The 71,477-nt window shown below is 44.5% G+C and overlaps 4 protein-coding genes across 7 annotated transcripts; all 4 read left to right on the top strand.

Annotated features, from left to right (window-relative positions):
- The first annotated feature begins 23,400 nt into the window (after positions 1-23,400).
- On the top strand, positions 23,401-29,420 carry LOC109732020 (cystinosin homolog). Of its 2 annotated transcripts, XM_020291211.4 has the most exons (9): positions 23,409-23,791; positions 25,106-25,238; positions 26,714-26,803; positions 26,889-27,013; positions 27,151-27,193; positions 27,585-27,702; positions 27,800-27,849; positions 27,963-28,035; positions 29,068-29,420. In XM_020291211.4, the coding sequence occupies exons 1-9, from the start codon at positions 23,670-23,672 to the stop codon at positions 29,127-29,129; spliced, it is 816 nt and encodes a 271-aa protein (XP_020146800.1). In that variant the 5' UTR covers positions 23,409-23,669; the 3' UTR covers positions 29,130-29,420. The 2 variants fall into 2 exon arrangements, with proteins under 2 accessions (XP_020146799.1, XP_020146800.1); XM_020291210.4 differs by lacking the exon at positions 29,068-29,420 and having other exon boundaries at positions 23,401-23,791; positions 27,963-28,329.
- A 1,852-nt stretch (positions 29,421-31,272) lies between these two features.
- Positions 31,273-37,273, top strand: LOC109732019 (protein TIC 22, chloroplastic). Of its 3 annotated transcripts, none has more exons than XM_073504942.1 (9): positions 31,273-31,736; positions 31,832-31,894; positions 32,491-32,565; positions 33,413-33,457; positions 34,493-34,552; positions 34,628-34,699; positions 34,771-34,806; positions 34,893-34,970; positions 36,930-37,273. In XM_073504942.1, the coding sequence occupies exons 1-9, from the start codon at positions 31,362-31,364 to the stop codon at positions 37,041-37,043; spliced, it is 918 nt and encodes a 305-aa protein (XP_073361043.1). In that variant the 5' UTR covers positions 31,273-31,361; the 3' UTR covers positions 37,044-37,273. The 3 variants fall into 3 exon arrangements, with proteins under 3 accessions (XP_073361043.1, XP_073361044.1, XP_020146798.1); XM_073504943.1 differs by having other exon boundaries at positions 36,910-37,273; XM_020291209.4 differs by lacking the exon at positions 36,930-37,273 and having other exon boundaries at positions 31,278-31,736; positions 34,893-35,176.
- Positions 37,274-39,314: 2,041 nt separating this feature from the next.
- Positions 39,315-46,321, top strand: LOC109732018 (uncharacterized). The gene is made up of 5 exons (XM_020291208.4): positions 39,315-40,025; positions 40,106-40,155; positions 41,261-41,387; positions 45,265-45,369; positions 45,459-46,321. Exons 1-5 carry the CDS (start codon positions 39,623-39,625, stop codon positions 46,082-46,084), a joined length of 1,311 nt encoding a protein of 436 aa, XP_020146797.1. The 5' UTR covers positions 39,315-39,622; the 3' UTR covers positions 46,085-46,321.
- A 118-nt stretch (positions 46,322-46,439) lies between these two features.
- LOC109732017 (probable fucosyltransferase 8) lies at positions 46,440-50,225 on the top strand. The gene is made up of 2 exons (XM_040395365.3): positions 46,440-48,422; positions 48,540-50,225. The coding sequence occupies exons 1-2, from the start codon at positions 48,242-48,244 to the stop codon at positions 50,024-50,026; spliced, it is 1,668 nt and encodes a 555-aa protein (XP_040251299.1). The 5' UTR covers positions 46,440-48,241; the 3' UTR covers positions 50,027-50,225.
- Positions 50,226-71,477: the final 21,252 nt, after the last annotated feature.

The raw sequence follows: 71,477 nt of genomic DNA, 5'->3' as shown, positions 1-71,477 counted from the left end.
ATACATCAGTATGTATGATTTCCAACAAATCTGTTGCTTGCTACATTGTTCCGGAGAACGGCGTTTTAGTCATCTTGCCTAAGAGGCATGGTTCGCAAGCATCAAGTGATTCATAATCAAGTGATTCCAAAATCCCATCAGCATGGAGTTTCTTCATGCGCTTTACACCAATATGACCTAAATGGCAGTGCCACAAATAAGTTGCACTATCATTATTAACTTTGCATCTTTTGGCTTCAATATTATGAATATGTGTATCACTACGATCGAGATCCAACAAACCATTTTCATTGGGTGTATGACCATAGAAGGTTTTATTCATGTAAATAGAACAACAATTATTCTCTAACTTAAATGAATAACCGTATTGCAATAAACATGATTAAATCATATTCATGCTCAACGCAAACACCAAATAACACTTATTTAGGTTCAACACTAATCCCGAAAGTGTAGGGAGTGTGCGATGATGATCATATCAATCTTGGAACCACTTCCAACACACATCGTCACTTCACCCTTAACTAGTTTCTGTTCATTATGCAACTCCCGTTTCGAGTTACTACTCTTTAGCAACTGAACCAGTATCAAATACCGAGGGGTTGCTACGAACACTAGTAAAATACACATCAATAATCTCTATATCAAATATACCTTTGTTCACTTTGCCATCCTTCTTACCCACCAAATACTTGGGGCAGTTCCGCTTCCAATGACTAGTCCCTTTGCAGTAGAAGCACTTAGTCTCAGGCTTAGGTCCAGACTTGGGCTTCTTCACTTGAGCAGCAACTTTGCTTGCCGTTCTTCTTGAAGTTCCCCTTCTTCCCTTTGCCCTTTTCCTTGAAACTAGTGGTCTTGTCAACCATCAACACTTGATGCTCTTTCTTGATTTCTACCTTCGTCGATTTCAGCATCGCGAAGAGCTTGGGAATAACTTTCATCATCCCTTGCATACTATAGTTCATCATGAAGTTCTACTAACTTGGTGATGGTGACTAGAGAATTCTGTCAATCACTATTTTATCTGGAAGATTAACTCCCACTTGATTCAAGCCATTGTAGTACCCAGACAATCTGAGCACATGCTCACTGCTTGAGCTATTCTCCTCCATCTTTTAGCTATAGAACTTGTTGGAGACTTCATATCTCTCAACTCGGGTATTTGCTTGAAATATTAACTTCAACTCCTGGAACATCTCATATGGTCCATGACGTTCAAAACGTCTTTGAAGTCCCGATTCTAAGCCGGTAAGCATGGTGCACTAAACTATCAAGTAGTCATCATATTGAGCTTAGCCAAACGTTCATAGCGTCTGCATCTGCTCGTGCAATAGGTCCGTCACCTAGCGGTGCATCGAGGACATAATACTTCTGTGCAGCAATGAGGATAATCCTCATATCACGGACCAAGTCCGCATCATTGCTACTAACATCTTTCAACATAGTTTTCTCTAGGAACATATCAAAAATAAAACAGGGGAGCTAAACACGAGCTATTGATCTACAACATAGATATGCTAATACTACCAGGACTAAGTTCATGATAAATTAAAGTTCAATTAATCATATTACTTAAAAACTCCCACATAGATAGACATCCCTCTAATCCTCTAAGTGATCACGTGATCCAAATCAACTAAACCACGTCCGATCATCACGTGAGATGGAGTAGTTTCAATGGTGAACATCACAATGTTGATCATATCATGATTCACGCTCGACCTTTCGGTCTCAGTGTTCCGAGGCCATATCGGTTATATGCTAGGCTCGTCAAGTTTAACCTGAGTATTCCGCGTGTGCAACTGTTTTGCACCCGTTGTATTTGAAAGTAGAGCCTATCACACCCGATCATCACGTGGTGTCTCAGCACGAAGAACTTTCACAATGGTGCATACTCAGGGAGAACACTTATACTTTGATAATTTAGTGAGGGATCATCTTATAATGCTACTGTCAATCAAAGCAAGATAAGATGCATAAAAGATAAACATCACATGCAATCAATATAAGTGATATGATATGGCCATCATCATCTTGTGCTTGTGATCTCCATCTCCGAAGCACCGTCATGATCACCATTGTCACGGGCGCGACACCTTGATCTCCATCGCAGCATCGTTGTCGTCTCGCCAATCTTATGCTTCTATGACTATCGCTACCGCTTAGTGATAAAGTAAAGAATTACAGGGCGATTGCATTGCATACAATAAAGCGACAACCATATGGCTCCTGCCAGTTGCCGATAACTCGGCTACAAAACATGATCATCTCATACAATAAAATTTAGCATCATGTCTTGACCATATCACATCACAACATGCCCTGCAAAAACAAGTTATACGTCCTCTACTTTGTTGTTGCAAGTTTTACGTGGCTGCTACTGGGCTTAGCAAGAACCGTTCTTACCTACGCATCAAAACCACAACGATAGTTTGTCAAGTTGGGGCTGTTTTAACCTTCGCAAGGACCGGGCGTAGCCACACTCGGTTCAACTAAAGTTGGAGAAACTGACACCCGCCAGCCACCTCTGTGCAAAGCACGTCGGAAGAACCAGTCTCGCGTAAGCGTACGCGTAATGTCGGTCCGGGCCGCTTCATCCAACAATACCGCCGAACCAAAGTATGACATGCTGGTAAGCAGTATGACTTATATCGCCCACAACTCACTTGTGTTCTACTCGTGCATATAACATCAACGCATAAAACCAGGCTCGGATGCCACTGTTGGGGAACGTAGTAATTTCAAAAAAAAATCCTACGCACACGCAAGATCATGGTGATGCATAGCAACGAGAGGGAAGAGTGTGTCCACGTACCCTCGTAGACCGAAAGCGGAAGCGTTAGCACAATGCGGTTGATGTAGTCGTACGTCTTCATCACGATCCGACAGATCAAGTACCGAACGCACGGCACCTCCGAGTTCTGCACACGTTCAACTCGATGACGTCCCTCGAACTCCGATCCAGCCGAGCTTTGAGGGAGAGTTCCGTCAGCACGACGGCATGGTGACGATGATGATGTTCTACCGACGCAGGGCTTTGCCTAAGCACCGCTACGATATTATCGAGGTGGATTATAGTGGAGGGGGGCACCGCACACGGCTAAGAGATCAAGAGATCAATTGTTGTGTCTCTAGGGTGCCCCTTGCCCCCGTATATAAAGGAGCAAGGGGGAGAGGTGCGGCCGGCCAGGAGGGGCGCGCCAGGAGGATTCCTACTCCCACCGGGAGTAGGACTCCCTCCCTTTTCCTTGTTGGACTAGGAGTGGAGGAGGGAGAGAGGAAGGAAAGGGGGGGCGCCGCCCCCCTCTCCTTGTCCTATTCGGACTAGGGGGGAGGGGCGCGCGGCCCTGCCCTGGCCGCCTCTTCTCTCTTCCACTAAGGCCCACTATGGCCCATTAAGCCCCCGGGGGGTTCCGGTAACCTCCCGGTACTCCGGTAAAATCCCGATTTCACCCGGAACACTTCCGATATCCAAGCATAGGCTTCCAATATATCAATCTTCATGTATCGACCATTTCGAGACTCCTCGTCATGTCCGTGATCACATCCGGGACTCCGAACAACCTTTGGTACATCAAAACATATAAACTCATAATATAACTGTCATCGAAACTTTAAGCGTGCGGACCCTACGGGTTCGAGAACTATGTAGACATGACCGAGACACGTCTCCGGTCAATAACCAATAGCGAAACCTGGATGCTCATATTGGCCCCCACATATTCTACGAAGATCTTTATCGGTCAGACCGCATAACAACATACATTGTTCCCTTTGTCATCGGTATGTTACTTGCCCGAGATTCGATCGTCGGTATCTCAATACCTAGTTCAATCTCGTTACCGGCAAGTCTCTTTACTCTTTCTGTAATACATCATCCGCAACTAACTCATTAGTTGCAATGCTTGCAAGGCTTAAGTGATGTGCATTACCGAGTGGGCCCAGAGATACCTCTCCGATAATCGGAGTGACAAATCCTAATCTCGAAATACACCAACCCAACAAGTACCTTCGGAGACACCTGTAGAGCACCTTTATAATCACCCAGTTACGTTGTGACGTTTGGTAGCACACAAAGTGTTCCTCCGGTAAACGGGAGTTGCATAATCTCATAGTCATAGGAACATGTATAAGTCATGAAGAAAGCAATAGCAACATACTAAACGATCAAGTGCTAAGCTAACAGAATGGGTCAAATCAATCATATCATTCTCCTAATGATGTGATCCCGTTAACCAAATGACAACTCATGTCTATGGCTAGGAAACTCAACCATCTTTGATTAACGAGCTAGTCAAGTAGAGGCATACTAGTGACACTATGTTTGTCTATGTATTCACACATGTATCAAGTTTCCGGTTAATACAATTCTAGCATGAATAATAAACATTTATCATGAAATAAGGAAATAAATAATAACTTTATTATTGCATCTAGGGCATATTTCCTTCAATAGCCGCTGCATCTCAGTACGACCCCGGATACAACTATGGATATCCGCCAGGCCACCCTTGGCAATAAACCAACTTAGGCCAAAAGCCTAAGCTTGGGGGAGTACGTATTTCCCACCGACATTACATTCATGTTCACACACACTCATTGCTAGATGTTGGTGCTCATACTTTTTCACTGTAATTTCCATGCTAGTTTATTTTCCTTTTTCTTGCTTTCATCTTGTGTGTTTAATAAACTTTAAGAAAAACAAAAAAATTAGTGTAGCTTTTAGTTAGTTTACTTTTCTTGCTGTAGTAGTAATAATTAAAAAGAAAACCCAAAAATATTTCCTGTTCTTCTTTTGCTTGTTGGGAGCTTTCCCCGTGTAAATAGTTTTATTTCTTTTCTTTTCTTTGGGGTCGATAGGAGAAGACCATAATGAAAATGTTGAAGTGGCTCTTATATGCATTATTGTTGATTTAACCAAGAGTCCATATTGCCTTGTCTTCTTCTGCTTATTGAATGCTTGCATATTCCAGCTTAGTCCGATGCACGTGCACTCTTATTATTATTCACATCGTTCGGTCGTGCAAGTGAAAGGCAATTATGACGATATATGATGGACTGACTGAGATGAGAAAAGCTGATATGAACTCGACCTCTCTTGTTTTTGTAAATATGATTAGTTCATCGTTCCTGATTCAGCCTATTATGAATAAACATGTTTGCAATGACAATTAGAGATCATAGTTGCTCGTGTCATGCTTGATTAGCTATGAGTTATAATGGTTTACCTTGCGTGCCAACATGCTATTAAAATGGTTGTGATGTGGTATAGTGGGGTGGTATCCTCCTTTGAATGATTTAAGTGACTCGACTTGGCACATGTTCACACATGTAGTTGAAACAAATCAACATAGCCTTCATGGTATTTATGTTCATGGTGGACTATATCCTACTCATGCTTGTACTCAATGTTCATTAATTTTAATGCATGTTCATGACTGTTGTCGCTCTCTAGTTGGTCGCTTCCCAGTCTTTTGCTAGCCTTCACTTGTACTAAGCGGGAATACCGCTTGTGCATCCAATCCCTTAAACCCCAAAAGTTATTCCATATGAGTCCACTATACCTTCCTATATGCGGTATCTACCTGCCGTTCCAAGTAAATTTGTATGTGCCAAACTCTAAACCTTCAAATGAAATTCTGTTTTGTATGCTTGAATAGCTCATGTATCAACTAGGGTTGTCCGTATCTTCCATGCTAGGTGGGTTATTCTCAAGAGGAGTGGACTCCGCTCCTCACTCACGAGAAAATGGCTGGTCACCGGGATGCCCAGTCCCATGCTTTATGCAAACTAAATCAAAATAATTGCAAACAAAACTCCCCCTGGGACTGTTGCTAGTTGGAGGCACTCATTGTTTTGAGCAAGCCATGGATTGATGCTTGTTGGTGGAGGGGGAGTATAAACTTTACCATTCTGTTTGGGAACCGCCTATAATGTGTGTAGCATGGAAGATATCGCCATCTCTTGGTTGTTATGTTGACAATGAAAGTATGCCGCTCAAAATATTATTTATCTCTATTTCAAAATCGAGCTCTGGCACCTCTACAAATCCCTGCTTCCCTCTGTGAAGGGCCTATCTATTTACTTTTATGTTGAGTCATCACCCTCTTATTAAAAGCACCAGCTGGAGAGCACTGCTGTCATTTGCATACATTACTATTAATTTATGTTGGGTATGACTATGACTGGATCTCTTATACCATGAATTACAATGTCTAGTCAGTCCTTGATCATTAAAGGTGCTCTGCATTTATGTTTTGCAGTCTCAAAAAGGGCTAGCGAGATACCATCCTATTATATCATATTATGATTGTTTTGAGAAAGTGTTGTCATCTGAGATTTATTATTATTGCTCGCTAGTTGATTATGCCATTGATATGAGTAAACATGAGACCTAAGAGTTATTGTGAATGTGGTTAGTCATAATCTTTGCTGAAAACTTGAATGCTGGCTTTACATATTTGCAACAACAAGAGCAAACGGAGTTTGTAAAATTTTTTCTTTATCACTTTCAGTTTGTCAACTGAATTGCTTGAGGACAAGCAAAGGTTTAAGCTTGGGGGAGTTGATACGTCTCCGTCGTATCTACTTTTCCAAACACTTTTGCCCTTGTTTTGGACTCTAACTTGCATGATTTGAATGGAACTAACCCGGACTGACGCTGTTTTCAGCAGACTTTCCATGGTGTTATTTATGTGCAGAAACAAAAGTTCTCGGAATGACCTGAAACTCCACGGAACATATTTTTGGAAAATATTAAAAATACTGGAAGAAGAATCCACGTCAGGGGGCCCACACCCTGTCCACGAGGGTGGGGGGGCGCCCCCTGCCTCGTGGGCCCCCTGACGCTCCACCGACCTCAACTCCAACTCCATATATTCACTTTCGGGGAGAGAAAAATCAGAGAGAAGGACTCATCGTGTTTTACGATACGGAGCCGCCGCCAAGCCCTAAAACCTCTCGGGAGGGCTGATCTGGAGTCCGTTCGGGGCTTCGGAGAGGGGGATTCGTCGCCGTCGTCATCATCAACCATCCTCCATCACCAATTTCATGATGCTCACCGCCGTGCGTGAGTAATTCCATCGTAGGCTTGCTGGACGGTGATGGGTTGGATGACATTTATCATGTAATCGAGTTAGTTTTGTTAGGGTTTGATCCCTAGTATCCACTATGTTCTGAGATTGATGTTGCTATGACTTTGCTATGCTTAATGCTTGTCACTAGGGCCCGAGTGCCATGATTTCAGATCTGAACCTATTATGTTTTCATGAATATATGTGAGTTCTTGATCCTATCTTGCAAGTCTATAGTCACCTACTATGTGTTATGATCCGGCAACCCCGAAGTGACAATAATCGGGACCACTCCCGGTGATGACCATAGTTTGAGGAGTTCATGTATTCACTATGTGTTAATGCTTTGGTCTGGTACTCTATTAAAAGGAGGCCTTAATATCCCTTAGTTTCCGCTAGGACCCCGCTGCCACGGGAGGGTAGGACAAAAGATGTCATGCAAGTTCTTTTCCATAAGCACGTATGACTATATTCGGAATACATGCCTACATTACATTGATGAATTGGAGCTAGTTCTGTGTCACCCTATGTTATGATTGTTACATGATGAACTGCATCAGGCATAATTCTCCATCACCGATCCAATGCCTACGAGCTTTTCACATATTGTTCTTCGCTTATTTACTTTTCCGTTGCTACTGTTACAATCACTACAAAACCCAAAAATATTACTTTTGCTACCATTACCGTTACTTCCATATTACTTTGGTACTAAATACTTTGCTGTAGATATTAAGTTATCCAGGTGTGGTTGAATTGACAACTCAACTACGAATACTTGAGAATATTCTTTGGCTCCCTTGTGTCGAATCAATAAATTTGGGTTGAATACTGTACCCTCGAAAACTGTTGCGATCCCCTATACTTGTGGGTTATCATTATGCTGTGGTGTTCCAGGTGGCGTGAGTTGTGAAACTATTCCACATTGTTTTAAATGAAAGCCAAACTCGTAACTCAAATATTCGCCTCTGCGATCATATCGTAGAAACTTTATTTTCTTGTTACAATGATTCTCCACTTCACTCTGAAATTCTTTGAACTTTTCAAATGTTTCGGACTTGTGTTTCATTAAGTAGATATACCCATATCTGTTTAAATCATCTATGAAGGTCAGAAAATAACGATACCCGCCGCGAGCCCCAACACTCATCAGACCGCATACATCGGTATGTATTATTTCCAATAAGTCATTAGCTCGCTCCATTATTCCGGAGAACGGAGTTTTAGTCATCTTGCCCATGTGGCATGGTTCGCAAGTATCAAATGATTCATAATCAAGTGATTACAAAAGCCCATCTGCATGGAGTTTTTTCATGCGCTTTACACCAATATGACCTAAATGACAGTGCCACAAATGTGTTGCACTATCATTATCAACTCTGCATCTTTTGGCATCAATATTATGAATATGTGTATCACCACAGTCGAGATTCAATAAAAATAGACCACTCTTCAAGGGTGCATGACCATAAAAGATATTACTCATATAAATAGAACAACCATTATTCTCTGATTTAAATGAATAATCGTCTCGCACTAAATAATATCCCGATATAATGTTCATGCTCAACGCTGGCACCAAATAACAATTATTTAGGTCTAAAACTAATCCCGAAGGTAGATGTAGAGGTAGCGTGCCGACGGTGATCACATCGACCTTGGAACCATTCTCGACGCGCATCATCACCTCGTCCTTAGCCAATCTTCGCTTAATCCGTAGCCCCTGTTTCGATTTACAAATATGAGCAACCGAACCAGTATCAAATACCCAGGCGCTACTACGAGCATTAGTAAGGTACACATCAATAACATGTATATCAAATATACCTTTGTTCACTTTGCCATCCTTCTTATCCGCCAAATACTTGGGGCAGTTCCGCTTCCAGTGACCAGTCCCTTTGCAGTAGAAGCACTATGTTTCAGGCTTGGGTCTAGCTTTGGGTTTCTTCCCGGGTGTGGCAACTTGCTTGCCATTCTTTTTGAAGTTCCCCTTCTTTCCCTTGCCCTTTTTCTTGAAACTAGTGGTCTTGTTAACCATCAACACTTGATGCTCCTTCTTGATTTCTACCTCCGCAGCTTTGAGCATTGCGAAGAGCTCGGGAATTGTCTTATCCATCCCTTGCATATTATAGTTCATCACGAAGCCTTTGTAGCTTGGTGGCAGTGATTGAAGAACTCTGTCAATAACACTATCATCTGGAAGATTAACTCCCAGCTGAGTCAAGTGATTATGATACCCAGACATTTTGAGTGTGTGTTCACTGACAGAACTATTCTCCTCCATCTTGCAGCTATAGAACTTGTTGGAGACTTCATATCTCTCAACTCGGGCATTTGCTTGAAATATTAACTTCAACTCCTCGAACATCTCATATGGTCCATGACGTTCAAAACGTCTTTGAAGTCCCGATTCTAAGCCGTAAAGCATGGCACACTAAACTATCGAGTAGTCATCAGATCGAGCTTGCCAGACGTTCATAACATCAGCATCTGCTCCTGCAACAGGCCTTTCACCTAGCGGTGCATCGAGGACATAATTCTTCTGTAAAGCAATGAGGATAATCCTCAAGTTATGGACCCAGTCCGTGTAGTTGCTACCATCATCTTTCAACTTAGCTTTCTCTAGGAACGCATTAAAATTCAAGGGAATGGTAGCACGGGCCATTGATCTACAACATAGATATGCAAATACTATCAGGACTAAGTTCATGATAAATTAAGTTCAATTAATCAAATTACTTAAGAACTCCCACTTAGATAGACATCCCTCAAGTCATCTAAATGATACGTGATCCAAATCAACTAAACCATGTCCGATCATCACGTGAGATGGAGTAGTCATCAATGGTGAAAATCTCTATGTTGATCATATCTACTATATGATTCACGTTCGACCTTTCGGTCTCCAGTGTTCCGAGGCCATGTCTGTACATGTCAGGCTCGTCAAGTTTAACCTGAGTATTCCGCATGTGCAAAACTATCTTGCACCCGTTGTATGTGAACGTAGAGTCTATCACACCCGATCATCATGTGGGTCTCAACACGACGAAATGTCGCAACGGTGCATACTCAGGGAGAACACTTATACCTTGAAATTTTAGTGAAGGGATCATCTTATAGTGCTACAGCTATACTAAGAAAAATAAGATGTAAATAAGATAAACATCACATGCAATCAAAATATGTGACATGATATGGCCATCATCATCTTGTGCTTTTGATCTCCATCTCCAAAGCATCGTCATGATCTCCATCATCACCGGCTCGACACCTTGATCTCCATCGTAGCGTCGTGGTCGTCTCGTCAACTATTGCTTCTACAACTATCGCTAACGCATAGTGATAAAGTAAAGCAATTACATGGCGTTTGCATTTCATACAATAAAGAGACAACCATAAGGCTCCTCCCGGTTGCCAGTAACTTTTACAAAACATGATCATCTCATACAATAACGTATATCACATCATGTCTTGACCATATCACATCACAACATGCCCTGCAAAAACAAGTTAGGCGTCCTCTACTCTGTTGTTGCAAGTTTTACGTGGCTGCTACGGGCTTCTAGCAAGAACCGTTCTTACCTATGCATCAAAACCACAACGGTGATTTATCAAGTTTGCTGTTTTAACCTTCAACAAGGACCGGCCGCAGTCAAATTCGATTAAACTAAAGTAGGAGAAACAGACACCCGCCAGCTACCTTTATGCAAAACTAGTTGCATGTATGTCGGTGGAACCGGTCTCATGAACGTGGTCATGTAAGGTTGGTCCGGGCCGCTTCATCCAACAATACCGTCGAATCAAAATAAGACATTGGTGGTAAGCAGTATGACGATCACCGCCCACAACTCTTTATGATCTACTCGTGCATATCATCTACGCATAGACCTGGCTCTGATGCCACTGTTGGGAAACGTAGCATGCAATTCTAAAAAAATCCTACGCTCACGCAAGATCTATCTAGGAGATGCATAGCAACGAGGGGAAGAGTGTGTCTACTGTTGGGGAACGTAGTAATTTCAAAAAAAATCCTACGCACACGCAAGATCATGGTGATGCATAGCAACAAGAGGGGAGAGTGTTGTCCACGTACCCTCGTAGACCGACAGCGGAAGCGTTATCACAACGCGGTTGATGTAGTCGTACGTCTTCACGATCCGACCGATCAAGTACCGAACGTACGGCACCTCCAAGTTCTACACACGTTCAGCTCGATGACGTCCCTCGAACTCCGATCCAGCCGAGTGTTGAGGGAGAGTTTCGTCAGCACGACGGCGTGGTGACGATGATGATGTTCCACCGACGCAGGGCTTCGCCTAAGCTCCGCGACGGTATTATCGAGGTGTAATCTGGTGGAGGGGGGCACCGCACACGGCTAAAATATCGTATATCAAGTGTGTTCTTAGGTGCCCCCCTGCCCCCGTATATAAAGGAGCAAGGGGGAGGCCGGCTGCCCTAGGCGCGCCAAGGAGAGAGGGGGAGTCCTCCTCCTAGTAGGAGTAGGACTCCCCTTTCCTAGTCCTACTAGGAAAGAAGGGGGGAAGGAAAGAGAGGGAGAGGGAGAGGGAAAGGGGGCTGCGCCCCCCTCTCCTAGTCCAACTAGGATTCCCCTTGGGAGGGGGCGCGCCACCTCCTGGCTGCTGCCCTCTCTCCCCTCAAGGCCCACCGAGGCCCAATACTTCCCCGGGGGGTTCCGGTAACCCTCCGGCACTCCGGTTTAATCTGAAACTTCTCCGGAACACTTCCGGTGTCCGAATATAGTCGTCCAATATATCAGTCTTTACGTCTCGACCATTTCGAGACTCCTCGTCATGTCCGTGATCACATCCGGGACTCCGAACAACCTTCGGTACATCAAATCACATAAACTCATAATATAACTGTCATCGTAACTTTAAGCGTGCGGACCCTTTGGGTTCGAGAACTATGTAGACATGACCGAGACACCTCTCTGGTCAATAACCAATAGCGGGACCTGGATGCCCATATTGGCTCCCACATATTCTACGAAGATCTTTATCGGTCAGACCGCATAACAACATACGTTGTTCCCTTTGTCATCGGTATGTTACTTGCCCGAGATTCGATCGTCGGTATCTCGATACCTAGTTCAATCTTGTTACCAGCAAGTCTCTTTACTCGTTCTGTAATACATCATCCCGCAACTAACTCATTAGTCACAATGCTTGCAAGGCTTATAGTGATGTGCATTACCGAGTGGGCCCAGAGATACCTCTCCGACAATCGGAGTGACAAATCCTAATCTCGAAATACGCCAACCCAACAAGTACCTCTGGAGACACCTGTAGAGCACCTTTATAATCACCCAGTTACGTTGTGACGTTTGGTAGCACACAAAGTGTTCCTCCGGTAAACGGGAGTTGCATAATCTCATAGTCATAGGAACATGTATAAGTCATGAAGAAAGCAATAGCAACATACTAAACGATCGGGTGCTAAGCTAACGTAATGGGTCATGTCAATCACGTCATTCTCCTAATGAGGTGATCCCGTTAATCAAATGACAACTCATGTCTATGGCTAGGAAACATAACCATCTTTGATTAACGAGCTAGTCAAGTAGAGGCATACTAGTGACACTCTGTTTGTCTATGTATTCACACATGTATTATGTTTCCGGTTAATACAATTCTAGCATGAATAATAAACATTTATCATGATATAAGGAAATATATAATACTTTATTATTGCCTCTAGGGCATATTTCCTTCATCTACTTACCCTCGTAGACCGAAAGCGGAAGCCTTTGACAACACGGTTGATGTAGTCGAACTTCTTCTACCTCCGATCGATCAAGTACCGAACGTACGACACCTCTGAGTTCTGCACACGTTCAGCTTGATGACGCCCCTCGTCCTCTTGATCCAGCAAGGTGTCAAGGAAGTAGATGAGTTTCGTCAGCACGACGGCATGGTGACGGTGATGGTGAAGTGATCCGCGTAGGGCTTCGCCTAAGCACTACGAAGATATGACCGGAGGCGTAAACTATGGAGGGGGCGCCGCACACGGCTAACAATTGTGTGTTCTAGGCGCCTCCTCCCCATGTATATATAGGTGGGAGGGGGAGGGGAGCAGCAAGGGTGCGCCCCAAGTAGGAGGAATCCTACTGGGGGGGTCCCCAATTCGGCCTCCCCCCCCTTCCATATTTGCCAGAGGGGGAGAAGGGAAGAGGAAGGAGAGAAGGAAAGGGGGCCGAATCCTCTCTTTCCCTTCTCCCACTCGGCCTCCTTCCTTGGGGGGCGCCACCCCTTGTGGGCTGGTGTGCTCCCCTCTTATGGCCCATATGGCCCATATCTTTCCCCAGAGGGTTCCGGTAACCCTCCCCCCCCCCTGTACTCCGATAAATACCCGATACTATTCGGAACACTTCCGGTGTCCGAATACTATCATCATATATATCAATCTTTACCTCTCGACCATTTCGAGACTCCTCGTCATGTTCGTGATCTCATCCGGTACTCCGAACAACATTCAGTCAGCAAATCACATAATACTAAATCGTCATTGAATGTTAAGCGTGCGGACCCTACCGGTTCGAGAACTATGTAGACATGACCGAGACACCTCTCCGGTCAATAACCAATAGCTGAACCTGGATGCTCATATTGGCTCCTACATATTCTATGAAGATATTTATCGGTCGAACCGTTATGACAACATACGTTATTCCCTTTGTCCATCGGTATGTAACTTGTCCGTGATCATAATGCTAAGCTAACGAATGGGTCTTGTCCATCACATCATTCTCCTAATGATATGATCCCGTTATCAAATGAAAACTCATGCCCATGGTCAGGAAACCTTAACCATTTTTTATCAACGAGCTAGTCAAGTATAGGCTCACTAAGGACACAATGTTTTTTTTGCAGGGGCAGGGACACAATGTTTGTTTATGTATTCACACATGTATTTAGGTTTCCGATTAATATAATTCTAGCATGAATAATAAACATTTGTCATGAATAAGGAAATATAAAATAACAACTTTATTATTGCCTCTAGGGCATATTTTCTTTAATCTCCCACTTGCACTAGAGTCAATAATCTAGATTACATTGTAATGATTCTAACACCCATGGTGTCTTGGTGCTGATCATGTTTTGCTCATGGAAGAGGCTTAGTCAACGGGTCTGCTACATTCGGATCCATATGTATTTTGCAAATGTCTACGTCTCCCTCCTTCACTTGATCATGGATGGAGTTGAAGCGTCTCTTGATGTGTTTGGTTCTTTTGTGAAATCTGGATTCCTTCGCTAAGGCAATTGCTCCAGTATTGTCACAAAAAAATTTCATTTGACCCGATGCACTAGGTATTACACCTAGATCGGATATGAACTCCTTCATCCAGACTCTTTCATTTGCTGCTTCCGAAGCAGCTATGTACTCCGCTTCACACGTAGATCCCGCCACGATGCTCTGCTTGAAACTGCACCAACTGACAGCTCCACCATTCAATATAAATACGTATTCGGTTGGTGACTTAGAGTCATCCGGATCAGTGTCAAAACTAGCATCGACGTAACAATTTACGACGAGTTCTTTGTCACCTCCATAAACGAGAAACATATCCTTAGTCCTTTTCACGTACTTCAAGATGTTCTTGACCGCTGTCCAGTGATCCACTCCTGAATTATTTTGGTACCTCCCTGTCAAACTTTAGCAAGGCACACATCAGGTCTGGTACCTCCCTCCGTTCTCTTATCTAAGGTGTATTATTTTTGGCACGGCGACCGAGGCACATAATTATAGACGTGTTAGGACGAAATTACCCTTGGCAAATTTATTGGTCAGTGGCAAGTAAATCAGTTATCCGGAAAAGTAAGAGATATATGCAATCGACATAGAGAAAGTTTCCTTATTTTGCTACAAGAAGAGATACAGACAATCAGGAGAGAGATATTTTCCCTTTTTCTAGAGGGCTAACAAGGGAATTATGAGAAATTAGAAGAAATGCATCTTACATTTTGGAATTTTATCAAAAAAACAAATACACCTTATATAAAGGAACGGATGGAGTATTCTTCCGAGCCCACATCATCCTTCCTTTGAATTAGCCGCATATATTTAGCCACAATAATTACCCATCCGCTTAATTAGCTGCCCTTTTTTCACGATTGTTTGTTAATTACTGCGGCTGCTGGTATATTAATTGGTTTGACTGTGGTTAGAATTATGAGGTGGGACTATTCTTCACGTAATATGTTTATCTCAGTTGGTTGTCCTGGTCGAAAGGATTAGTAGAACAGATCCCAGGTTTGATTCTGCATTGTAGTGGTTTTTTTTCTTTCTCTAAGACCTAAGATAAGAAAGCCCACTCGCGCGCGCAGCCCATAAGGAAGGCCCGTGTTTCTTCTTGCGGCTAGTTAGATGGGCTGGCGTCGCTGCCGGTACATGGGCGTACTATTCTTTTAAAATTCGATCGAGGAGAGAAGACGTGGAGCGAGGTACAATAGAACCGGCAAAACAACTCAAAAAAAAATAGAACCGGCAAAAGAGACCACGTATGGAAGAAGTGAAAAAAAATGACGGTAAACCCGACGGAAGCAATAGCCGCTTTATTAGTAGGTAAAGAAAAAGAGAAATTTCTCCAAAAGAAAAAAGATAAAAGGGAAATTTTATGTAGTGGTGTGTGCACGGACGTCGTCCGGTGAGGCGGCATGAGAAGCGTACGCTCACGCGTAGCATAGGCGCAGGTGGAGATAGTAGTACGGGTCCGAATTATTTTGAGTATGAGATGCCATATGCATGCATGGTGTTGGGGATATAACCCCATGATATGACCCGTCCAGGAGGGGCCGGGTCATATTGTCCGCGACTTATAATTGAAGGCCCAGTAAGGTTTACAAGCGGGCTGTTGAAGGCCCGTGATCCGGAGGCGACTCAAGACCCGAAGGCGTGAGCCGCCTGGTGATAGCTTGCCTAACAAGGCGAGGTAATTTAGGAATAGGGTCTTGTAAGCCGCCGGACCTCGACTTGTGTATATAACAGCGAGACCCAGCGGCGGGTTAACTCAAAAAACAATCGACCGAGAATTAGGTCAAGTGTACTCGCTCCCTTGTAATCAAGACTCAGGCAATACAACTAGAAGCGGGACGTAGGCTTTTACCTTATTGCGAGGGGCCGAACCTGAGTAAATCCTTTGTGTCATTTGTCCCATTCAACCCCTTCGAGCTAACCTATGTTGTGATGGCTCCACACCTAAGTCCTTTCACTAGGGCATCTGCCGTGACAAACCCACGACACATGGCCTATTTTTTTACTACTGCGAGGCATCTGTGATGACTTCATAAAATTTCAAATGCTATCTCGGCTTAGCCTCTCAGAGATGCTCATAGGGATAAAATGTAACTTAGTGATAGGAGTGCAGGAAGTTGCAGGCTAGGCAACCTTATCTGCTTATCTCACACAGAAGTTTTTTATCTACCATAGTGTACATATGAAACATCTGGCCACTAGGTTGAATTCTAAATGGCAAGCGCTGCAAAACAACATGACGACAGTTTTCTTATACGAGACAACTGAATAGAATTAAATTGATCAAGACAACTAAACACCACGGCAACTAGGGTTTGGAACAATCGAATGGTTTTTTTTATGACATAACACATCAATTCGGTAGAATTAAACTGATAAGTACAACAAAATAGTGCAGCAACTAATTTTATAATAACTGACAAGCTGTACGAGACTCCCGCAAAAAAAAAAAGACAAGCTGTATGAGACAATATGGCAACTAGGTAGAAGTAAAATGACAAGCATAACAAATTATTTGTGGCAACTGGGATCTTATAAGCACTTACAAGCTTTATATGAAATGACATTAAAAAGTGGCAATTAAGTTATTTTCCATCAGGCAAGTAAGTGGTTAATAATATGACAAGTGGGTGGAACAATGTGGCAAGTACGGATTGAAAAAAAAGTTGTCGAAACATATCAACATGGGATTTAGTTTCAAAGATCTTGTCTCGAAGTCAACTGTGAAAACAGATCATTGATTGAATTAACGGTCTTAGAGATGAAATGTTCTGAATTTCAAACACCACGGAATCTTGATGATGTCATCGTATGCATGCATGGCAGAGAGAAAGAGAAAATTGGCAACAAGGAAATAAGTTATAGCTACTTGCACTATTTTTGGATGCATGCGCATGTATTCTGGATGCTATTTTGCTTTTTGCCAGCGACTTTTGCTTGTGGACAGTAGCCACCGCACCGGAGACAAATTCGTTGTTTTGATCCTTTTGCAAAAGTTGAGTAAGATATGGCCCTGGTTTGATAAAATTTTGGAATCTGACCCTTTTCCCTATCGCCGAGGTCGATGACGATAGGGTATAACAGTTATAAGCCATGAGGGGCGGTAGGATTTGATCCTGCTTTGTAAAAATTTCGAGATCTGACCATTTTTCTATCGCCGAGGTTGATGATGGTAGGATTAAACAGCCTACCGCCATGGGACCGGACAGTAGGAAACTTATCCACGCCAGCGCAGCTAAACGCATGTCGCCTCTACCGTCAACCCTGCCGTCGAGGCTCCCGGGGGTAGGCTGTTATACCCTATCGCCATCGACCTCAGCAGTAGGGTTTGAACTGTTATAAGCCACGGGGGTGGTAGGGTACCGTCCTCGTGTCTGGCGGTAGGTTCTTTATCCACACCAGCAACGACCAACAGTCATCTGCCTCTGCCGTCAAACCTACCGCCAGGGCCCCTGGCGGTAGGTTGTTTAACCCTACCACCAGGGCCCTTGGCGGTAGGTTGTTTAACCCTACCACCATTGACCTCGGCGGTAGGAAAAGGGCCAGATCTTGAAATTTCTACAAAGCAGGATCAAATCCTACTCAATTTCCAAAAAGGTCAACACACTGAATTTGGCCCCGCACGGGAGCACCAATATCCGTCGCTGCTACGTAGTTACGTCCAAGATAAACAATAGATTATCTCAAAAAAGTTAAAAAAATAGATCATGGATTGATTCATATTCATAATTTGGAAGCTAATCGTTCAGTGGGAGGAGATGCTTCCGTCGATTATGAGGCAACTGTGGTGACTTCATTAATCTTAAAATGTTATGCCGGCTCAATATATCTTAGAAATGCTCATAAGGATAGGGTGTGTGCGTGACTTCATAAGGGTGAATATATATATGATGTCCAATAAGCATGAGCAGGGGACAGAAAATAAAATGAGAAAGGGCACCACGACGTGCGGATGATCCTAGGTGGCGAAGCGTAGATGTTCCTAAGAAACCACCAAAAACATCCTGGAGAAAAGGTTGTAGCTTGCTCTGTCGGGGAGAAAAGTCGGCGACATATCAACCTGGTAAAGTTATTGAAAATGGTATGTTGAGTAGAAGTACTACAAAACTACCACTACACTTGAGATGAGATTACTTTTTGGACTGCTCGTACGATAGAAGATCATATAATGTTTTTTTGAGAGAATGACATCATGGCTTACTTTATTAATCAAATAAGCACACTTACATCGTTCACGAGATATTCAGTAAGAAAAGAAGGGTGATCATCTACCCAATTACAAGATAAATGATTTTCATAACTATGTTTTGCTATCTCATGTGCGACACCATTGGCCTCCCGGAGACACTGCGAGTACTGAACCGTTCCTATTTTCGTCACCAGATCAATACAATCCGCATAAACTGCAGCTTCTTCATTCCACCATATTTGTCCTCCTTTGCAAGCTTCAATCACCTCTACACAATCAGATTCAGCAACAACTTGGTGATAGCCCAAAGATGACACCAGTTCAAGGCCTTTTTTCATTGCTAGTGCTTTCATTATCGTGGCCGATGACGAGTGTGGAACATAAAAACATGCACCTGCAAGGAAATTGCCTATCTTGTCACGGATAACCGCGCCCGTCGCCCCTTCTCCCTCTTCAAAATGAAACGAGGCATCTACATTTAATTTAACTTGACATGAATCTGGTTTCATCCATTTAACTACTTCTCTTGTGTTATTGCTATGAGCTGTTTTGGTGAAGTTTGTGCATAGGGACAGAACAGATAACTTCCAATTTGTTGTTGGGGGATGTCCTTTCCTTGTGTGTGACTGTCCGTCTCATCCACCAGATGTATCATGTTGCGATCGCCACAACCTCCGCAATCCCTACCTGAGGTAGATCAGGGTAATGACTCGTTGAGGGATCCAACAACTCCTCCAAGACAGCTGAACCTGACCTGTCTACAATACATGCATCTGATACTGCTTGTTCTAGTTTTAGTATGCACCACATCGTTTTTGCTGGTACACATTCAAATAGCAAGTGTTTCAGGTCATGTAAAACAAATATTGGATGTGAAAAAAAACACATAGGCATTTAGGAACGTGTATTGTTCTTTTCTTCCTATCAAAGAAAGAGGCGATCTCACCTGCGCCACCAGGGAGTTCCTCCTTCGTCGTCCTTCGGCAGCTCTCCTCTGCCGATGACCTCGGTCGTCGATGGTGAGGGGGTCGCCGCATCCACGGGTGTGAATAGTTTTAGCCTAAAGTGGTTTAGTTTTTAGGCTGTTCATCGTCTTGACTTCGGCGGTGGCGATGGGGGCGTTGAATAAAATTTCTTCAGATCCTACTCCGATGAGGTGATTGGTCCTATGGTTGGGGATGGATTTGGAATCCATTATGTTCAAGCAAGGAAGGTGTGGCAACGGCGGCATCCTTGTGGTCGACCGGTGTCCTCGGGCTCCGCTGTTGCGACGGCGTTTGCTTCGGTGCAGGCGTGGAGCTTGGGAGGTAGTCCAAGAGCGGATGCAGATTGTGGTCTTCATCGGCAGTATCTTGAAGATGGTGGATCATGTCCTCTTCCGACGTCTTAGTCTTGTGGGGGTACCAGATATGGAGTTCGATGGCGTGTCTGCGGTGTTGCCTCGGTCTGACTCATTCAACGGTAATGGTTTTGCTTTTGGCGAGCCACCTTGGAGGTCCGCAAAGTTGCATATCAGCGACGGAGCCGTGTCGAGCTCGGTGGAGGTGATCCGTCATTTTTTTCTTTTGGTGGCTGCTGTGGTGGAGCCAGAGGCAGGTGACGGGCGTTGGTGTCATGCTCAGAGATTTCTTCAGTCTTATTTGTAAATTTACTTCTTGACTATTGTTTCTTTATGCAAAAGTTAGCGTTCTGTTATTTGTTCAGTTTTGTCGGGTCGGTATGTACGTAGCTTGTACAATGATCCTTGTGATATAAATCGGTTTCGATTCTTTCCAACTACAGTTGGCTTTCAAACAAGGACCACGGTGTAGGTTCGTATCGGATTGATCGGCTTCCTTTAGCTTTGTTGCATATTACCATGCAATTTTTTTAGCAAATACAAGATTTTCATTATAAATTGATTTATGGATAACCGATGAAAATCATGGTGATAATTAAAAACATGTGAAGTTTTGAATCATTATTGTGCTGTTCAGTGAATCCATCGAAATCGAGAACACGATACTTTTAAATTGAAATAGAGAATGTAATTTTGTTGTAGTTGAAACATAGTCGCTACGTTCGGGCTCTGGATGGAGAATATAAAGAGATAAAGCAAGAACAACCTCAACTCATAGTCGCTATGTTCCGCCTGCTGAGATTATGTACACCATCATGTAGCTTGATTTCACCCTTTTCTGATTATGATGCAAACACTGTCATATGATTGTGTCATTTTGCATTCAAACACAAAATGCAGCCTTGTGCTAGATACAGTAAATACATAACTCACATTTCCCGTCAGCTTCATATTTTGGATGAATTGGCTGGTACATTTACATGCTAGATTATATTACAATCCATCAAATAATCATTTTCAAATTTGATTATGATAGCGGATGTCTATTGCAATTCATCAAAATAACTCTTTCCAAAATTTACTGATGATAGCGGACGCCGAAGGATATATGGGACAACTTGCGTAAGGAATTATCAAATCGGGACAACTGGGGTTTTATGCAAAACTGCCAACAATCTAGTGAAACATGACCGGCTTACCCTAGCAGTCGATTCACTTGTTTCACTGATTGCAAGAAGCCGTGTAACTGTGTCTTAAGACCTCTCATTGTGCAAGTATCATAAGAGTATCATGTAGTGTCTCCTAAAAAAGATGATATTGCATTATAGGTAAGAGAGAGAGAAGACTCCGGTGCATATTCTGATATAATATCATAGAAGATCAAATGAGGAAACTTAATAATAAATAGATAATATCCACAAATTATAATGAGGTTCTAAAAATGAATAAATTAAATAACAGTATGCTACTAGTGTAAGACACTAATGCAATGTGAATATAATGATTAAAGTAGTATTGTGCACCACGATACTAACACATATGATACTATGCATTTAAGTGGCCTAATGTTTGGGCGATATTGTGGTGCCCTTTATTTTGCAAAATTCTTGCTATCTCATCCTAACCATACCCAAAACTAAAAGTTTTAAAACTAAAAAAAAAGATGCAAGGCGTTGGTCGCCTCGTGAGACGCTACGTGTCTGTGCTGCTCTCCCACCAAGTCCTGAGCCCATGTTTCTTTTTTTTTTCTTTCCCCTCTTACCCTCTTATATCTGAACGCCTCGCCAGCTACTCAACTTTTTCATCAAGACATGCACTGCTCTCTCTCTCTCTCTCCCACATCCTCTATCCTCTTCACAAGCAACCAGGCCATGCACACCTTCCAATCCTGCAAGCCGTTGTTGCAAAGCAGAGGTGTCGTACACAAATCGGAGACACGACGCCCTCGCCCCTGCTGCCACAAGGGAAGATGGGCTGCTGCAACATCGACTCGGTGCTATAGTGCGAAGCTGCCGCTTGTCACGTGCTTCTGCAAGGCACCACTTGAGGAAGCGGGTGGCCGGTGCTGCAGCAGCGGATCTTACCACTCTAGGAAGCTGACAGCAACTGCTGCAACTACAGATCTCATCACCCAGGGGAAGTCGACCGCGAGTGTTGCAAGCCGACTGCCATTGCTGCAACTGCACATCTCACCAGCGATGCAAGGTCGTCGACAGGTGCTGCAAGCTTTAAGACATGGATGTACGCATTGCCAAGGCGGGGACTGACGCTGCAAAGGTTGAGCTGCTGCATGTTGTCACTGCTACAAGTGGCATCGATAGTAGATGAATGGACACGCGAGTTATGTAAAGATGGGGCGCGACACTTAAAAGGGTTGGTGGTGGAGGGGAAAGGGGTCCTACTGGATCTAACGGTTAGAGACATGCCAATCGACGACGCGTGAGGCAACTGATACACCACGTTTGGGATCAATCGGCTGACGCCTAGCGCCCGCCAAAAATGATTCAGCTCTTGAATGGCAATAACTGCAAAACTCAAGAGTATTATAGGTTGTACATGACCGTGTATTCGTCACAATTCGTTCAAAAAACCTGGCCTGGGAAGAACTGTAAATGCCACCATCGTTTTATTCCAACAAGGATAACCTAGCAATTGCGTCGACGATAGCGACGCTGCATGGGGAGAAATTAATGATTCCATGTCCTACGGATTCTAGCTTCCCCTTTTCCGTCCTAAAAAAATTCAGGGGACGGTCATAGTTCGCGGAGAGATAGAAATCATTATCAGAAGGTTCAACACTCAAGAAAAGCAAAGTGATATAAGCAACTGTTTAGGTGGTGGAGACACTTGCAAGGAGATCAAACTTTGCCTCCACTACCAAGGTGAGACTAAATAGAGCACCTTCACCTCTAGCCTTACATTTTTTTATAGAATTTCTTGTCTTACATGGAAATTTGTCATTTATTAGAAATTACTCCCTCCGTCCGGAAATACTTGTCGAAAAAATGATAAAATGAATGTATTTAGAATTAAAATACGTTTAGATACATCTATTTCTCCGACAAGTATTTCTAAAATAAGGGAGTACTTATAAGTCTTTATATAGATTTTATTAGAAACTACATAAGGATATATATAGACGTATTTTAAAATGTAGATTCACTCGTTTTGTTCTATATGTAGTCCGTCTAAGAAGACTTATATTTAGAAACGGAAGGAGTAGAAATTTGTAAATGGCCAAGCCCAAAACTCTTAACAATTACTATTACCCCCGTCCCAAATTAAATGTCTTATATTTCTCTAGGTACGGATGTATCTAGACACGTTGTAATTTGAGACGGAAGGAGTATTTTCTTTTTTCGTAACATACTGAGTATTCTCTCATCTCAAGTAGGTATACCCAAAAAAAGATAAACTGAAAGTTTGTAATTGCAAATAAAAAAAGATTCAGCTCGTGTGTGGCAAACTGGCAATAACTGCCAACCAACCTTTCACGACCGAAAAGAAACTGCAAGTCCGCACCTGTCCGGGGAACCCGTCCCGATCCGCTCCGCAACCAGACCCGGCCAGTTTTCCCCCAGCAAGCATGGGAGTAATTGCGTTGACGACGGCGACGCTGCACGGGGAATCGGGGAGATATTAATCGGTTCCTTTTCCTCTGGATTCCGGCTCTCCTTTTCCCGCACTATAAATTCCGGGGCAGCGGCCGGAATCCGCAGAAATCGCTGTCAGAAGGCCCTGCACTCAAACTCAGTCTGAGGAGGGGGGCGATAGAGGCAACGGGCCGCCGGCGATGTCGTCGTCGTGGAACTCGGTGGGGCTGGAGGTGCTCTACCAGGTCATCGGGTGGATCGCCTTCGTCGCCTGGTCCTTCAGCTTCTACCCGCAGGTCGTCCTCAACTACAGGCGCAAGAGGTGCTCCTTCTCCCCCTTCTCTTTACCCCCTTGCCTGTAGCGTTCTTGGGCTAGATCTGTTTGACCAGCTGTTCGCCCGCTCCTCAAAACGGATGTATCTAGACGTATTTCAGTGCTAGATACATACGTTTGAGCCTCCAACGAATCCCACACAAGGAAGTATGTGTCGATTTTGCAAAAAATTCATCCTATTGATGGATGGACCCGAGGAATATGTCCGGTACCTGTGTAAGATGGATATGGTGGTAAAACGTGTCAAATGCTTAGAAAAAATGCAGCTTTGTTTGAGCTGATGATGAGCCGTGTCTTTGGCTGCTGGAAATTCTACTAATTGTCACGATTGCTTTGCTCTTGTGACAAGATAATGGCCCTGTTTACAGGAGGGTGGCATGTGTGCAAAGTATAGGGGAAGGAAACAAAACAAAAGGCAGTTAGTACGGAGTAGAATGAACCTTTGGCATGTAGTAGGACATGTGGTGTATATAGGCACCGTAGTTGCTTGTCGTGCTTATAAACTACTCCCTCTGTTCATAAATATAAGATGTTCTAACTTTTTCTGAATCGGATGTATATATTATAGACACGTTTTAGTGTGTTTGTTCATTCATTTCAGTACATATGTAGTTCATATTGAAATATCCGGAACATCTTATAATTTGGAACGGAGGTAGTATCTAACTTATGCTCTGTTGTCCATCTATCATGATTGATGTCGATTCTTGCAGTTATGGCTAGGTAAAAATCATGACTAAGAAAAGCTACCCGTGTCTGAAACTTCCGTCTAACTGGCGCCGTTTTAAATTCGTTATGCGTGAGTTCTCATATTTGGACTTAAGCGGAAGCGTACCCTGTAGTGTAATCCTCTTGGTTTGTCCTTCAGAAACGTATGCAGATCTCATAATCATGTCTACCCATTGTAGACATTTCTAGCACCTCAGTTTGGTATGCCCTTTAGTTGTTGAAAATGCATGCATGTTTAACCTTACTATTTTCCAGTTTTTTTTTCTATATTTTTGTCTGAACTTTGAAGTATAGTTTGGTAATGTTTCAATTCTACTCAACCAGTCAAAGTACAAGTTTGTGTAGTATTTGATCAGCATTTCTTTTGCCTCACCCTAGATTTACCTTTTGCAATTGTGGCAGTTTGTCCAGCATGCAAATTCACATCTTGTATTTTAAATAGTACTCTGACACAAGAAAAGATGTAGGCCCATCGTGGTTTTCTGTGCAACAGCTCAGAATGTTAGTGATCCAAATATCTATGTTATCATTTAAGATTTTGTTCTGTGGTTTACCTGTTTTCACAAATTGCAGTGTCGTCGGTCTGAACTTCGATTTTCTGGTGCTGAATTTCACAAAGCACTCTTCCTACCTCATATACAATGCTGCTCTATTCTTCAGCCCCTTCATCCAGCAACAGTATCATGACAAGTTTGGTGATAAAGAGGTTAGGCGTCACTGCCTTATTTTTACGGATAGTTCATGGTGGGAATAATTTTAGGAGCAACATATCTTTTCAGTATCATAGCATATTTGCGATCTTGCATCATGTCTAGTCAGTTACCCATAGTCCTTATTTTTAAATAATAGCCATGCTTGTTAAACACACAATTATCATAACAGGTGCACTGGAACAAAAGGTCTCTGTTTTAGTTTGTTGTATTCCAGAAGAATTAAAAAGCTAAATAGTCTTACTGGGGTACATACCCAGACCATATTTGACTCCGATGATCAAATGGCAAACTAATGGTTTCATCCACACTTCTGTTGGCACAATTAATTTGGATGGGGTAACACGTGGCTGGATCCTTACCTAAGGGACTTCCCTATACTCGTGTGTTTTTATTTCTATGTGAATTAGGCAGGAAGACCATTTTAGCATCTTTATGTTAGCTATACAGATTAACGGTAGAAAATCAAGGTAGCTGTACTAGAGATTTTTCTTTTTCTTTTCATTGGTATTTATAGCAATCAGTATATTGGTATGCTCAAGGATCTTGCTTTGTGTTTGACCACTCCATTGTGCTACTTATCCATGGTTTGTGCTTGTATGATTTTAATGTTACTGTGATTTTTAAAGCTGCACTTTTTTAAAATTTTGTTAGCTATGATTAGGATTGCCACTCTCCATGAGAGCCATTATTATAGCCAGTACAACTTGTTGATGTCTATCAGGACTATTTTGTGACCAATCACCAACTGGTTAAAAGCCATTCTTGACACAATTTTAGCTGACAAATTTCACATCATTTCTGTGTAACTGAATTTGGTAATTGTCATCTATAGTTCTTTATGGCTTCTTTTATTTGTTCAGGGCAAATATTGGATGCAAATAATTACAAATTGTATTAGTATGTCTAGCAAGTTTGATAATTCCAAAGAAAGTCTAGATGTACATATGATTTGATATTTTTGTTAGTAGCATTTATATTGTAATAACATGTTAGTACTTTTAAAGAAAAAGAAGCCATTCCATGTCTTTTGTTATGTTGTACGTGCTTGTGAAACAAAATATGCTAGGTCACTCTTATTATCATGAACTACTCCCATCGATCTTGAATAGATGCTGTATTCGGAAGTTTGTAGTTAATGTTCTAAAATCTTGAACATTAAAACATTTAGATTTGCCACCTAATAATCTTGCTTGATTTAGTTGCTGCCACAGATACTCTAATATCATTATATTTTTATTATTGTTTGCTAATATATAGCTACAATAACTTTTTTCTCGAATACGCACGAGTGTGCGTATTGAAGGAGATAGCGGGAGTAAAGAGCCCCTCCACATTGGCATTTACATATTGCGCAACACCAACTCCACCTAGATAGCTACAATAACTGCAAAAAAAAATTGGGGGAGTATCAAGATTATATCTACCCAGGCCTAAAATTAACATTAACTAAATGTATCGTTTGATGCAGATGATTCCTGTTGCTGCAAATGATGTTGCTTTCTCTCTACATGCAGTGGCCTTGACATCTTTTACCCTTTACCAAGTTTTTATTTATGAGGTTAGTTTACTTGTCCTCAGGGACTGCAGATACATCTTCTAAATCGTGAAACTTAATATCGAATGTTTGAACTTGGAATATACAGCGTGGAAACCAGAAAGTCTCCAAAGTGTGCATATCAATCTCTGCTGTTGTCTGGTCAGCTGCTATTGTTTGCCTCATTGTAGCTTGGCCAAAAAGTAACTGGCTATGGCTTATTGATGTATTCAAGTAAGTTTTTTGTACGTTCACTGTTATTAACGTTGCTTGTTATTATCAGCTAGATTAGCTAAATGTTTTTAATTGATATATCTTGCTTCTGTTCGTAAAAGTGGGACTGATTTTCCTCCTATCTTTTTGAATCTCAGTTCAATACAGGTTGCGATGACAACAGTCAAGTACATCCCTCAGGTATTACTGCTTGTTATCATTACTTAAGTTACAGAGTACAACCAAATGACTATCTCCTGATGTGAATGTTGAACTAGTGATATCATATACGTAGTACAAATTACAAAATATAGACAAAGGAACACTGAAATTCAGCATGATGTATCTGCGTTCAATAATCAGCAGTTGAGAGCATAGTACATAAGCTTAACTAAATATGAACACCCCAGATATGTCAAAGTTTCCATTGGTTCTTATATTTCATTTGAATGAAGTTTTCTTGTTCTATAATGTACAAATTCTCACTTGGATATTTCTAAACTATAGGATATATAATAAGTACATAAATATAAGTGGTGTGCTGTTGTTAAGTGTCCTTTCTAACCATTATTATGTTTCCTATGTGCCTTAGGCTGTGATGAACTTCAGGCGGAAGAGTACAGTTGGTTGGAGTATTGGCAATATTTTACTTGATCTTACAGGGGGGGTGCTGAACTTTGGTCAGATGGGTGTGCAATCTATTGATCAGCGTAAGCTGCATTTTTCCTTTCATTGCAACTCATGTCATGCTCTATGTTATGTATATATGTTTGGATTCTTTTCCTAACAATACAAATTGTGCTGCAGACACTTTAGTGAATTTCTATGGAAATATCGGCAAGACCCTTCTTTCGTTGGTGAGCATGAGTTCTAGTCTTTTACAGACTATACGTTTTTGGTCACCTATTAGCTTTCTGACGTGTTCTCACAGTATAAAATGTTACTAAATTTCATGTCCCTGAATTTGTAGGAAACTGTTTTCTTCGATGTTCTCTTCATAATTCAACACTATGTGTTGTACCCTGTCAAACGGGATGAGAATGGTAAGGCCATCATTTCTGAGAGGGTAGCTCCTCTGATCAGGCCCTCAGATAAGCCTGAAGAAGATAGTGTATGACATATATACAGTACACGCAGTGCTGTCTCAATTACTATCTGTTTTATAACAAAGATAAACCACGATTATTTTCCATGTATTGTGAATTAACTGATGTACATATTTCTTCACGGATTACTGTAAAAATTTAAATATTGCAGACCTTCAGTTTTGTCCTTGACATTTATACTTTGTGTAAAGATTTACAAATACAATTTATAATTGATTTGGCTAGTGTTTATTTGCCTGTTCTATTTCCTTTTGCCTTTGACTAATCACTGGCAGCCGTTTTTTTAGATCTACCACCAATGGCATGTTTCAGACAATAATCTTGCTAAAGTGTGACAGCCACGTGTGCTGACTTCAATTTATTTTTCATGGCATCGTTGCTAAACTGTCGAGTTACCTATGGCCTATTTTATTCCTGGTATAAAAATATTAGACTATGGTAAGGAAAGGATAAACGCAAGTGGAGCTTTGCTTGTTTGTCAACTTGGCCTTTTTTTGTTACACTATGGTTTCATCAAATAGAATAATACGTCGGCAAACGGGTTATTAAAGATTGGGTGCTCATTAAATGATTTGCTTAAGGAGTACGCGAGCATACAAGTGCATGTTTGTATCATTTAGTTGACTCGGTAATTACATGTTATATAAGTTCAATTACTGTTTAAACTGAAATACTCATTAGTTTTTCCATGGTAGGAACTGTCTTGCGATTCAACTAGCTTTGCTCGTGCATTTGTTACTCATGTCGAAAGCGGAAGTTCTTTGAGCATCTCCAACCCTAACCTAGTCAGTAAAGTATATGTATACCACTTAGCTAAAGCAATATAAAGCGCAAAACGGAGGATCTACGATTTTAATATGCTTTAATTCACTTTTCTCCATTTATCAGTTATCTATGTGCTTACAGAAATCCAATGTAAATCGGAGGATGTTTGAATTTTGTATGTCTGTTCGTCTTTTTTGTTATCAGACTCTGAGTACCCTGTTCTCCCCGTTCAAGTGAAAGATGGGAAAGATGGGACGGCCGTGTAAACTTGTAGGATTGAAGATGAAGATGGGACAGCTGTGTAAACTTGTAGGATTGGAGATGAAGATGGGACGGCTGTGTAAACTTGTAGGATTGGAGATGAAGATGAGTCTTATGGGTCCAATGAAGCATGAGGGAGGCTCTCAAGTAATTAAGATGTGTGATGGATTTACCAAGGACCAAAAACAAAAGGGCCCAAACGATGTTCAAAAGAATCCATGTACCCACCAATAAAAATAGTATGTCCATATGTTAGCTAAGAAGAAGCATCGGAAATCAAATATACTACGTGCAAATTCTACTCATGTAGTTTTTACCACAAGAAAACAAACCGTACACAATTCTACTCGTGTGATTGTTAGCAATCGTAACACAAAATGAACACACCATGAGTTGACATGTACGCGGATTGGTTATTCTCATCTCAAGATCGTGATTTCGAGTGACAGTTAAGAAGTGTATTTTAGATTAACTTTGATAGATTAGTTTTGGTGATTGAGAGAATAATGAGATTAAGGCATCGATGTGAATGCTTCAACTGATGATTTAATGAATTGGTATATTTTGCACAAACATTTACTTCCTCCGTCCCAAAATAAGTGTCTTAACTCTAGTACAACTATATACTAAAGTTAGTAACATAAAGACACTTATTTTAAGACAGAGGGAGTACCATGTCCATAAACCCCATAAGGCGTTCCATGGGTTTAAAGCAAGCAGCAAGAATGCAGTGTCATCGGTATGGGTGCCTTATGAGTTTTCTAGTCATGAATTGTTCGTCTTCAGACCCTTTTTTTTGTCAATGGACTCATCTGTAAAGAGGGCAAAATTGTCCAAGGATTGCCTTAATCACAGTCACAAGGCCTTTGACAAGACGAAAATGAAACATAAGAACATTTCTGATCATTGACAAAAACTAGGGGTAAACTATTGAGTGGGAATGAACTAAGGAAAATGCTTTAGAGACTCAACTAGCATTTGCGTCGACAACCTCCTTTGCATGCCACGCATCCTCACATACCCGACCTCATCCTCTCTTAATTTCACACATTCTTTTCTCTCCCCTGCACACAATGCCCCTCCACGTTTACCTCCCACCACCACATCGCTGCCACCGTTGTTGCAAGGCTACAGCACCATCACCGGCCTTGTTGTGCCAGATTCGGAGACACCGCACGGTGCGCGTGCTACTGCAAGCCGGCCATCGACACTGTAAAAGGGGGAGGGGGTGGCGATGCTGCAAGCATCAGTGCGAGTTGCCGCTAGGGGAGCCCATCGTGCTTCAAAGGGAGCGTCGTCGGTGTTGCTCCCAGGCGAGGCTCAATGTTGCAAGTTAACGCTACAAGCATGTCGCTCTATGCTGCAAAGGTGGTCGCCGTTGTGCTTCTTTGCGACAAGAACAGAGCAATAGAGTGTCAGGGTTGCAAGGGCAGGGCGTCTGTTGCATGTCATTGTTGCGAGTCGGCGGGGGCGGGGTGGGTCTTGTTACGAGTCGACACTACTCCAGACCTGTTGGCACCTACGGTGAGACAAATGGGTGCTGCCGTAGCGGAGCTCGTGGTTTGCGGAGTTGCGAGGCGGGGGAAGTGTGTGGTTCGCGAAGGTGCGAGATGAGAAGGGTGGGTGTCGAGGTGGCTGATTCCTGATCACGGCTGGTGCCTAGCATGACCCATGAAATAAGGGTAGAAATCTAAAACAACCTTTGTTTAATGGATAGATGAATATAAAATTATATAGTACATGAATATGTTTTAAAGGTGCGATGCGCATTTTATTCCATACATACACACATTTTTATTTTTTCCATTTTCTAGAACATATTTTCTAACATCCTTAATTTTCTACTCCCTCCACCCCAAAAGGCTTGTTTTAGATTTGTCTTACGGATGTATCTAGACATGTGTTAGAAAACCAAGAGGTAAGATACGTGTGTCTAGATATAGACGTTTAAATACATACATACGAAGGTAATATTTTATTACTTGTCGCTCAGACGGATATATGTTTCACCGGAATACGTCCAGATACATTCATAGGGACAAGTTAGAGTATTTAAATCCCCTTTCATAGTTTCTTTTTCTTTAAATCTGTTATAAATAAAACATGAAAAACGAAACGGGCCCAACTCCTCGGCGACGCCAGCCATGAGCCAACCTCGCGCCGCACTCCACCACCAGACCAGACCAGAGCGCCCGTAAACGGAAGCCGACGCCACCGAGAGCGGCCAGCCGAACCCGATGCCGCCGCCCAACTCCTCCCTCCCGCTCGCCGCCGCCCCCATGTCCGACCCCTCCCCATACCCCTCCCCGCCCCCCAACCCCCTCGCCGCCGCCTCCTCCTTCCTCCACCACCACCTCTCCAGCCTCGCCTCGCGCTTCGCCGCCCCGCGCCCCGCGCTCGCCGCGGCGCGCCCGCCGGGGCCCCACGGCGCCGCCGCCCAGCCCCTCGCGCTCGGGCCCGACGAGGTCGCGCGCGCGCTCACCGGCACGCCCGTCTTCACCGTCTGCAACTCCAGCAACGAGTTCGTGCTCGTCTCCGACCCCGCCACCGGCCTCCGCTCCCTCGGCCTCCTCTGCTTCCGCTCCGAGGACGCCGACGCCCTCCTCTCCCATGTACCCCCTCCCCGCCCGCCCTTCTCTCGACACCTGCTGGTTTTGACTCTTGGTTTTATGCTTTTACTGACGGTTTTGGAGGTTGCGTGGTGCAGGTGAGGACGCGGCAGCCGGTGTTAGGGAAGGGGGCAAAAGTGGTGCCGATTACGCTAGATCAGGTGAGCTTAAATTGGTATCTCATGTGATAGATCATGCCAGGGGCAATCCTTTTTCCGAGTCATGATTGTTGGAGCAATCCTGCAAGAGAGTTTATGGGGGATTGAGGTTTATGCTGACTTAAGTAGTGAGTTTATGTTGCGGCAGAAGTACGAAAGTGATGCAATACAAAATTAGGAACTCAATGACGTCTCAACCACTGGCAATATGAACTAGATTCCTTAGAAGGAGGTGTGTGAGGAAAGGAATCGTTTCTCATAAGTCACACTGTCGCCAATTTATCTAGTCTAGCTTAGGTTTGTCTCATTAGGCTAGCCCTGATACAACTTATCATTCTACTCCATCCACGGATGCAAGTTGCGTGGGTCTGCGAACCCACACCAACCCTACTTTGACAGTTGGCACGGTTGTAAGGACTAGGCACAATGTGCAAGTGAACCACTAGTTAAGTGGATGAGCATACTTTTTTGTGCCTTACCACAACTGAGATAATGAGCCTCTAATTAAGCCAATGTGTGTAACTGTATATCTTGAACCATACTGATATTGTTTGATGTTTTGGAATGTAAATATTTCTTATGCTGCCCTTCGAATGCAGGTTTATATGTTGAAGGCCGAAGGTATCGCATTCCGCTTCTTACCTGATCCACTTCAAATAAAGAATGCACTGCAGGTTTGATTCTTGCTGGAACTGTTTCTTATTCTTCTATTATCTTATCTAAATGTGTACCATTTTTAAGCACCCCCCACCCTTTCCTGTCTCTTCTGAATAAGTATAGTCAAATTCATTATGTAACTAAATTGCTCTTCAAAGCAGTAATGCAGCAAGTATAAGTTACAAGATTCCACTGAACTGCCATTTGTACCAACTTAATCTGTCACCATGGTTTTGACTTTTCACAAAAAACATCCATATGACCTAGGAGTAGCATGTTGCCCAATATTGCGTTATTTGTCACCACTCAAAGTTTTTAATATTGACTTCTTTTTCTGCATCAGGGGTATAAGGTTTAGATAGCGCCGATCAGTCCAGTGTATTATCAAGATGTGTTTTTGAATCCTTAGAATGCATCTTCATTATTCATATTTGTTAGGTAACATATATTTTCCTTCTTCAAAGACAACAAATGTTCCAAGGAACAATTAATTTGAGCAAGGAAAAGTTAGAGGCCTGTTGCAGTGGCACATGAATTAATTTTTGGAGATCTACCACTTTGCCCTATACGGTTGGAACACCACCTGACTTTGTATGGTTGGTGTTATTTTCAATGTAGTCTATGCCAATATTTCCGGTTTTTTTATGGGCTGGATTGGCTCAAATAAGGTGATTCTCCATGAGGGTAAAGCCTTTCTTTGTGTACTCTTGCCTGTTGGTCTGTACTTTGTTGCTGATGACTATATAAAGTTTGATGTCTTAAACAATAATATATGCGGGTTACTGTAGTCTTCTGCATCTAATATAACCAATGTAAATGAATTTTTTTCAGCTTAATGATGAATATTACTCTTTGGCTTTTCAGTTGAAATCTGGCTTAACTGGTTTTGATGGTGTCCCTGTTTTTCAGGTAATTCATGGTTGCATTGCTCTACTAAGAAATAGTATATTCTTATCAAAAGCAGTTAGATTTTAGATGCTCATTGACAGTTGGACATTATGGGATCTCTTTCAATGTGTTAAGTTCAGTTACATGCATTTCTAACCAGGGTTCCACAAATGGATTGTTGCTTTTTTGGGCCAGTTTTGGTTTCTAAAACTCTCTTATTAATTACCACTAGCATGCCAACAGTAAAATGTCTTTTTTTTTAACTGTTACCGGGCGGGAAAGACTCCCCACCTGAATATATTTTAAGAAAATTTAAGCAACAATGTTTAGGTAAGGCGAGTGGAGAAAAAATCCTCCACAGACCAACGGTAAAATGTCACTTCTATCTTTCCCCAAGATCAGGAATTCAGAAAAAAAGAATTAACACTCTGTTTGGAACCCTACATCAGTTGATCAATAACACTCCTCGTAAGAGTGAACTATACCTCTGCAGTTGACAAATAACAAATTTTATAGATCTGTTGATCAATAACGGCAATGGATCTGTTAGCATGTGGACTGGTTGATTTGTTGATTAATATGTTAAACTTCTAACAGAATAACATACTCCCTCCAATGCGAATTAATTGACGCGGCCTCTATACAATGTATAGAGGCCGTGTCAATTAATTTGGATCGGAGGGAGTAGTTTATTTCCATGAGTTATATGGCTGAGGTGGGCTTGAACACATCGCGAAAGCTGAAGCTGTTCACCTGTCCTGCCCCCATTAGTTACTTGCCCATACTGGTCCTTTCATGACCTTCACCAGGGTGCCTCATCTTGTAATGCTGCACGTCTTAAATTGTCGGTGCTCAGACAAAACCGAAAGATTAAAAAAAAGTAGTTTTTTCTGTGCACATTTGTCATCCCCACCCCCATGTGACCAACCTCTTTCCCCCTATTACCTGGTCTTGATACTTATAGCTTTGTATCCTAAGTCCAAACTTTCTTTGGAACAACATACATTGGATGAACTGTCCTTTGCTATGATTAAAATACCTGATTTGCATGTGCAGTCAGATCTATTGGTCGTTAAGAAACAGAAGAAGCGCTATTGTCCAGTATACTTTCAAAAGGTTTGTCAGGCTCCATTTCCTTTCACCTACCTTACCCAGTCTGGTTAAGTCTTCACAACTTCCTTCCTTGTTCAGGAGGACATAGAAAGAGAGCTTAGAAAGGCGTCTAAATCTTCGAAAGGATCAGCCTTATCTAAGCAAATTATGGTATGTGATTTTATATGTTTCTTATTGCTGTCCTAAGCTCTCATGAAAACTTGGCCCTCTGGTTTCTTCAGGTTGGTAGTTTGGAGGATGTCTTGAAGAAAATGGAGGTAAGATGGTGACAGAAACATAAGATACACTCAGGACTCTTGTACTTTGCTTGACTACTAACATCCTAAAACTCTTGATTCTACAGATTAACGACAGAAATTCTGGTTGGGACGACTTAATCTTCATACCACCTGGAAAGAGTCTCAACCAACATATCAATGAGGTATCAGCGTAGTTTTGTTGTGCAGTGATAGCACGGAGTTTGAGCACACATATTTTTTCACTTGAAATGCTGTGATGGCCAGCCTATCAACTATATTAAGCCGCTGCCGGAGCTTTTTTTTTCCTCTTAATAAATAATTCACGGTTAGCTCTGTAATGAAAATTTTCAAGGTCAAGTGATAAATATGGCTGTGATTTTTTTCGCCATTGTACTCTAGAAATATAGTATTATTTATTTTGTTTCCTGTTTCTGGATTTACAAACATCATGTTCAGAAAGAAGACTGACAAAAGTATGGTGCTATATCTTCGTTGGAAGATTTAGCTCCATGTGAATTATTTTTCTGTACAAGATTGCAATTATGAAAGAGAAAACATGATTAGGACCGTGCCATGGTTGGGTTTATCATACTGCCTTAGTAAAAATTTGGTTCTCTTTGTCCTCTTGCCATCAGAATTTACACGCGCGCACTGGTCATGCCAAACGGACAAAAAACTTCACCAAATCTTGTTCCTTTATTGAGTGCAATCTTTTTTTTTTGTGTGTGTGGGGAGCGATGGAGTGCAATTTATGTGGTTGCTATGAAGCTAGAAGAGGTGTTCATGGAAAGAAAAGAAGATGGTCGAAGTGGAACCAGCGTAAATGACACAAATGCCATAGGTCATAAATTTTAGATATTATAAATCTCGGAGAATTTTTTTTCCAGCCACAAGAGAAATTTATAGGCTTGCCAAATAGGTTATTTTATGTAGACTGAAAGATCAAGGGAGTTTGAGTATCAAGAAATAGAGATGAAGAACATTTCTTTGCTCAGCAAACTGCTTTTAGGCTCATTTATATGAGGAAGGGGTTTTACTGAAACAAGATTATTTCTCAAGTGGAATTTAGTAGCGGGTATTCTCAGTTTTTGGACTGGGTTTATGCGTGCAAAGCATTTCCTTTTGCTGCTACTGCTAGGTTGGTTCCACCTCCAGTATGTCACGCAAGTTCACTACTTTTGGGAGGATACTTGGGCTGATATTGAACCATTTTGTCAAATACCCCATCCTCCTATGCAATGTTGCGAGGTACTGTAGCAAATTGTCATTTTTTATAGATGAACAGGGAGGCCTCTCCCCGGCTCCATTACCAGAATGAAACCAAGTTGTAGCATTACTAGCAAATTGTCATTCCAGCGAGCAATCATCTGGGTTGGGCCTAACTTGGAACAAGCTGGTCCAACAGGTGGAAACGATCAGGTTATCACAAACACAACTAGAAACCCTTCTGTTTCTCGGTAGAGTCCATGCATCTGTCTCTTACGGGTTCTCTCCCTCCGTTCCAAAATAAATGTTGTGGTTTTAGTTCAAATTAAAAGTACCCTCAAGGATAACTTCTGTGTGCTGTCTTCTGAGCGGGATTATTCTCACTAGAGAAACTAGAATTATAAGAAAGGAGCGCCTATGTCTCGGTCAGCTGATAGTTAACCATCCCTTGGTTAGTTTTCTAAATTTGTTCATACATCAGTTCTGAAATGGTGTTCACTGTGTTATAACGATTTGTTTGTCTGGTGCAAAAAGTGTAATATTATCTCATCTGATTGAAAATTAAGTCCTCTGATATGATCGTTCAACTAGCGCAAAAAATTGCAACGTTTGACCTCAGCTTTCAGTTTTTATAAAATCTTGGATGGATATGAACGACCAGAGTCAACCGAGAATTAGCAAAACCGTCAAAAGGAAGTGTGGAAGATCAGATCTTGTTTTTGTGATGAAAGACAGACAGTAGTGCAACGCCTGTCATATTCCCCGCTTTATGTGATTATGTCATCTAGCCCTTTAGGATTCTCATATGATGGAAAATTGGCAACAAGGGTTTGAAGGCGCTATATTCACAAACACTATTCTAGCTATATATTGGTTTATATGGCCATCAGAACGATGTTAACTTTGACAAGAAAGTTCTCTATCGTCTAAATCAGGTGATCAAATGCGGTGGCTTACCACGATCGTGGGCGCCATTGCAAAGAGCTGAGTTCAGAGAAGTGATGTCAACAGGGGAAGGTCGTGGTCATGGAGGTATTTTCTGCTACTAGTTGGCCCACCTGCAAGCGACTAGGCGATGGCAGACTTTTCTGAACTTCAATTTACTTATTCGCTTAGTTGCTTATATCGTATGATTGTTCCGATGTTGTGACTTGTTTGGATGGTTCGTGTAACAAGTACTCGTGTTTGCATGGTGCACCCCCTCGATGAAGACCAAGAGCAACATGGCTCTTTGTTTTCTAAACATAGAAGCAAATGAGAAATCTCAGAATTTTTTTTACGAACCCGCGAAAAACTTGCTTGTCGATTTATTAGAAGAAAGCGAGGGTACAAAGAATCCAGCGGCAAGTCGCGGTTATAAGGGATAACACGACGATGATGGGCTGGCTACCACAATGTCGCAATCGATAGAGCAACACCCTATGAGTTCGTAGAACCTATCTCCAGGTATCGCCCAACCCCTTCGCACCAGAGAACTTCCACAGCACAGCCTCCACCTCAATGCGCTGAAGCTTGCGAGCCACAACCGCAACACAAGTTTTAGTGATCCTGTTTGTATCATTTTTTGAGTTTTATGTACTATATGTCTAATTAACTTTGTTTTTAGTTTGGCTTCCAATTTGACGGTTTTTGCGCCGCAACACAATTGATCATTTAGGACAGTAAAACTGCACCTAGTCTTTGCCCTCTCACATCCTCAACATTCCTGGCCGTCCTTTTTACTGATTTGGGTGTTTGTAGCCTTTAGATCTACTCTATCTAGCGACCTCCCCCGCACCTTTCAATTTCTGGTCTAACTGTTCTAATGGGTTGCTACTCCACGAGAAAAAAATCGAGCCCTCTAGTGAAATGGGTCGCTTCTTCCAACCCATTTAGCTAACCCACCACGACCCAGAGCGATCTGTCACCATGCTCCCGTCTCCGGAAAAAAAGGAGTAACTAGTCAATGGGCACCCCATCAGGGGGATTCCCTATGGGTGGCACACACGCACGAGCAACTGCCGCATGGTGCACCCAGCCGCCACCATGTGTTGTGTTGCGTGTTGGTTGCACCCTCGGGGACACTTTTTTTCTGCACATGTTTTTGGGTTTTTCAGGTTTCCGAATTTTTTTCTTGGTTTTTTCTTTTCTTTTTCCTTGCGTGAAGCATAGATGTGCTTCATCATAGTTGTGCTTCATGATGAAGCACATCCATGCTCCTCAGAAATGAAAAGCATGAAGCACAACCAAACAAAAATTGAAAAGCAACCCATTGCTTCGGCGTGAACCGTGAAGCACCGTGCTTCAGGAGAAAGTGAAAAGCACAATTGTGCTTTGGCGTGAAGCACAATTGTGTTGCACAAAAAAAGTGAAAAGCACAGTTTGGAACTCGAAATACAGTTATGCTCCAAAAAGCAGAAAACATTTTGAAACTCGGGGACGACGAAGGAGCCGCTGGCCTAACCCGGATCAGGCCATTTTACCGCACCTTACTACTTTTGCTACTTGTTACTTGCTACAAATTATATTGCCATCACATTATCTATCAACACTTGCAGTGAAATCCTCGTTGAAAACTGTCTATCAATTCCTTTTGCTCCTCGTTGAGTTCGACGTTCTTACTCATTCAAATGACTACGATTGATCCCTTATACTTGTGGGTCATCAAAGTACAATTGTGCTTCACGAAAAAGTGAAAAGTTCAATTGTGCTTCCGTGTGGACCAGAAGTGTGCTCCACATGAACCACAACTATGCTTTGTGAAAAGTAAAAATCATAGTTGTGCTTCCACGTGAAACTCAAAAAGTGAAAGAAAATCACAATTGTGCTTTTAAAGAAATGCGCTTTCTTGCTTCTAGTTTTTAGTTTTTTTCCCTTTATATTTTTTTGGCTTTCATTTTTTTATCCTTTTTATTTAACTTTTCTTTTTTTATTCATCCAAATCTTTTAATATTGGACCTACTTTTGATGATTTGACGCAAGAAAAGCAATTGTGAAAGCGGTTCATGATTTAGATGCACTATTCAAAAGATAAAACATTTTGAAAACAATGAGTTTATGAAATAAATACAAAACTCCCAACTCACAACAAATGTCGACCAAATAATGCGTCACTTATCACCACAACATGAGGTGTGAAGGCGAGCCAACATGTGGTCGAAGGATTAGGAGGACATGAGTATCCCTAGCCCATTAGGTTTTAAATCCTAAATTTCTGGTGCTTGCATTTTCTTAAATTTATTTTAAGCCTTCGACGACGTTCGTTTAGTGAGAGGATGTATCGGCTCGGTTTCTCGGAAGTGCTCATATGGATAACGCGTGTGTGTGCGTGCATTCATGGTGAGTGCGTATGCGTATGCGTATGTATGTATGAGCGTGTTAAAAATAACAGGGGGTGTGAAGTGACTTTGCAAGGGTCTGGACAAAGGAGGAACGGGTCGATCGGCGGTGGACAGAGAGGAGTGGATCGATCTAGGCGCGCGACGCGGGCGATGGTCCGCGAGGGAACCCAGCCGGCGCGCGCGAGGGGATCCAGGCGAGGCGCGCGATGCGAGTGACCAGGGGGCGACGAAAGCGCCGCTGGCCTAACCCGGATCAGGCCTAACCCGAGAAGACCGGAGCAAGCAGATCTCCGGGGGGAGGAAAGGAAATGGAGCAGCTGCTGGGAGCTCAGCAGCACCATTCCTCCCTGTCCCCGAGGACCCCGACCCGGCCGCACCTCCAGCACGCCGCCTCCAACCGGTTCCGGGATCACCACCACCCGCAGCAGCCCCACGCCGGCCTCAAGATCCTCCGCGTCACCCCGCCCTTCTTCCTCCTCCTCCTCGCCGCCGTCTACCTCCTCGCCTCCGCCACCATCCTCTCCGCGCCGGCGCCCTCGCTCCGCGCCTCCACCAAGAAGCCCGACAGGCTCGTCGTCCCAGTGCCCGCGCCGGTGCCCCCCTCGCGGCCGCCTTCCCCGGAGCTGCTCGAGCTCGACAACGGCAGGATTCGGGCCAGGATCAGCAATGTCGGCGCCGCCGTCACCTCGCTGCTTGTCCCGGACAAGAACGGTATGTTTGCGCCGCTGCGGACTGGCTCGTTGCTTCTTTTACGGTTGTGGTTGTAATTGCTGTCCTGCGTGCCTCTGCAGGGGTTCTTGCTGATGTGGTGCTTGGATTCGACTCCCTGGATCCGTATCTGGTTAGTTATTCATTTGTGCCTTTGGATTTGCAGCGATTGGTTAGCTCATTTCGGTGCATTCTCGGATAGGATTACTGTCCGAGGACTGGAAAGGGGATGTTTCTTGATTTCAGACTTTTGGAAATCTTTATTTTTATGGGACTTTTGGAAGTCAACTAGCCTAGTGGCCTTATTTTCTATTGTACCCTCACGCGCCACATAGTTTGCATTGTTCCAAATATGGGGCAGTTAATCGGCATCTTGTGAGTTAATTGCTACTTGGTGGGTCACCGGACAGCCGATTAACCGGAAAATTTTCACCTATTTACCCCTACTCAGGACCTGACCAATATGGCACCAGTTGCTGATATCCTGAACATTGATATTTCGTAGTGTAAATGTTTGTGCTGAGATCTCCTGGTATACGAATGCATTGCCACATAAAAGAAAGATGATCTGACCGTGCAATTAAGGATGTCAGATAGAGTTCTAGTATCATACTATTAGACCTTCCGTAGTGGGGGTATCATAGAAAGTATCATGCATGCCAATTATGCAAGTTAGCTGAGGTGGCAATTTAGTATTATGCTACAGTATCATAGCACGTCAAATAAAAAAAGTTAATAAGAAATACTCCCTCCGTCCCATAATGTAAGACGTTTTTTGACTCTAGTGTAGTGTTAAAAAGCGTCTTACATTATGGGACGGAGGGACTAAATTCTACCCACAACTTTTTATTGAGATTCTACAAATGAATGAATGAAGTGACAGTATGATAGTATGCATTGGGGAGGTCATATCATAAACTAGTCTATGATACTACCCACTACGAGAGGTCTAATGTCTCAATCTTGGTTCATTGGGGTATTTTTAAGGGGTACATTGTCGATCATAATGGTGTTGTGAATAAAACCATACAAGATAGATATCATTCTAGCATACTATTCTTCTAATTTTATGTTTATTTTGAGGGTCTAAATTTTGAGGGATCGGCTCGAGATGCCCTTATGTGCCTGTTATTTATATGCATTATATCTACTGCTGATCTTATATGATTAGATCTACTTATACTTATATATCGATACATTTGTTTGGTGCTGATGGTTTGTGTTCTCTTAATTTTTAGAATGGCACCTCGCCTTACTTTGGCTGCATTGTTGGGCGAGTTGCAAATAGAATCAAGGATGGAAAGTTTACTTTAAATGGCGTGCAATATAGTTTGGGCATCAACAACCCACCTAACACTCTTCATGGTAAGACATAGGAGGCCTGAGTTGTTACAATTCATAGATGTTCTAGTTTGTTCATTTATTCAGGTTTTCAGGCATATGTAATGCTTGCAGTTTGCTTATCCTCCTACCCTGCTGCCAAACATTTGTGACTGATTGAGACTGCAGATGACCGTGATATTTCTGCTAAACAGAATTAGTATACAATAAACGGAATTAGTATACAATAAGTAAAAGAGAATCTTCTTCAGTGAGACGCCATGGAACATGTGGGTAATTAGATTCACCTTTAAAACATTAGCTACTATTTTTAGTTGGATGGTTCATTGATAATTAAGTTGCCAATGATATGAGTTTACGCTCTATTTTATGAATTTAGACCCCCAAAAAATCAGGATCTGAATATTTTGCGCCTAAATGGAAAAGGATGTGCAGGGGATCATTTTACCATTTTAATATGCCACTGTGGTCTTATTTGGAATAGTAAGACTTAGTCGCTCAAAACTCTTTTTCATAGATAGACAACTTTTGATTTTGAACCCCCAAAGCCTTGCTATAGTAAGGTACGGGATGCCCCTCTTGAGATAGAACAACAGTTATTCCAGAGGCAAAAACAACATCCTCTATCATAAACTGTTTTTGGAAGTCTGGTAGTGCCAAAACAGGTGGAGGCCATTGCAGCTTTGAGTTGATTGAAAGCATGTTGTGCTTCAGGTGTCCACAGGAACTGCTTATTCTTCTGAAGTAGCTGAGTGAGGGGTTTTGCCAATTAACTGTAGCCTTTCACTCTATAATAACCTGTTAGGCCCCAAAACCCTCTGAGTTGAGTGACATTACTACTCCCTGTCCAGAAATGATATGACCCAAATATTCCAGCTGACTGGTAGCAGAAACACATTTACTTTGCTTTGCAAACAATTGGTTTCGTTGCAAGATCTCAAACACTTGCTCTAAGTGTCTCACATGTGTACCAAAATGCCATCCATGAATAGAAGGACAAATTTTCTCATGACAGGCTGGAATATGGAATTCATCAGGCACTGAAAGGTGGCAGGTACATTTGTTAGACCAAGTGGCATTACCCTGAACTGGAAATGACCATGGTGAGTTTTAAATGCAGTTTTAGCTTCATCTTCTCGCACCATCCTGGTATGATGATACCCACTTCTAAGACCCAACTTGGTAAAACAAGAGGCACCAGCTAACTCATCAAGTAACTCCTCAACAATGGTTAGTGGAAATTTGTTCTTAACTGTGGCCATGTTTAACCTTCTATAATCCACACGAAACCTCCAGATATTGTCCTTCTTTTTAACCAGTTGAATAGGAGATGCAGAAGGGCTCATACTTGGTGTAGCAATGCCTGCCTTGATCATCTCAGCCACTTGCCTTTCTATCTCATCCTTCTGGTGAGGAGCATATCTATAGAGCCTAGAATTTACAGGGGCTGCCCCAGGTAGCAGTGTAATAAGCATGATCAAAACTTCTGTGAGCGGGGAGAGATTTTGCTTCCTAGAACACTTCTCTGATTTTTTCCAACACTAACTGAATCTCCATGGGCACAGTGGCATGTACAGTATCTGACAGAGGGCAAAACCACAGCCAGAGCCCCTATGTCATTAACTTGGTGCCACTGGTCAATCTCCTCTAGAGTAGCCTCCTGAGAAGTGGGCAGAGATGGCGAGACCACTCCCTGAAGTTTCACTGTTTGTCCCCGATATTGAAACTCCACCCGTTTGTCTTCCCAATTACACTGAACTTTGCTAACCAGTCCATTCTAAGGACAGCGTCATAACCCTCCAGATTATGTACTTTCATTGGATGAGTAAAAAAGCCTTGTTGTATGTTCCACACTAACTCAGGCACTCCTGTATTGCAATGCAATATATCCCCATTTACCACTCTGACTCATTGGTCTTGCTGGCCTGCTTGGCAAATGCAACCTATCCACAAATTATTGGTTCAGAAAACTGAGAGCTACCAGAATCTACTTCCTGAATCATTGCAAACACTGCTGCTTGAGCTACTGTATCTGGCAACTGTGTTTCCACATGACCCATTAATTCCGGTTTGAGCTCCATAATAAATTGATTTACCAACATCAACCCCCCAACAGCTGGATCATATATGATATATTTTAATGTGATACGCAAGCTGATCAAAATTCCTCTTGTATTCCTCAACACTATCCACTTGCTTGAGCAAATGCAATTCCCTTAACTTGTCCCTGTGGACATTGACTTCAAATTCCTGCAACAAATCTGTACTGAATTTCTGCCAATCTTGCCAGCTTGCTGTTAGTTTGTAAGCCTTATACCAATGTGTAGTGTTCTCAATCATGTCCAGCATTGCTGCAGCCACCTTAAACCCTTCAGGAATCTGATATAATGCAAAGTAAGTATTGCACAGATCAACCCAGACACGTTCCTCAGTGCCATCAAACTGAGAAAATTCCATTTTAGGCATCCAGTTTCGCTTTGGACTCATTCTCTGATGATTCAGGGTTCAGGCGCGTCCACAGTAATTGGAATAGGCGACGTTGTGGACACCTGACTGGTGGGCGACGATGGGGTAGGTGATTGCTTCCGACGCTCCCTGGAGTCCCCAAAATGCTTGCCGTCTGCAGATCTGGTGGTCGTGGCGGTGGCTGGTGAGGGCCCTGCGGCGTCCGCCGCCGCAGCTGCTGTTGCTCCACCTGACCAAGCAAGATGAGCAAGAGATCGAGCTTGTCCTTGATGTGCTCCACCTACTGCGCCTGGCTTCCCACTCGGTGTAGAGGTCACTGATCTACTGCTGAACTAGATCGAGCGCACCAAATCGGTCTGACAAGTCCTTGATCTCTGCGAGCAGCTTCTCCTCCATACTTTCGATCTCGGCAACAATGTACTGTGACTGTGCGCTAGGCTTGAACAATGGAGCCGTGGCTGCTCCCCCGAATCAGGCCTAACTGATAATAGGATATATGCCCGATCGCTCGAAAGCAACCAGCGACCCGCTCTTGGAAATTTTACCGGTCGATCAAGAGAGTGTGAGACAGCGCAGCAGTGGACCGAAGAAGCTCTGAATACCAATTGTTATGACCTAGCCTATGATTGGGCTAGATGTAACAGCAGATCGGATGAACTCAGGAAGAACAGAGGGGAAGGAGCAGAGACTTGAGGAAGAAGAGGCAGGGGAAGGAGGAAATCAGATATTCATTTCATATTCGATGACTGCAAACAGTACACTGCAGCGGCTTATAACTGCGCCACACCGCACCTACTGACCTCCGGGCAACCCACTAGCAACTCAATGCCAAGTCATCCACTTGATGGCGCCAACTGGATTCCCTTCTTGCCTCGCTTCCCTCTATCGACTCGAACATCTTCAGTTTCGTCAGTTAACGCCTGAACACCTTCTCCTGCATCTCTGTTACTCTGTGGCTCTGTGCCATGCTCTTCTCTGACACTCCGACAACTTGTGCCCTTTTCGCACTGCTAGAGCTATGTAGGAGTGTGACAGTGTTTAGGGGTTAAAGCCCAGTTCTACCAATTTAAATTTTAAGGTCTCATGATGTAGTGAGTTGTGAGGTATACTCTTGTTTATGCATGTTTGGTTCATATAGACATGGCCGACTTTAACCTGATTTCTGTAGCATCATCCATGTTGAACAGCTGCAAGAACGTGTAAGAAATTCCTTGAATCACACTAGTCCGTCTGCTGTGCAGAATAAGTATTTGTGGCAGTCTGGGTTAAGGAGAATGGCTTATCTGAATATGCACTCTGTCAAGATCAATAATTTTTTTGTATCATGGTCGATAATCACAAATGCACATAATATACATGCACAGAGAAAAAATCACTATATTACTTGTGCTATTACATACCTAACTCTAATGCTGTGCGATATCAATTTTTCTAGGTGGATTTAAAGGGTTTGATAAAGTCATATGGGAAGTCACTGAATATAACAAAGGGAAGACCCCATCAATCACCTTAAAATATTATAGTAAAGATGGAGAGGAAGGTACCGTGGTAACTAACTCCCATTGAACAATTAATTATATGAAGGTTTGCAATTCACTATAATCTGACAGATCTCTCTTAAGTAAACAGGTTTCCCAGGTGATGTTTCTGTTACTGCCAGATATTCTCTTCCATCAAGCATGGAGTTGAAGCTAGAGATGGAGGCTGCACCTTTGAACAAGGCCACACCAATCAGTTTAGCACAACACACCTACTGGAACCTGGCAGGCCACGACTCTGGAGATGTTCTTGCACATTCTATCCAGATAAGGGGATCTCAGATAACTCCAGTAGATCAAATTTCAATACCCACAGGCGAGTTTATGCAAGTGAGTGGCACGCCATTTGATTTTCTGACTGAGGGTGAGATTGGTGATAGGATTGGCCAAGTCCCTGGTGGTTATGATCACAACTATGTGCTTGATGATTCTCGCGAAGTGAAGTCAGGCTTGCGGCACGTGGCTAAGGTGACAGATCCGTCAAGCTTTAGGGTCCTAAACATTTGGGGGGATGCTCCTGGAGTGCAATTCTACACTGGTAATTTCCTTGCTGGCATTGTGGGGAAAGGAGGTGCAGTCTATGGGAAGCACGCAGGTCTCTGCCTTGAGACGCAGGGTTTCCCAAATGCGGTCAACCAACCTAATTTTCCATCAGTGATTGTTCATCCTGGTGAGAAGTACATGCATACAATGCTGTTTGAGTTCTCCACCAAGTGAACTAGCTCTTGTAGAGACACACCTTTTTCCATGTCCTTTTCTTTTTCTTGTCTTAAGTTAATGAATTTCTGACAGTGTTAGATAATAGCAGTAATTAGGGATGAAAGACACCATTTTTTCATAGGTAATGTTCCTTGTGACTACTAAATGTTGTGAACTGGCGACACATTATACAGGATTAGCAATTCTAGCATGGAGTAGGTAAGGAAAGAGGAAGAGAACAAACCATTTTTCCGAGGGATTTTCGGCTGTACCAGCTGTACAGGAGTTAGTGCGTTCTTCTATCATCTTCGACCACCAAGGGATCGAGAACACAGTTTTTTTTACACTGATCGAGAACATAAGTTGAAAAGAACTCCCTGTTCCTTTTTGCAACTACGGACTTTTGTCTTTTAATCATCAGCTTCCCAATTTTGTTTGAGTAATACTTTTTTTTTGAATTTGTCTCGGTGTTGCATCTGACCTCTCAAAACTTTGCACCGTGAACTTCATTTTTTTTCTCCCCCAAACACTCGGATTTTTTGTTCGGGGACCTTCCCGCATTTTCCTGTGTTAACTTTGAGTTTTTTTAACCTTTTCTTATTCAGTTAACTCCTATTTATTTATTTTTGTAGATTTTACAATTTCTATTTATTTTTCACGTTACTTCTTGATTTTTAAACATCAAACTGCTCCTTTATTTTATTTTGAACTTCTTTGTTTTCTTCTTTAGCACGTGAACATCTAGTAGCAACCCCTTTTTGGTTTTAGTTTTTTTACTTTTTTTTTTCTCATCCGAATTGCACTCAGTGTGGCTTTTGAACTGCTGGGTGTTTCACATCTCACTTACACTCTGTTTTTTGTTCATAAGTCCTAAACCGTTAATTTGAATGAAGCAAATGATATACTGTTGAAAACCTATTGTAAATGAGCAAAAAAAAATCGTGTTGACCATTTTTTCAAATTCACCATGGTTTAAGAGCAGCATTGAATACGGTAAAACTCAATTTTGAATGCCACACATTGAACTTTTTCTTGATGTTGCCTTTGAACTTTCAATTTTGTCACACCTTGAACTTTTGATCATTTTATGGCATCATATTTTTTGTGTTCTAAAGTTCCAAATGTGATCTGAACTCTCCCCGCTATCTTCTCTAAACTTCCAAATTTTATCCCCGTGAAATTTTGTGAATTTCTGTGGTTTGTTTTATGAACTTGTATTTGTTTTTAGTCTTTTTGAGCCGTGCAGGCTACATCTTTTGAACTACATGTGAGGTGATCAGTAGATTCCGCCTCCTGGTCGCACAACGGACACGCAACATGGGACCGCAACCTGTGTTGCAGGTTCCTGTCCGTCGTCCAGAGCCGCTGTAGCCGGAGTAGCTACCCGCGGGAGGAACTTGGTCCGCTAGACCCTAGAAATCTCAGAATCACTATTGGATTGTGTTGTGTTTTGATTATTTTATAAATTTTCATGGAAAATTAGCTACAAAGTTGAAAAAAATGGGTGAAACAAATACGAAAATTGTCCCTGCATTTTTTTTTACTAAAAGGGCAAATGTTAATGATAATCCACTGAAGCGCCAAATGTCACAAATTCAGTTTGGTAGCGCTAGTACAGCGATGGTGATGTTGAACCTGGATTAAGATTCAACCGAACCGAGAACCTTGCCTGGATTAACTCCAGCGAGGTTTTCATTTGTTTCCTTCGAAAAATGGAACCTACTACTAAGGTCTTCGTTGTTCAAAGGAAAGGTGTAGTAAATACATAGGAATTGGAATGGGATCTTAACCGTGAAGTGACATAACATGTAAGAAAAAAAAACTTATATGGACCTTAATGTAAGGTCTTATAGATATAACATCGAACTCAGACAAGTCTCAGTCGACCAATGTTTGGCAAGACTGTTTTACTAACTCTTCCAAGCACATTGTATGTGTGTGCACAAGGAATCAATAATGATGAGCAGCACAGACAGCCACCCCGCCACTATTGGATCTACTCTCTTTTTTTCTTTTGCGGGAATATTGGATCTACTCTTGGATCTGCCGATTTTGCCATTCTGGCATTCTACTCCATGCATGACAGCTTTGCATAAATATCAATCCACTGCAACAGTTGACCTCCCCACTTGACCTCCTCGACCTCGACAAAACAAAACAAGCACTAGATTGCGTATGGGTTCCGAGGCGGGAATGGAAGCTGCTGGAGCGCGAGATCCACCGGAGCGTCGCCGGGGCGCCGTCACGGCCGTCCTCCTGGCCGCGCTGCCGCTGCTGCTCCTGCTCTTCCTCTTCGGCGACCGGGCCGCCTCCATCGCCGCCGACTCCCTGGCCTGGGCACAGGTGAAACAGCAGAGTACGGCACCCACTCTCCTTGAAGCTCACCCACCCATGCCGGCTGCCACCTTAGCTAGGGGCCCCGTGTTCCATGCGGTTCATTGATTTGCTTGCCGGATCCATCCATCCATCACAGGTCCACGTAACGCATCCTCGTCGCCGTCCCCGGAACCGGGCGCGGCGCGTGACGGCCGGCTCCTCGGCGGGCTCCTCTCGCCGGACTTCGACGAGCCGGCGTGCCGCAGCCGCTACGAGGGCTCCAGCCGATGGAAGCCGTCGCCGTTCCCGGTCTCGCCGTATCTGGTCCGCAAGCTGAGGCAGTACGAGGCCAACCACCGCCGGTGCGGGCCGGGCACGCCGCGGTACCGCGAGGCCATGGCGCAGCTTCGGTCCGGCCGCAACGGCGAGCGCGGGGAGTGCAGGTACGTGGTGTGGCTGCCCGTCCAGGGCCTCGGCAATCGGATGCTCAGCCTCGTCTCCACCTTCCTCTACGCGCTGCTCACCGCCCGCGTCCTCCTCGTCCACGAGCCCCCCGAGATGGAGGGCCTCTTCTGCGAGCCCTTCCCGGGGACCTCCTGGCTGCTGCCCGCGACCTTCCCCTACAAGGACGTCCGCTTCGGGTCGGAATCCAAGGAGAGCTACGTGAGCATGCTCCACAACAACGTCGTCCGCTACGACGACGTCGACGGCGGCAATGCCGGCGCGCTCCCGCCGTACGTGTACCTCCACCTGGAGAACATGAATCTGCGGCTCCAGAACCACACCTTCTGCGAGGAGGACCACCGCGCGCTCGACGGCTTCAACTGGATGCTGCTCCGCTCCGACAGCTACTTCGCCGTGGCGCTCTTCCTGGTGCCCACGTACCGCGACGACCTGGAGCGCATGTTCCCGTCCAAGGGCTCCGTGTTCCACCACCTCGGCAGGTACCTCCTCCACCCGGGCAACCCGGCGTGGGGGATCGCGCAGCGGTTCTTCGACGGCTACCTCGCCGGCGCCGACCAGCGCCTCGGCGTGCAGGTGCGGATCGTGTGGCACCACCCGGTCCCGTTCGACGTCATGTTCGACCAGATCCTCCGGTGCACGCGGGAGCACGGCCTTCTGCCGCGGCTCACCGGCGAACCCTCCCTCGTCCGGCCGTCGTCCAACAGCACGGCCAAGGCGAACAAGGTCAAGGCGGTGCTGGTGGTGTCGTTGAAGCCCGAGTACTACGACAAGCTCCACGCCATGTACTACAACAACGCGACCGACTCCGGCGAGCTCGTCACCGTGTACCAGCCGAGCCACGACCAGGACCAGCACACGGAGGCGCGCGCGCACAACGAGCGCGCCCTCGCCGAGATCTTCCTGCTCAGCTACTGCGACGAGATGGTCACCACGTCGTGGTCCACGTTCGGGTACGTGGCGCACGCGCTCGCCGGGCTGCGCCCAAGGCTGCTGGCCCCGCTGGACTTGAGCAAGATGAGGTCCGACGTGGCGTGCGTCAGGCCCGCGTCCATCGAGCCGTGCCTGCACTCGCCGCCGTCGCTCGTCTGCCGGCGCGCGCAGGATCTCGACCCGGTGGCGCATGTGCCGTTCCTGCGCCACTGCGAAGATGTCGATTTCGGTCTCAAGCTCGTCGACTGAGTAACTTGCCTGGCTCTCTGCACAGAGGCTTCTCTTCGATTTGGTTTACCAAACAGTGCTGTTTTTAGGCTTGATTTGTGGTCACTGAAATACATGCTCGTCGTCGCCAAAAAGAAAGAAACGAAAGAAAGGAAGGGACTGACTAACCGTCAGTCGACTGAAAACCCAATTCGGGCCAGTCAAAAAAATTTCCTTTGCATGCGGGCTGCACATAGTCAATTTCCTCTTCCCGGGCCGTTCAAGGGCTGCCATCTCCCCTGCCTTGGCAAGGCCGCCACAAAGCTGCTGCTGACCGTTAGTCAGTCCCAAAAATCTGCTGCTGCCGACTTTTTGGCCCAGTGAAGTATTTTTTCTCCAAAAAGTCGGCAGCAGCAGTATTTTGGAACGAAGGGAGTACGAAATTAAACCAGCGAAAAATGTTCCACTACTCACACGAGCGAGAACCCCGCTGTCGTCTCCTTCAGATGCAGCCTCCCGCTGAATCGAATCGCGCTGCCAGCCTCGTCCGCCTCGCCGTGCCTGCGTCCCTCCCCGGACGGCTGCGGCGATGGAGGGAGCCACTGGCGCTGGCCAGGCCCCCGGCCGATGGACGCGCCGGATCATCGCTCCTCAGGGCCAGCCCCTCCCGCCGCGCTGGATCACGTGGCAGCCTAGGTAACCCTAACCAGCCCCCGATCTTCGCATCTCTCCCTGAATCCCTCCTCCTCCACGAGCCGCGCGGTGTGCTTCCCTCCTCCCACACGCTGCTCCTCTCCCTCCCCAAATCGACATGGATCTCGCGCTGCTGGATCCCCTCCTCTCCCTCCCTGACTTGCCGTGAATCTTGTGCTGCGAGAGCTGCTCCTATCCCTTCCCTGGCCGCCATGGGTCTCGCCAGGCACCATCGGAGGAAGCCCCACACCCAGGCTTGATGTGCTGGGGCTACTGTCATCTTTTGGATCTCATAGATCACTGAATTTATGTTCAGCATAAAAAAAGGCTGCTTGGCTGCACCAATTCCATGTAGCTAATAAACTGTGAGACAACATTTTTTTCGGAATCTCCAGCATCTGATTCATTTTGGGTGCTGTATGCGAAATAGTATGGTTTATGGATACTGGGATGCATCAACGCAATTTTACAGCCTTAGTATATAATCTGGTTGATGATTGTTACATACATAAACTCCTGATTCTTCCATACAACAAAACAGTTCGTCAGTTGTTTTACTCGTGTATTCTCACATAATATTTTTTTGCTGAGTTACAAAAATAATTCATAACATGTTGATCACAATACTGTGCCAGCTTGTCAGAGATGGCAAAGCTGTTCTATGCAGAGTACGCCTCCGAGCTAGCCGATGCCTACTGTATCCAGTGTTCTCTTGCATCCGGTGCGACCTCAAAGAATACCTTCTTCTAGCTGGGCGTTGAGCGCTTCAAGGACGACGAGGTGCAGCGCCTGGGGTGGAAGCAGTTCAACTACACGATGCAGAAGCGAGTGAAGGGGTTAAGACGGTTGCGTTGTGCGTGCGCTGCTTGCTTGCTGGTGAGTGTCGCCTCTGTGACTAGGTGTTCTTTGCTGTCTATGCCCTCTGTAGTTTAAGGTGTTTGTTCTTTTAGAAGCCATTAAAATACTGCAATGTAAATGAATGTCTTCTCTATGTCTACAACATGCACTAGAAGTATAGAACTAATGGCAGTGTTTTGTCTATACAATATATTAGTATATTATACATGTTTTTGATTCTAAGTGTATTATAAATTAGTATAGACTATCTACCATCCTTTCATTCAGTTTTTGCAGAGAAGTTCCAGTTGCCTTGCAAATGTTAAAAAACTTAAATACAGTGAATGATTGTGTTTTTAGATGGGAAACGCCATTTCCAGTAATACTTGGACAACCTCAAAAGAATTACTCGAGTAACATGTTTCCAAGCAGCATACTGCATAATCTTTCAAATTATAGGCAAAGTTATACAAGAAACACTGACCTAGGAGTTAGTGTAGTACTTTGTTCATCATTCCATAATTTCTTTGCACCAAGACGTGGATACTAATGGCTTACTAACATCCTAATTTTCCATCATGGTGGTTTGAGTTTGTTGCCTGCGCTTATTACTAGGAAATGAAGCTCCCAGCCTGGTTCTAACAAACTTAACTGAACTTCTGTACACGAGATAAATAAATACACTGTATTAAGATGTTAAGAGTCCTTATACTGATATTTTATTTAGTTCTTTTTATTCAAGGATACATTAATTAAGTTTCAAAGTTAATTGTTATTTTTAGTAAATTGGTGTGTGGTAGCATTCTTTAGGTAGTTGATTATGTCACTTGAATCTTTGCAGCTGTTGCATATAGCTTGTGGCTGTGGTCGTCCAGTCGGGTTATCTCTAGCTGTAGAATCATCAAAGAAAGGATCCACTGCTGGTCTCATTGGCCTTGATCTTCCATTCACAAGCAATTAATGTTTATTGGAGCACAAATTCAAAGTAGCACATTTTCGCGGCTGTGAAATGTAGCAACATGTTTGGATAGCTGACCAAAAAGGATCTCACTGAAAAACTGAAATATTTAAGTAACAGGTCAACGACGGCTGCGTCCTGCGTGTTGGCAAGGCGGCGGCAACGGATGGTATGCGGGATGCGGCCTTTTTGTGTATAGCTCTCTAAACTTGACAGTTGAGTTTCTTTTTGGTCATATTAAAACTGAGTTTCTGTTAGTTCAGTTTGCACAAGCGGCCATAGTGCGGACCATCAGGAGGAGACAGGGGCACACAAGCACCAGCACGATAGCACCACCATCAGAACACACCAGACGGCTCGCATAGGGAATACTTCAAGATGGACACTGGTGGTACAACATGGCTTACTATCATCTGTTTACACATGGCTAATTTGACGGAATAGCTTTGGCCATCTTTGATATATGTTACTCCTACTACAAATTTCGCTCCCTCGTCTCCAAGGAATTCCCTACTAGCTACATTCGACATGAGAGTCCAATTTGAATCCCCTATCATCAGCGATCTCCCGGACGCCATCCTTGGGGAGATCATCTCGCTTCTCCCCACCAAGGATTGCTGCCGCACCCAAGTCCTCTCAACTCGGTGGCGCTCTCTATGGTGCGTCACGCCCCTTAATCTCGACTGTCGTCAGCTATCTGTCTTTAATGATTTTGAACTTCCCAGAGCCATCATCTCCTCCCACCAGGGCTCCATTCAAAGCCTCTGTGTTCCGTCATGTTACCTGAGCAAGCATAGCATGCCCTGCACGGTGGACGCCTGGCTGAAATTCCCTGAATTCACAGAACTACAGCTGCTTGAGTTCTACTATTCCCCAGGAAATCACCTACTAGATACCGAAAGCCATGTACTTGTGCCCTCAGCATCGATGTCCATCTCGCGGTTTTCCTCCTCTCTCCACACCGCCACCTTTGTGCTGTGATATCTACCAGACAATATGGTACTAAACCTTCTACTTCCATTTCTAAAAAAACTTTCACTTGTGCGGGTTCGTATATCGGAGACCTCATTGCACAACATCATCCACTCCAGTTACCCTGCCCTGGAGTGCTTGGTGCTTGTTTTCACAGTTAGAATCGGTTGTCTCTAAATAAAGTCGCCTAACCTTGTAAGAATTGGAGTTTTTTTTGACGGAAGGAAGCTCATCATCAAAGATGCCCCTTCACTTCAAAGATTGATCCTTGATTCTAGTTATTCACCGTCGCAAATAACCGTCGTCTCTGCGCCTAAACTGGAAACCTTGGGTGTAATACATGATCTTTGTGCTCATTTCAAGATGGTGTTTGGTGCTACCTCTCGAGCATGCGTTGGTTTTCCCTTGAAGAGGAAAGGGTGATGCAGCAAAGTAGCGTAAGTATTTCCCTCAGTTTTTGAGAACCAAGGTATCAATCCAGTAGGAGACTACACGCAAGTCGCCTAGTACCTGCACAAACAATCAAGAACCTTGCAACCAACGTGATAAAGGGGTTGTCAATCCCTTCACGGCCACTTGCAAAAGTAAGATCTGATAAAGATAATAAGATAAATATTTTTGGTATTTTTGTTGTATAGATTGGAAAATAAAGATTGCAAAATAAATAGTAAAATAGAATTGTAGATTGAAAACTTATATGATGTAAAGTAGACCCGGGGGCCATAGGTTTCACTAGTGGCTTCTCTCATGATAGCATGTATTACGGTGTGTGAACAAATTACTGCCGAGCAATTGATAGAAAAGTGCATAGTTATGATGATATCTAAGGCAATGATCATGAATATAGGCATCACGTCCGTGTGAAGTAGACCAAAACTATTCTGCATCTACTAGTATTACTCCACACATCGACCGCTATCCAGCATGCATCTAGAGTATTAAGTTCATAAGAACGGAGTAACACATTAGGCAAGATGACATGATGTAGAGGGATAAACTCAAGCAATATGATATAAACCCCATCTTTTTATCCTCGATGGCAACAATACAATACGTGTCGGTTCCCTTTCTGTCACTGGGATCGAGCACCGCAAGATTGAACCCAGAGCTAAGCACTTCTCCCATTGCAAGAAAGATCAATCTAGTAGGCCAAACTAAACCGATAATTCGAAGAGACTTGCAAAGATATCAAATCATGCATATAAGAATTCAGAGAAGAACCAAATAATATTAATAGATAATCAAGTTCATAAACCCACAATTCATCTGATCTCGGCAAACACACCGCAAAAGAATATTACATCGAATAGATCTTCAAGAACATCGAGGAGAATTTTGTATCGAGATCCAAAGAGAGAGAAGAAGCCATCTAGCTAATAACTATGAATCCGAAGGTCTGTGGTAAACTACTCACACATCATCGGAGAGGCTATGGTGTTGATGTAGAAGCCCTCCATGATTGAATCCCCCTCTAGAAGATCACCGGAAAAGGCCCCAAGATGGGATCTCACGGGTACAGAAGGTTGCAGCGGTGGAAAAGTGGTTTCATGGCTCTCCTGGATGTTTTCAGGGTATAAGAGTATATATATAGGTGAAAGAAGTAGGTCGGTGGAGCTACGAGGGGCTCACAAGGGTGGGGGGCGCGCCTACCCCCTGGGCCTCGTGGCCGCCTCGTTGCGTCTCTGACTTCCACTCCAAGTCTCCTGGATTGCGTTTGTTCCAAGAAAGATTCTCACGAAGGTTTCGTTCCGTTTGGATTCCGTTTGATATTCCTTTTCTGCGAAACACTGAAATAGGCAAAAAAACAGCAATTTGCACTGGGCCATCGGTTAATAGGTTAGTCCCAAAAATAATATAAAAGAGCATATTAAAGCCCATTAAACATCCAAAACAGATAATATAATAGCATGGAACAATCAAAAATTATAGATACGTTGGAGACGTATCAAGCATCCCCAAGCTTAATTCCTGCTCGTCCTCGAGTAGGTAAATGATAAAAACAGAATTTTTGATGTGGAATGCTACCTAGCATAATTTTCAATGCAATTCTCTTTATTATGGCATGAATGTTCAGATCCGAAAGATTCAAGACAAAAGTTTAATAATGACATAAAAATAATAATACTTCAAGCATACTAACCAAGCAATTATGTCTTCTCAAAATAATATAGCCAAAGAAAGCTCATCCCTACAAAATCATATAGTTTGGCTATGCTTCATTTTTGTCACACAAAATGCTCTCATCATGCACAACCCCGATGACAAGCCAAGCAATTGTTTCATACTTTAGTATTCTCAAACTTTTTTAACTTTCACGCAATACATGAGCGCGAGCCATGGACATAGCACTATGGGTGGAATAGAATATGATGATGGAGGTTGTGTGGAGAAGACAAAAAAAGGAGACAGTCTCACATTGATGCGGCTAATCAACGGGCTATGGAGATGCCCATCAATTGATGTCAATGCGAGGAGTAGGGATTGCCATGCAACGGATGCACTAGAGCTATAAATGTATGAAAGCTCAACAAAAGAGTGTTTATTATTTCCTTATTCATGATAAATGTTTATTATTCATGCTAGAATTGTATTAACCGGAAACTTAGTACATGTGTGAATACATAGACAAACAGAGTGTCACTAGTATGCCTCTACTTGACTAGCTCGTTAATCAAAATGGTTAAGTTTCCTAGCCATTGACATGAGTTGTCATTTGATTAACGGGATCACATCATTAGAGAATGATGTGATTGACTTGACCCATTCCGTTAGCTTAGCATTTGATCGTTTAGTATATTGCTATTGCTTTCTCCATGACTTATACATGTTCTATGACTATGAGATTATGCAACTCCCAAATACCGAAGGAACACTTTGTGTGCTACCAAACGTCACAACATAACTGGGTGATTATAAAGGTGCTCTACAGGTGTCTCCGATGGTACTTATTGAGTTGGCATAGATCGAGATTAGGATTTGTCACTCCGATTGTCGGAGAGGTATCTCTGGGCCCTCTCGGTAATGCACATCACTATAAGCCTTGCAAGCAATGTAATTAATGAGTTAGTTGCGGGATGATGCATTACAGAACGAGTAAAGAGACTTGCCGGTAACGAGATTGAACTAGGTATTGAGATACCGACGATCGAATCTCGGGAAAGTAACATACCGATGACAAAGGGAACAACGTATGTTGTTATGCGGTTTGACCGATAAAGATCTTCGTAGAATATGTGGGAGCCAATATGAGCATCCAGGTTCCGCTATTGGTTATTGACCGGAGACGTGTCTCGGTCATGTCTACATAGTTCTCGAACCCGTAGGGTCCGCACGCTTAACGTTCGGTGACGATCGGTATTATGAGTTTATGTGTTTTGATGTACAGAAGATAGTTCGGAGTCCCAGATATGATCACGGACATGACGAGGAGTCTCGACATGGTCGAGACATAAAGATCGATATATTGGATGACTATGTTTGGACATCAGAAGGGTTCCGAGTAAGTTTGGACGAATACCAGAGTACCGTGGGGTTACCGGAACCCCCCGGGAGTGTAATGGGCCTCATGGGCCTTAGTGGAGAGAGGGAGGGGCGGCCAGGGCAGGCCGCACGCCCCCTCCCCCTCTAGTCCGAATTGGACTAGGAAGGGGGGGGGGCGGCGCCCCTCTTTTTCCTTCCCCCTCTCTCCTCCTTTCTTCTCTCCTACTCCTACTCATGGAAGGGGTGGAATCCTACTCCCGGTGGGAGTAGGACTCCCCTTGGGGGGCGCCTAGGAGGCCGGCCTCCTCCCCCTCCTCCATTCCTTTATATACGGGGGAGGGGGACACCCCATAGACACACAAGTTGATCATTGATCTCTTAGCCGTGTGCGGTGCCCCCCTCCACCATAATCCACCTCGGTCATATCGTCGTAGTGCTTAGGCGAAGCCCTGCGCCGGTAGCTTCATCATCACCGTCATCACGCCGTCGTGCTGACGAAGCTCTCCCTCGAAGCTCTACTGGATCGTGAGTTCGTGGGATGTCACCGAGCTGAACGTGTGCAGATCTCAGAGGTGCCGTACAATCGGTACTAGGATCGGTCGATCGTGAAGACGTACGACTACATCAACCGCGTTGTCATAACGCTTCCGCTTTTGGTCTACGAGGGTACGTGGACAACACTCTCCCCTCTTGTTGCTATGCATCACCATGATCTTGCGTGTGCGTAGGAAACGTTTCCCAATAGTGGTATTAGAGCCAGGTTTATGCGTAGATGTTATATGCACGAGTAGAACATAAGTGAGTTGTGGGCGATACTAGTCATACTGCTTACCAACATGTCATACTTTGATTCGGCGTTATTGTTGGATGAAGCGGCCCGGACCGACATTATGCGTACGCTTACACGAGACTGGTTCTACCGACGTGCTTCGCACACAGGTGGCTGGCGGGTGTCAGTTTCTCCAACTTTAGTTGAATCAAGTGTGGCTACGCCCGGTCCTTGTTGAAGGTTAAAACAACACATACTTGACGAAAAATCGTTGTGGTTTTGATGCGTAGGTAAGAACGGTTCTTGCTAAGCCCGTAGCAGCCACGTAAAATTTGCAACAACAAAGTAGAGGACGTCTAACTTGTTTTTGCAGGGCATGTTGTGATGTGATATGGTCAAGATGTGATGAGATATAAATTGTTGTATGAGATGATCATGTTTTGTTAAAGTTATCGGCAACTGGCAGTAGCCTTATGGTTGTCTCTTTATTGCATAAGATGCAAGCACCATATAATTGCTTTACTTTATTGCTATGCGATAGCAATAGTTGCAAAAGCAATGGTTGGCGAGACGACCATGTGACGACACGTTGATAGAGATCAAGATGATGGAGATCATGGTGTCATGCCGGTGACGATGAAGATCATGACAGTACTTTGGAGATGGAGACCAAAGGCACAAGATGATGATAGCCATATCATGTCATATATTTTAATTGCATGAGATGTTTATCTTTTATACATCTTATTTTGCTTAGTTCGGCGGTAGCTTTATAAGATGATCCCTTACTAAAATTTCAAGGTCTCCCTGAGTATGCACCGTTGCGACAGTTCTTCGTGCTGAGACACCACTGTTGGGGAACGTAGCAGAAATATAAAATTTTCTACGTATCACCAAGATCAATCTATGGAGTCATCTAGCAACGAGAGAGAGGGGAGTGCATCTACATACCCTTGTAGATCGCGCGCGGAAGCGTTCAAGAGAACGAGGTTGATGGAGTCGTACTCGTCGTGATCCAAATCACCGATGATCCTAGCGCCGAACGGACGGCACCTCCGCGTTCAACACACGTACGGAGCGGGGACGTCTCCTTCTTCTTGATCCATCAAGGGGGGAGGAGAAGTTGATGGAGATCCAGCAGCACGACGGCGTGGTGGTGGAAGTAGCGGGATCCCGGCAGGGCTTCGCCAAGCGCAAGCGGGGAGGAAGAGGTGTCACGGGAGGGAGGGAGGCGCCAGGGCTTGGGGTGCTGCTCCCATGCGCCTCCCCACTATATATAGGGGTGGAGGGGGCTGGTTTCTTGCCCTCCAAGTTCATTGGGCGTTGGCAAAGGTGGGGGAAAGAAATCCCATCATTTCCCTTCCCCACCGATTGTTATCCCCCTTTTTTAGGGATCTTGATCTTATCCCTTCGGGATATGATCTTATTCCTTCTAAGGTGGGATCTTGGTGCGCCTTGACCAGGGGTGTGGGGCCTTGCCCCCACTACCCACGTTCATGTGGCCCCCCCATGCAGGTGGGCCCCACTTCGGAACCTTCTAGAACCTTCCCGATACAATACCGAAAAATCCCGAACATTTTCTGGTGGCCAAAATAGGACTTCCCATATATAAATCTTTACCTCCGGACCATTCCGGAACTCCTCGTGACGTTCGGGATCTCATCCGGGACTCCGAACGACTTTCGGATTTCCGCATACTAATATCTCTACAACTCTAGCGTCACCGAACCTTAAGTGTGTAGACCCTACGGGTTCGGGAGACATGCAGACATGACCGAGACGACTCTCCGGTCAATAACCAACATCGGGATCTGGATACCCATGTTGGCTCCCACATGTTCCACGATGATCTCATCGGATGAACCACGATGTCGAGGATTCAATCAATCCCGTATACAATTCCCTTTGTCAATCGGTACGTTACTTGCCCGAGATTCGATCGTCGGTATCCCAATACCTTGTTCAATCTCGTTACCGGCAAGTCACTTTACTCGTACCGTAACGCATGATCCCGTGGCTAACTCCTTAGTCACATTGAGCTCATTATGATGATGCATTACCGAGTGGGCCCAGAGATACCTCTCCGTCATTCGGAGTGACAAATCCCAGTCTCGATTCGTGCCAACCCAACAGACACTTTCGGAGATACCTGTAGTGCACCTTTATAGCCACCCAGTTACGTTGTGACGTTTGGTACACCCAAAGCATTCCTACGGTATCCGGGAGTTGCACAATCTCATGGTCTAAGAAAATGATACTTGACATTAGAGAAGCTCTAGCAAACGAACTACACGATCTTGTGCTATGCTTAGGATTGGGTCTTGCCCATCACATCATTCTCCTAATGATGTGATCCCGTTATCAATGACATCCAATGTCCATGGTCAGGAAACCATAACCATCTATTGATCAACGAGCTAGTCAACTAGAGGCTTACTAGGGACATGTTGTGGTCTATGTATTCATACATGTATTACGGTTTCCAGTTAATACAATTATAGCATGAACAACAGACAATTATCATGAACAAGGAAATACAATAATAACCATTTTATTATTGCCTCTAGGGCATATTTCCAACAGTCTCCTACTTGCACTAGAGTCAATAATCTAGTTCACATCACCATGTGATTAACACTCAAAGTTCACATCGCCATGTGACTAATACCCAAGAGTTTACTAGAGTCAATAATCTAGTTCACATCACCATGTGATTAACACTCAATGAGTTCTAGGGTTTGATCATGTTATGCTTACGAGAGAGGTTTTAGTCAACGGGTCTGCAACATTCAGATCCGTTTGTGCTTTACAAATCTCTATGTCATCTTGTAGATGCAGCTACCATGCGCTACTTGGAGCTATTCCAAATAACTGCTCTACTATACGAATCCGGTTCACTACTCAGAGTCATCCGGATTAGTGTCAAAGTTTGCATCGACGTAACCCTTTTCGACGAACTGTTTTACCATCTCCATAATCGAGAAAATTCCTTAGTCCACTAGATACTAAGGATAAGTTTGACCGCTGTCATGTGATCCATTCCCGGATCACTATTGTACCCCTTGACTAACTCATGGCAAGGCACACTTCAGGTGCGGTACACAGCATAGCATACTGTAGAGCCTACGTCTAAAGCATAGGGGACGACCTTCGTCCTTTCTCTCTCTTCTGCCGTGGTCAGGTCTTGAGTCTTACTCAATACTCACACCTTGTAACACAGCCAAGAACTCCTTCTTTGCTGATCTATTTTGAACTCCTTCAAAATCTTGTCACGGTATGTATTCATTTGAAAGTACTGTTAAGCGTTTTTGATCTATCCTTATAGATCTTGATGCTCAATGTTCAAGTAGCTTAATCCAGGTTTTTCATTAAAAAACACTTTTCAAATAACCCTGGATGCTTTCCAGAAATTCTACATCATTTCTGATCAACAATATGTTAACAACATATACTCATAAAAAATTCTATAGTGCTCCCACTCACTTCTTTGGAAATACAAGTTTCTCATGAACCTTGTATAAACCCAAAATCTTTGATCATCTCATCAAAGTGTTCATTCCAACTCCGAGATGCTTACTCCAATCCTTAGAAGGATTGCTGGAGCTTTGCATACTTGTTAGCATCTTTCAGGATTGACAAAACCTTCTGGTTGTATCACATACAACCTTTCCTCAAGAAAATCGTCGAGGAAACAATGTTTTGACATCCTATCTGCAAGATTTCATAAATAATGCAGTAACTACTAATATAATTCTAACAGACTCTTAGCATCGCTATGAGTGAGAAAGTCTCATCGCAGTCAACTCCTTGAACTTGCCGGAAAACATCTTAACGACAAGTCGAGCTTTCTTAATGGTGACACTTACCATCATTGTCTGTCTTCCCTTTAAAATCCATCTGTACCCAACAGCCTTACGACCATCAAGTAGTTCTTTCAAAGTCTATACTTTGTTTTCATACATGGATCCTCTCGGATTTTATGGCCTCAAGCCTTTCGTCGGAATCCGGGCCCACCATCGCTTCTCCATAGCTCGTAGGTTCATTGTTGTCTAGCAACATGACTTCCAAGACAGGATTACGTACCACTCTGAAGTAGTACGCATCCTTGTCGTCCTATGAGGTTTGGTAGTGACTTGATCTGAAGTTTCATGATCACTATCATAAGCTTCCACTTTAATTGGTGTAGGTGCCACAGGAACAACTTCCTGTGCCCTGCTACACATTAGTTGAAGTGACGGTTCAATGACCTCATTAAGTCTCCACCATCCTCCCACTCAATTCTTTCGAGAGAAACTTTTCCTCGAGAGAGGACCCGTTTCTAGAAACAATCACTTTTGCTTCCAGATCTGAAATAGGAGGTATACCCAACTGTTTTGGGTATTCTATGAAGATGCATTTATCCGCTTTGGGTTCGAGCTTATCAGCCTGAAACTTTTTCACATAAGCGTCACAGCCCCAAACTTTTAAGAAACGACAGCTTAGGTTTCTCTAAACCATAGTTCATACGGTGTCGTCTCAACGGAATTGCGTGGTGCCCTATTTAAAGTGAATGCGGTTGTCTCTAATGCCTAACCCATAAACGATAGTTGTAATTCGATAAGAGACATCATGGTATGCACCATATCCAATAGGGTGCAGTTATGATGTTCGGACACACCATCACAATATGGTGTTCCAGGCGGTATTAGTCGTGAAACAATTTCCATAATTTCTTAATTGTGTGCCAAACTCGTAACTCAGATATTCATCTCTATGATCATATCACAGACATTTTATCCTCTTGTCACGATGATCTTCAACTTCACTCTGAAATTACTTGAACCTTTCAATAATTAAGACTTGTGTTTCATCAAGTAAATATTCTCAGCATCTACTCAAATCATCTGTGAAGTAAGAACATAACGATATCCACTGCGTGCCTCAGCACTCATTGGACTGCACACATCAAATGTATTACTTCCAACAAGTTGCTCTCTTGTTCCATCTTACTGAAAACGAGGCCTTTCAGTCATCTTGCCCATGTGGTATGATTTGCATGTCTCAAGTGATTCAAAATCAAGTGAGTCCAAATGATCCATCTGTATGGACTTTCTTCATGCATATATACTAATAGACATGGTTCGCATGTGTCAGTCTTTTCAAAAACGAGTGAGTCCAAAGATCCATCAACATGGAGCTTCTTCATGCGTTTTATACCAATATGACTCAAGTGGCAGTGCCACAAGTATGTGGTACTATCATTACTATCTTATATCTTTTGGCATGAACATGTGTATCACTACGATCGAGATTCAATAAACCATTCATTTTAGGTGCAAGACTATTGAAGGTATTATTCAAATAGACAGAGTAACCATTATTCTCCTTTAATGAATAACCGTATTGCGATAAACATAATCCAATCATGTCTATGCTTAACGCAAACACCAAATAACAATTATTCAGGTTTAACCCCAATCTCGATGGTAGAGGGAGCATGCGATGCTTGATCACATCAACCTTGGAAACACATATCGTCATCTCACCTTTAGCTAGTCTCCGTTTATTCCGCAGCTTTTATTTCGAGTTACTAACACTTAGCAACCGAACCGGTATCTAATACCCTGGTGCTACTAGGAGTACTAGTAAAGTACACATTAATATAATGTATATCCAATATACTTCTGTCGACCTTGCCAGGCTTCTCATCTACGAAGTATCTAGGGTAGTTCTGCTTCAGTGACCGTTCCCCTCATTTCAGAAGCACTTAGTCTCGGGTTTGGGTTCAACCTTGGGTTTCTTCACTAGAGCAGCAACTAATTTGCCATTTCATGAAGTATCCCTTCTTGCCCTTGCCCTTCTAGAAACTAGTGGTTTTACTAACAATCAACAATTGATGCTCCTTCTTGATTTCTACTTTCGCGGTGTCAAACATCGCGAGTTGCTCAAGGATCATCACGTCTATCCCTGATATGTTATAGTTCATCACAAAGCTCTAATAGCTTGGTGGCAGTGACTATGGAGAACCATCACTATCTCATCTGGAAGATTAACTCCCACTCGATTCAAGTGATTGTAGTACTCAGACAATCTGAGCACATGCTCAACGATTGAGCTTTTCTCCCTTAGTTTGCAGGCTTAAGAAACTTGTCAGAGGTCTCATACCTCTTGACGTGAGCATTAGTCTGAAATCCCAATTTCAGTCTTTGGAACATCTCATATGTTCTGCGACGTTTCAAAACCGTCTTTGATGCCACAATTTTAAACCGTTAGCATCACACACTGAACTATCACGTAGTCATCAAAACGTGTATGTCAGATGTTTCGTAACATCTACAGACGACGCTCGAGGTTCAGCACATCGAGCAGTGCATTAAGGACATAAGCCTTCTGTGCAGCAATGAGGACAATCCTCAGTTTACGGACCCAGTCCGCATAATTGCTACTATCAACTTTCAACTAAATTTTCTCTAGGAACATATCTTAGTAGAACTAAAGCGTAAGCTACGACATTATTTGCAAAGACCTTTTGACTATGTTCATGATAATTAAGTTCATCTGATTATTTAATGAACTCCCACTTAGATAGACATCCCTCTAGTCATCTAAGTGATACATGATCCGAATGGACTAGGCCGTGTCCGATCATCACGTGATACGGACTAGTCATCATCGGTGAACATCTCCATGTTGATCGTATCTACTATACGACTCATGTTCGACCTTTCGGTCTCTTGTGTTCCGAGGCCATGTCTGTACATGCTAGGCTCGTAAAGTCAACCTAAGTGTTTTGCTTGTGTTCCGAGGCCATGTCTGTACATGCTAGGCTCGTCAACACCCGTTGTATGCGAACGTTAGAATCTATCACACCCGATCATCACGTGGTGCTTCGAAACAACGAACCTTCGCAACGGTGCACAGTTAGGGGGAACACATCTCTTGAAATTTTAGTGAGGGATCATCTTATTTATGCTACCGTCGTTCTAAGCAAATAAGATGTAAACATGACAAACATCACATGCAAATCATAAAGTGACATGATATGGCCAATATCATCTTGCGCCTTTTGATCTCCATCTTCGAGGCGCGACATGATCACCTTCGTCACCGGCATGACACCATGATCTCCATCATCGTGTCTTCATGAAGTTGTCTCGCCAACTATTACTTCTACTACTATGGCTAACGGTTAGCAATAAAGTAAAGTAATTACATGGCGTTTTTCATTGACACGCAGGTCATACAATAAATTAAGACAACTCCTATGGCTCCTGCCGGTTGTCATACTCATCGACATGCAAGTCGTGATTCCTATTACAAGAACATGATCAATCTCATACATCACATATATCATTCATCACATCCTTTTGGCCATATCACATCACATAGCATACCCTGCAAAAACAAGTTAGACGTCCTTTAATTGTTGTTGCATGTTTTACGTGGCTGCTATGGGTTTCTAGCAAGAACGTTTCTTACCTACGCAAAAACCACAACGGTGATATGCCAATTGCTATTTACCCTTCATAAGGACCCTTTTCATCGAATCCGATCCGACTAAAGTGGGAGAGACACACCCGCTAGCCACCTTATGCATCAAGTGCATGTCAGTCGGTGGAACCTGTCTCACGTAAGAGTACGTGTAAGGTCGGTCCGGGCCGCTTCATCCCACAATGCCGCCGAATCAAGATAAGACTAGCAACGGTAAGCAAATTGAACAAATCGTCGCCCACAACTACTTTGTGTTCTACTCGTGCATAGAATCTACGCATAAACCTGGCTCATGATGCCACTGTTGGGGAACGTAGCAGAAATTTAAAATTTTCTACGTATCACCAAGATCAATCTATGGAGTCATCTAGCAACGAGAGAGAGGGGAGTGCATCTACATACCCTTGTAGATCGCGCGCGGAAGCGTTCAAGAGAACGGGGTTGATGGAGTCGTACTCGTCGTGATCCAAATCACCGATGATCCTAGCGCCGAACGGACGGCACCTCCGCGTTCAACACACGTACGGAGCGGGGACGTCTCCTCCTTCTTGATCCAGCAAGGGGGGAGGAGAAGTTGATGGAGATCTAGCAGCACGACGGCGTGGTGGTGGAAGTAGCGGGATCCCGGCAGGGCTTCGCCAAGCGCAAGCGGGGAGGAAGAGGTGTCACGGGAGGGAGGGAGGCGCCAGGGCTTGGGGTGCTGCTCCCATGCGCCTCCCCACTATATATAGGGGTGGAGGGGGCTGGTTTCTTGCCCTCCAAGTCCATTGGGGCATTGGCAAAGGTGGGGGAAAGAAATCCCATCATTTCCCTTCCCCACCGATTGTTATCCCCCCTTTTTAGGGATCTTGATCTTATCCCTTCGGGATATGATCTTATTCCTTCTAAGGTGGGATCTTGGTGCGCCTTGACCAGGGGTGTGGGGCCTTGCCCCCACTACCCACGTTCATGTGGGTCCCCCCATGCAGGTGGGCCCCACTTTGGAACCTTCTAGAACCTTCCCGGTACAATACCGAAAAATCCCGAACATTTTCCGGTGGCCAAAATAGGACTTCCCATATATAAATCTTTACCTCCGGACCATTCCGGAACTCCTCGTGACGTCCGGGATCTTATCCGGGACTCCGAACGACTTTCAGATTTCCGCATACTAATATCTCTACAACTCTAGCGTCACCGAACCTTAAGTGTGTAGACCCTACGGGTTCGGGAGACATGCAGACATGACCGAGACGACTCTCCGGTCAATAACCAACAGCGGGATCTGGATACCCATGTTGGCTCCCACATGTTCCACGATGATCTCATCGGATGAACCACGATGTCGAGGATTCAATCAATCCTGTATACAATTCCCTTTGTCAATCGGTACGTTACTTGCCCGAGATTCGATCGTCGGTATCCCAATACCTTGTTCAATCTCGTTACCGGCAAGTCACTTTACTCGTACCGTAACGCATGATCCCGTGGCTAACTCCTTAGTCACATTGAGCTCATTATGATGATGCATTACCGAGTGGGCCCAGAGATACCTCTCCGTCATACGGAGTGACAAATCCCAGTCTCGATTCGTGCCAACCCAACAGACACTTTCGGAGATACCTGTAGTGCACCTTTATAGCCACCCAGTAACGTTGTGACATTTGGTACACCCAAAGCATTCTTACGGTATCCGGGAGTTGCACAATCTCATGGTCTAAGGAAATGATACTTGACATTAGAAAAGCTCTAGCAAACGAACTACACGATCTTGTGCTATGCTTAGGATTGGGTCTTGTCCATCACATCATTCTCCTAATGATGTGATCCCGTTATCAATGACATCCAATGTCCATGGTCAGGAAACCATAACCATCTATTGATCAACGAGCTAGTCAACTAGAGGCTTACTAGGGACATGTTGTGGTCTATGTATTCACACATGTATTATGGTTTCCAGTTAATACAATTATAGCATGAACAACAGACAATTATCATGAACAAGGAAATACAATAATAACCATTTTATTATTGCCTCTAGGGCATATTTCCAACAACCACGTGATGATCGGGTGTGATAAGCTCTACGTTCACATACAACGGGTGCAAGCCAATTTTGCACATGCAGAATACTCGGGTTAAACTTGACGAGCCTAGCATATGCAGATATGGCCTCGGAACACTCGAGACCGAAAGGTCGAGCGTGAATCATATAGTAGATATGATCAACATAGTGATGTTCACCATTGAAAACTACTCCATCTCACGTGATGATCGGACATGGTTTAGTTGATTTGGATCACGTGATCATTTAGATGACTAGAGGGATGTCTATCTAAGTGGGAGTTCTTAAGTAATATGATTAATTGAACTTTAAATTTATCATGAACTTAGTCCTGGTAGTATTAGCATATCTATGTTGTAGATCAATAGCTCGCGTTTAGCTCCCCTGTTTTATTTTTGATATGTTCCTAGAGAAAACTAAGTTGAAAGATGTTAGTAGCAATGATGCGGATTGGATCCGTGATCTAAGGATTATCCTCATTGCTGCACAGAAGAATTATGTCCTTGATGCACCGCTAGGTGACAGACGGATTGCAGGAGCAGATGTAGACGTTATGAACGTTTGGCAAGCTCGATATGATGACTACTTGATAGTTTAATGCACCATGCTTTACGGCTTAGAATCGGGGCTTCACAGACGTTTTGAACGCCACGGAGCATATGAGATGTTCCAAGAGTTGAAATTAGTATTTCAGACTCATGCCCATGTCGAAAGGTATGAGACCTTTGACAAGCACTTTGCCTACAAGATGGAGGAGAATTGCTCAGCTAGTGAGCATGTGCTCAGAATGTCTGAGTACTACAATCACTTGAATCAAGTGGGAGTTAATCTTCCAGATAAGATAGTGATTGAGAGAGTTCTCTAGTCACTATCACCAAGTTACTAGAACTTCGTGATGAACTATAATATGCAAGGGATAATGGAAACGATTCCCAAGCTCTTCGTGATGCTGAAATCGACGAAGGTGGAAATCAAGAAAAGCATCAAATGTTGATGGTTGATGTCGGTGAGAACGACACCTATGGGATCACTGGGATCCCTTCTACGGTTGGCGGGCGCGGGGTTTGCAGAGAGCAGGTCTAGGAGCTAGCACAAAGATTGTTTACCCAGTTTTGGGCCGCGAGGATGCGTAATACCCTAGTCCTACTTTTGTGTATGTATTTGAGTGTTGTTGAGTTCTTGAACTAGCTACGGTGCGTGTCTAGTCCAAGAGATCCGAATCCTTCTCCTGGCCACCTCGGGCCTCCTTCTATGGACAAAAGGGGTTGCCACAGTGGCACACAGGAGGTGGAAAGGTGTACAGTGGATGAGTCTATCCTCTGGCACCGTTGGACAAACACATTTAATGCGCTGCCGACGTGCCCCTCTTGCTTTATCGGGGACGACAAGGAAGCTCGTCCCAGCTGTCGCCGCCTCGCCTGGCTGCGACGCGTGTCTGAGCTGACGAGGCGTTGTAGCGCCATGTTGGCTGGCTGCTGGGCTGGCGCGGTGGCGGAGTCTTCATGAAGATCTGCATGCCACCACGCAGGTGCTAGCTGAGTCGGCGTAGAGGCCGCACGCTGCCACGCAGGTGCTTGCCCAGCTGGTTGAGCTAGCAGCTGCATGGGAGCGACGGTGTAGTCTTGGCAGACGTGGGCCTGGCCGCGGCCCCGCTGACGTCCTCGGCAAGGGTCTTGCCGGGGCCCCGGCAAGGGTCTTGCCGTGGCACCGCGGTCGTCCCCGGCAAGGATCTTGCCGGGGGGGGGGGGGGGTCTCGTAGATTTCCTTGGCAAGGATCTTCGTCAAGAATTGTCGTCTTCTGGTCCTCATCTGACCTTGTGTATTTATGATCTTGATGAAGATCTGCATGCCACCACGGAGGTGCCTCTCGAGCCTTGGTTCCAATGCGGTTGTTGGCGGCGTTGGAACCCTTGGGCTCAAGGGTGGCGCGCCTCGCTGGCGTCGGGCAAGTTGCCCCGGCAAGGCTCTTGCCGGGGCTGCGGGGGCTGCCTTGGCAAGGGTCTCGCCGGGGGAGCCCACCTCGTCCTCTTGCTCGTTGTGTTTCTGGTCTTGGTGTTGCTTTGGTTGCCTTGTGCTCCGGCTTCCCTCTTCTGCCTGCTCAGTGTGGCCGCGGGCGCGGCTCTGGCTGCCCGTGCACAAGTAAAGGGGTCAAAAGGAGAGCCCCTACTTTTCTACACCGACAGGAGCCCCCGGGCCTGGGCCATACATAAGCGCGATGCATTGTTGGGTTAGGCCCAGAACGGTGCGCGGGCAGGCGGGGCAGATTTTTACCTTAGTAACTCCCCGCTCGTTGCGCTTCCCCACGACCCGCGTTGAATGCGCGACGTGGAGGGCCGTGCGTGACGCGGGGGTCATGCGTGGGACGGTTCCCGCACGCATGCGTCACGTCGTAGTAAATGGTAAAGAGGCAGCCCGCGCCTTCCCCATAAAAAGGAATAACCGCAGGCGCGCTACTCATTTACCCTCTGCGCCTTCTCCAATCTCGGAACCGCCGTCCCTTCCTCCCTCCTTCTCAAGCTCTTGCTTTCGCTCGCCGCCGCCGCGCCCTCATCGTCCTCAACCTCACCTCTTCTCTGGTTGCTATGGCGCCCAAGTCCAGCAGAGGTAAGGGAGTGGCGAAGGACGCTGGGGAGAAGGGGATGCCGGAGTGCGAGCTGGCGGTGCTCCAGACGCAGGTCGCCCTCTTCCCCTCGACGGTTGATGCGGTCCACCTCAGGGACTACTTCAGGCCCCTGTGGGGGCGAAGATGGGGGGCGGGGGGGGGGGGGGGGGAGATGACGGGGCATCCGGCCACGCGTATCATCCCCGCCGATTTTGCTGAGGCTGGCCCAAATCGGTATCCCTTCTTCGTTGATTATTTCTCCTGCGGCCTCTGCCCCCTTTCTCCGACTTTTTCAATGACGTCATGCACACCTACGACATCCACCTTCTGGATTTCACGCCGAATGCCGTGGCGTGTATGGCCCTTTTTGCCCACCTCTGTGAGGGCTTCGCCGGAGTGCTCCCCAGCACGGCGCTCTTCCGCCACTACTTCTATCCCCGCATCCAGGCAGGGGGCGCCATCTCCGACTGTGTCACTTGGATCCCAAGGACCAAGGAGAAAAGCACGTATCCGGAGGGCGCCCAGAAGGAGAGGTGGGAAGAATGGCGGGGCCGGTGGCTGTGGATCGAGGAGGAGGATCCCCAGGAGTTCTGCCAGGTTCATCAGAGCCTGCCAGTCCGTCGTGAGGAATGGAGCGACCATGACGCCGACGACAAGAAGCTCACGATTGCTACCACCAGAATCCATCGCCTCGCCAAGGCTGGGCTCACCCTCGAGATGATTGGGGCCGATTTCCTCCGCCGCCGAATCGCTCCACTCCATAACAAGGGGAGGCCAGCCTGGCTCTTCAGGAATGCGGTCGACATCATGAGGCTTCGCACCGGCCTGAAGCACAACTTTACGGTAATGGGGCACGCCCATTTCTGCCAGAGGATCTTCCAGCTTGATGTGTTCAGCGATGGTAGGGCCGAGAGAACCGGCAAGGCCGCGAAGGCCGGCAAGGTTGTCAAGGGGCCACTGTTTGGGTTGCCGGCGGGAGTGGTCCCGCTGAGCAACAACTCCCGCCAATCCAACATCATTGCCATGATGCCGGACTTCAACGTGCACGGCCTTGACCCAAATTGGGTTGAGCCAGAGGAGGAGCGGGTGCAGGAGTTCTTCGACGGCTTGTCGGAGAGATACGTCCACGACGAGCCGCTGCTTATCCAGGACACCACCCAAGCGGAGCTAGACTACATTGCCGCCAGGGCGACGGAGGCGGAGCTCGCGAAGGAGGCCGACAGCGCTGGCGCCGTGGAGGATGAGGACGGCGCGGCTGCGGAGGACAGGGAGCTCGCCCAGTGGGCGGAGCCTGCTGGGGAGGCTAGCAACGCTGACACTGGGGTCCCCCCCATTGAGGACGTGGCCGAGGAGTCAACCGAGAAGGAGGCCGAGGGCGACGATCCTCCGCCCATGGGGAAGAGACGCACCCTGCGGCGGGCCAGCTCCGGCGAGCCGGTCTGGCCCGGCAGGACTGTGCAATGGTAGGAGGTCCAGGGTGAGTCCGTGCGCCAGACGAGGGTCGTGGCAGCGAGGAAGATGGTGAAGGCCATGGTGGCGAAGAAGAAGGCGACTGCCTCCTCTTCGTCCAAGCGTCGCCGGACCCCATCTCCTTCCCCTCCTCCCACAGATGTCGACACGGAGGTCGTCTTCGACCTTGGGTCTCTGAGCCCCAGGAGGAAGAGGAAG

The sequence above is a fragment of the Aegilops tauschii genome, chromosome 7 (assembly GCF_002575655.3).
Source record: "Aegilops tauschii subsp. strangulata cultivar AL8/78 chromosome 7, Aet v6.0, whole genome shotgun sequence".
Classification (NCBI taxonomy): domain Eukaryota; kingdom Viridiplantae; phylum Streptophyta; class Magnoliopsida; order Poales; family Poaceae; genus Aegilops; species Aegilops tauschii.
This window is presented reverse-complemented; position numbering and strand designations above follow the sequence as displayed.

Bases quoted from the DNA above. Each gene is read 5' to 3' on its own strand.
- LOC109732020 (XM_020291210.4), top strand. From the start codon at position 23,670: ATGTCGTCGTCGTGGAACTCGGTGGGGCTGGAGGTGCTCTACCAGGTC. The intron at 26,804-26,888 runs GTTAGTTTACTT...TGGAATATACAG, and splicing joins ACCAAGTTTTTATTTATGAG to CGTGGAAACCAGAAAGTCTC. The intron at 27,850-27,962 runs GTGAGCATGAGT...CTGAATTTGTAG, and splicing joins GCAAGACCCTTCTTTCGTTG to GAAACTGTTTTCTTCGATGT.
- LOC109732019 (XM_073504942.1), top strand. From the start codon at position 31,362: ATGCCGCCGCCCAACTCCTCCCTCCCGCTCGCCGCCGCCCCCATGTCC. The intron at 32,566-33,412 runs GTTTGATTCTTG...TTGGCTTTTCAG, and splicing joins AAATAAAGAATGCACTGCAG to TTGAAATCTGGCTTAACTGG. The intron at 34,700-34,770 runs GTATGTGATTTT...TGGTTTCTTCAG, and splicing joins CCTTATCTAAGCAAATTATG to GTTGGTAGTTTGGAGGATGT.
- LOC109732018 (XM_020291208.4), top strand. From the start codon at position 39,623: ATGGAGCAGCTGCTGGGAGCTCAGCAGCACCATTCCTCCCTGTCCCCG. The intron at 40,026-40,105 runs GTATGTTTGCGC...GTGCCTCTGCAG, and splicing joins GCTTGTCCCGGACAAGAACG to GGGTTCTTGCTGATGTGGTG. The intron at 40,156-41,260 runs GTTAGTTATTCA...CTTAATTTTTAG, and splicing joins ACTCCCTGGATCCGTATCTG to AATGGCACCTCGCCTTACTT.
- LOC109732017 (XM_040395365.3), top strand. From the start codon at position 48,242: ATGGGTTCCGAGGCGGGAATGGAAGCTGCTGGAGCGCGAGATCCACCG. The intron at 48,423-48,539 runs GTACGGCACCCA...CATCCATCACAG, and splicing joins GGCACAGGTGAAACAGCAGA to GTCCACGTAACGCATCCTCG.